At 40.5% G+C, this 72089-nt stretch overlaps 1 protein-coding gene and 1 long non-coding RNA gene across 3 annotated transcripts; one reads left to right on the top strand and one right to left on the bottom strand.

Annotated features, from left to right (window-relative positions):
• Window positions 1-45046: 45046 nt before the first annotated feature.
• LOC126486428 (charged multivesicular body protein 6-A) lies at window positions 45047-48928 on the bottom strand. Of its 2 annotated transcripts, none has more exons than XM_050108947.1 (2): window positions 48116-48928; window positions 45047-47060 (listed from the first exon to the last, which is right to left on the bottom strand). In XM_050108947.1, the coding sequence occupies exons 1-2, from the start codon at window positions 48719-48721 to the stop codon at window positions 47028-47030; spliced, it is 639 nt and encodes a 212-aa protein (XP_049964904.1). In that variant the 5' UTR covers window positions 48722-48928; the 3' UTR covers window positions 45047-47027. The 2 variants fall into 2 exon arrangements, with proteins under 2 accessions (XP_049964904.1, XP_049964905.1); XM_050108948.1 differs by having other exon boundaries at window positions 45051-47060; window positions 48083-48928.
• A 17277-nt stretch (window positions 48929-66205) lies between these two features.
• On the top strand, window positions 66206-68879 carry LOC126458435 (uncharacterized). The gene is made up of 3 exons (XR_007585635.1): window positions 66206-66394; window positions 66639-66748; window positions 68545-68879. It is a non-coding gene; the product is annotated as an uncharacterized LOC126458435 (long non-coding RNA).
• The last annotated feature ends 3210 nt before the right edge of the window (window positions 68880-72089 follow it).

Here is a 72089-nt window from a genome sequence, read left to right as displayed (position 1 = left end):
CCCACTGCTACACCTCTGTGTTTTTTGCCACAACATTCACCTTATCTGCACACCGTTTCGAGTTGAGTGACTATGAACAGTGAACATTTACACATTTCATCCAACGTTCGACATCATTTCCCACACTGTACTTCTGGACAGCCCGCACCTCCGCAGCCTGCAACACAGGTGGCCCCAGCTCTGATCATACACTCCTGGAAATGGAAAAAAGAACACATTGACACCGGTGTGTCAGACTCACCATACTTGCTCCGTACACTGCGAGAGGGCTGTACAAGCAATGATCACACGCACGGCACAGCGGACACACCAGGAACCGCGGTGTTGGCCGTCGAATGGCGCTAGCTGCGCAGCATTTGTGCACCGCCACCGTCAGTGTCAGCCAGTTTGCCGTGGCATACGGAGCTCCATCGCAGTCTTTAACACTGATAGCATGCCGCGACAGCGTGGACGTGAACCGTATGTGCAGTTGACGGACCTTGAGCGAGGGCGTATAGTGGGCAAGCGGGAGGCCGGGTGGATGTACCGCCGAATTGCTCAACACGTGAGGCGTGAGGTCTCCACAGTACATCGATGTTGTCGCCAGTGGTCGGCGGAAGGTGCACGTGCCCGTCAACCTGGGACCGGACCGCAACGACGGACGGATGCACGCCAAGACCGTAGGATCCTACGCAGTGCCGTAGGGGACTGCACCGCCACTTCCCAGCAAATTAGGGACACTGTTGCTCCTGGGGTATCGGCGAGGACCATTGGCAACCGTCTCCATGAAGCTGGGCTACGGTCCCGCACACCGTTAGGCCGTCTTCCGCTCATGCCCCAACATCGTGCAGCCCGCCTCCAGTGGTGTCGCGACAGGCGTGAATGGAGGGACGAATGGAGTCGTGTCGTCATCAGCGATGAGAGTCGCTTCTGCCTTGGTGCCAATGATGGTCGTATGCGTGTTTGGCGCCGTGCAGGTGAGCGCCACAATCAGGACTGCATACGACCGAGGCACACAGGGCCAACACCCGGCATCTTGGTGTGGGGAGCGATCTCCTACACTGGCCGTACACCACTGGTGATCGTCGAGGGGACACTGAATAGTGCACGGTACATCCAAACCGTCATCGAACCCATCGTTCTACCATTCCTAGACCGGCAAGGGAACTTGCTGTTCCAACAGGACAATGCACGTCCGCATGTATCCCGTGCCACCCAACGTGCTGTAGAAGGTGTAAGTCAACTACCCTGGCCAGCAAGATCTCCGGATCTGTCCCCCATTGAGCATGTTTGGGACTGGATGAAGCGTCGTCTCACGCGGTCCGCACGTCCAGCACGAACGCTGGTCCAACTGAGGCACCAGGTGGAAATGGCATGGCAAGCCGTTCCACAGGACTACATCCAGCATCTCTACGATCGTCTCCATGGGAGAATAGCAGCCTGCATTGCTGTGAAAGGTGGATATACACTGTACTAGTGCCGACATTGTGCATGCTCTATTGCCTGTGTCTATGTGCCTGTGGTTCTGTCAGTGTGATCATGTGATGTATCTGACCCCAGGAATGCGTCAATAAAGTTTCCCCTTCCTGGGACAATGAATTCACGGTGTTCTTATTTCAATTTCCAGGAGTGTACATCGAGCTTTCCATGGACTAACACGTGTTCTCAAACTTTGAACTTTATCACACCCGTCACCCTCGTTCCGGCTCCAGTCGAGCTTCTGCCACCATTCTCGGCACATCTCGGTGCCACATCCATATTGGTCTACCGCAACGCATCAATCCGAACACACCCGCAACATGTTGAGCTTCCTCAATCGACACATTACGGTGTCTCACCCGCCTCGGCCTTCCGCGTCACGACGGATCGCGCTCATCCACAATGTGTCACCTTCATGCTGCCACCCGAACAGCCGTTGTTGCAACATCCCCTGGAGGCACACTCTCCTGGAATACTACAGCAACACCAGCTTGATTCAGGCAGTGCCCCGACAAACTCAACTCAACCTGTTTTTTCGAACATTCTACAACGCTTACAGATGCTGCCGCTATTTAGTCCCGACGGAGCAACAACCTAGTTCAAAATTGTGGGTGAAGTGTTCGACCACTACAAACTCGACGAGTCAACCAGGTTTCTGTGCCTCATCAACCACCTGCATGACCAGGAGGACTTGACTGCTGATCTGGTCGATGCCCTGGACTCATCTACCCGGTGCACTCTAGCCAAAAAAACAGTTCTACATTGGCTTGCACTGTCAACTGACGCAGCAATACGGCAAGTGCTCCACGTCGAGCAACTAGGCAAAGACAAACCTTCCCAGCTCTGAAGACGGCTACATGCCCTGGTCAGCGCTGATCTATTCTCTGACACAGTTCTCCTCGCCATCTGGTCAGATAAACTCCTCACATCCGCTTTGCTCTGGCTCAGAGGCCTCCCGAACATGTTGAGTAAAGAATGACAATTGCTGGCATGCTACACGGTGCATCATTGCTACATTTCACCAGCCACTGCCTATCTGATAAGTCTCAGGTTCAGGCTCATGGCCCTGCAGCCGGACATGGCCAGGGCCATACTGTGCCGACCACTCCGCTCGCTCTGGGAAGCAGTAAACAAGCAACTGGGACATCACCAGCTCCAACCATAGTCACGACCCCTCCTGCATCTGAACCTGCTGCAGCCACCGAACCTCGGCCACCGCCACCAACTTTCTGCAGGAAATGCAACCGCACTACCCATACTGTTACTTCCACACACAGTTTGGTGAGGCAGCACGGAACTACAGAGCTCCCTGCTACTTCCCAAATGCCTCCTGCGCACAACATGACAGGCACCTCCCAGTGCTCCATTCTGCCCCGGAATGACTGGGGAATTGCGGACGACTTTACATTAAAGACATTTCGTCAGGATACATTTTCCTAGTGGACACATGCACCGATGTTTCGCTGCTGTCTACGCCCTTAGCATCGTCAAACATCCACCCTCATCATACTTCACTGCAAGCTGTGAATTCAACTAAACTGCAATGCTTGGGTTCAACTTCCCACGTTGTCTCACTCTCCGCAAACTCGAGTGGACTTTTTTAGTGTGCAAAATTGACAAACATATACTAGGCATTGACTTCTTGCAATACCACAAACTTTCACTGGACCTAGTGCGAAACATCGTGTTTCATCATCTGTCGAAGACTCACTTCCCCTGTGCTCCGTAGAACAACCCCCTCCCCCCCCCCCCCCCCCCCCCCCCCCCGTGACACATCGGTCCAGGCTCATCTCATCCGTACAGGCTTGTCTCTGTTGACGACGTTACAAGAAACCACGCACAAGTGCCTTGTCGGGTCTGAACACGTCACTCACCTATGCATGGAAAACTTCGAGCTCTCCCTCCGGCTCCATGAAACACAGCTCCAGCTCTCCGATGCAGCAAAGGAATTACAGACACTACCGCAAGGACCAAGCAAGGTCAGTAAGTATGCTGAATCTGCTTGCAATCCCAGCAATCGAGCCTCCATGTGCTTACCTCCCACTACCCCTCGCATCTGTGCTATCAAGTCTAGCATAATGTGTACTGACAGTTCTGCAGGGGCACACCCTCCTAACACGGCAGCGTTTGACACTCAACTGGACACAAGTGCACACGCATGATGAGCGTCACGTGTTCCCAAACTGACAGCTCCTACCCCTCCCTTCGTGGACAGCACCTCAAATTATGCAACTTTGGCTCCTGCCTGCCGCCATGCAACCGCCACTGACAACACAAACAGTGCACTTGCACCAAGCGTTTTGCCCGCAACTGTGCTGCCACAGGCCGCGTCCACAGACAATGGACTCACTAACGGCTCACGAGCTCATCTGACCACGGCGCCACTGCTTCGGGATGGCGGCAACCTTGTTGCATTTACTCCTGGGACACTTTGCTGCCTTGGCACACGTTGGATCCGCCGAGTGGCTCCGAACACCATGGCCATGGCTCGCCTACCCCACCCGCCACACATTGTAAACAAACCACCACCAGTGCAGCTGGCAAACTGGCAACTTGTCCGACATCACCAACGGCACGGATCACAAGCTTCGCCTCATGCCAAGTTCCCCGATCTCCAGCAAACCATGTCAATTTTGTCCTGAGTGCCTCTTGGACCGTAAAAATCAGATTTCTGAACTACTAAGCTCCAGTGTCATTGAACCCTCTGCCAGTAGCATGAACAATTATGGACGCCTGCCCCATACCCAACATTGCCAACTTCACCAGTTCCCTCGCAGGTGCGACCACCTTCTCTGTCATTGATTGCAAACGGGCCTACCATCAGATCACCATGGCTCCTGAATACATCAAGAAGACAGCAATCACCAACCCGATCGTATTATTTCAGTTTCGATTCATGCCCTTCGGTCTGAAAAACGCAACCCAGACCTCGCAACACTTCATCAACGAAGTGCTATTCAACCTAAAATTCTGCTTTGCATATCCTGATGACATTCTTGTGTTCAGCTCCTCCATCAAGGACAACATTCAACATGTGCAAACTGTTATGAACACTCTCGCGGCAGCAGGCATCGAGAACAACCAGGACAAATTGCAGCTACATCAACCCGCTGCCACTTTTCTTGGTTTTTGGGTCTCTGCCAATGGCATTTCACAGGCCCCTGAGAAAGTACGAACAATACTAAACCTACCCAGACCTGCGTTATTCAAAGAGCTCTGGCGCTTTCTGGGGACGGTTAATTATTATTGCTGACATCTACCTCGGGCTGCGGAGATTCAAGCTGCACTGACGGATGCCTTGGCAGGCACCAACACTTCTGGATCTCGACCCGTTCCATGGACCCCTGCTATGACTGACTATTTCACTGCACTCAAAAATCTTCTTGCCGAGGCCTGCACCATCGTGCATCCTCATCCCAATGCGATACTGCCATCAGCGCTGTCCTTAGCCAAACTATCAACAGGCAAACTTTGCCTATGCAGTTCTTCTTGCGCCAGCTCACCAATGCACAACGGAAATATTTCGCGTTTGACAGGGAGTTACTCGTCTATGAAGCGATTAAGCATTTTAAGACTGATGTTGAGGAATGCCCTTTCTATGTTTTAACGGACCACAAACCCCTGGCTGCAACCATTACAAACCCGCCAGCTGATCCGCCTCCTCGCTGCTTCAGATACATATCTCAGTTCACCACCGATGTTAGACACATAAAGGGTGCTGACAATATAGTTGCTGATTTCCTTTCATGAGTCGAAGTTGTCCATTCACTGTTAGACCTTTCTGAACTGCCTAATCTCCAAACCACCGACGGTGAGACACAAAACCTGATTTCAGACACTACTTCTTCACTACACTTCGTCCGCACCACCTTCCCTGGCATTGCTGGTGAGATCTGTTGCGACGACAATATGGGCACGTTATGGCCCCTCATCCCAACCACGCTCCATCAAGCTGTCTTCAACGCATTGCATCATTTAGCCCACCCCGGTGTTCGTGCGTCCACCTGCCTTGTAGTGGAGTGCTTTGTGTGGAGAAATGTCAACAAGGACTGCCAGCAATGGGCACGCTCTTGCATCGCGTGCCAATGCTGCAAAGTACACAAGCACACTTCACCCCCTCTTGGTGCCTTTTCTATCCCTCCTGGGCGATTCCAGCATATTCATATTGACATTGTCGGCCCTCTATCCCCCTCTAACGGCTTTCGTTATGTTCTCTTGTCTATCGAGTGAACAACTCGCTGGGTCGAGGCTGTCCCCCTCCCCAATATTATGGCAGAATCTGTTGCGTCGTCATGGATGTCACGTTTCGGATGTCCAGCTACAGTCACAACTGACCAAGGGAGACAATTTGAGTTGGCCCTGTTCAACGAGATTTGTAACATTTGTGGCATCCGGCGCATCTGTACCACAGCATATCACCCGCAAAGTAATGGGCTAGTCGAGCACTGGCACCGCACTTTGAAGGTGGCTCTTCGATGCCACTACTCTCTATCGACGGAGGCCCTTCCCCTTGTGCTACTCAGCATTCGTGAGATCTGTAACGAAGACCTGAAAGGCACAATAGCCGAGTTCGTATACGGCCGGAACATTGTTCTCCCTGGCGAACTTGTGAGCCCTTCCGCTTCTCTCCCTCCGTCTGACTAACCTTCCTTCGTTGACCGCGTCAGACACCACTTCATCAACCTCCATATCCCTCTACTGCCAGCCATTCCCACCCTAAGGTTCACGTCCCGAAACCTCTGGACAATTGCGAGTACGTCATGCTCCGAGATGACACTGTCTGCTCTCCCTTCCAACCTCCATATACCGGTCCGTACCGAGTTCTCCAGCGCTCAGACAACACCTATGACATCCAGATGAAAGATTCAGTTGTTACAGTCTCTCTCAACAGACTTAAGCCTGCTCATGTCGAGCCTTCTTCTACCCCCCTTCAGGCCACGACCACGCCATTCACTGTTGTGGCTCACGACGCTCCGACCACTCCCTCCACTTCGGACTTACACACTCCGTTGAGTGACTTCCAGCTCCAATCGTCAAGCTCTCCTCCGACCTCGCTCTCTACTCTGGGCTCATGCACTCCGTCGAGTGACCACATGCTCCCCATGTTGAGCTTACCTACGATCACGCCCTCGCTGCTGGGCCCTTCGCCGGTCCCTTCGACCACTCCACCGTCGCCGGCCTTGCCCTATCGAAGTTTCTCACGCCCCCCCCCCGTCTTGAACGTGCCTGCACGCGAGTTGTTTGTGCCTGTCCCCCTGGACATAATCCACGACATCTCAATAATACTGCGCGGTTATACACTATTCGTCGTGTGTTTCTCTTCATCCAGTGCTCATGACCCAACCTCCGTGATTCCCTGCCACCTAGTGAAATGTGTTCCCCTCCCGCCCGACGTCGACATGGAGATGCTTTGTGTGTTTGCCACGCCCACCGGGGACATCGTTGTTGTCGTTCTGTTCCACCCACAAACCGCTGGCCTACCTTTTGCCGCATGACCAGCATGACCAGTACAACGCTCAGCTCACTTCAACGACTTCCAGGTTCAGTGGCCGAACCTTCCTTCACGACATCTACCCACACAGCTCCCCGACGATGCTGTCGAGCTGACCGTGGCTCCCACGGACCACCCCTGCCGACACCATAGTCACCCCCCCTCCCCCGGCCTCTCAAGAGTACTCCGTACTGCGGGGAGGGGGGTGGGGGGTGGGGGTGGTATGTGGCGCCGATGAAATTGACATCAACATCGATATGCATTCATCTTTGGACTCTAAGCTTTATCTTTGGCTGTTCTGCCATGTTCAGTTCAGTTCTTTGTGATCCTTCTATGTGTTAAGGTTAATAAATGAACTATTGCTAAATGGGCGTGATTACTGGTGCAACCAACCCGGTAATCCTCCTCAGCTTTACTACATGTGAATGTGCAAGTCAGCTAACCTCTCTCATCATATGCGCTATGATCAATTGAAGATAAGTTATATATGGTAATTTGTCATGCCCAGAACATACATTTTGTAGGTGATGATAGTACAGAAATGAAAGTTCTTAAATTAAAATAAACTTTAGGTTAGGTTAAGTTAGTCTCAGTGAAAGTAAAGGACATGTAGCTCACTGGTCCTTGGTTATGCAAATTTTGTCGCTGTACGACTGACAATCACATTGTTTAATTAAAAACCAAAGTTTTCCAAAATTCTTGAAAACTCATGGGCTTGAAACTTTTCATTGTTCTATTCCAATAACTGACACAATTTTCACTGTACCTGTAAGACTAACTGAGGCAAATAATAAACAATGCTTAAATAAAATTATTAGCCAGTTTTAAGTCCAAAAACAATTATATTAGTATTATGAATCTACAATCAGTACTAGACTTGGTAGATGCCCTACATTGTGTTGTTGTAAAGGCATTGAACACTAAATTTTGCTCCCCTATCTCATTCCATTCAAACTGAACAAACGTCATACCCAAATAATTTTACTGCTGACAGGATGTAGAATTTTTTTCTTATTTCCATAATGTTTTGACTCCAGATTAAAAACTGGTCCTCTGCATGGAAACATCTTACTTACTATATCAGAAATTTCAGACTTTGTTATAACCTCTTTATTGTTAGATATGGATACTCTTGGCCTTCCTCCAGGATGACTCCCACAACCTGCCAAGATCTTTTTCCTTCTATTGATTGCAGAGGAATGAATAGGAATGTAATTCCCATGATTTTTTTCTTGATTGACATGTGACAGATAAAAAGACAATTAAAAGAAATACGCAGTTATACTACTGGCCATTAAAATTGCTACACCACGAAGATGACATACTACAGACGTGAAATTTAACCGACAGGTAGAAGATGCTGTGATATGCAAATGATTAGCTTTTCAGAGCATTAACGTAAGGTTGGAGCCGGTGGCAATACCTATAACGCGCTGACATGAGGAAAGTTTCCAACCGATTTCTCATACACAAACAGCAGTTGACCGGTGTTGCCTGGTGAAACGTTGTTGTGATGCCTTGTGTAAGGAGGAGAAATGTGTACCGTCACGTTTCTGACTTTGATCAAGGTTGGATTGTAGCCTATCATGATTGCGGTTTATTGTATCGTGACATTGCTGCTCGCGTTGGTTGAGATCCAATGACTGTTGGTGGATTATGGAATCGGTGGGTTCAGGAGGGTAATAAAGAACGCCGTGCTGGATGCCAATGGCCTCGTATCACTAGCAGTCGAGATGACAGGCATCTTATCCACATGGCTGTAATGGATCGTGCAGCCACATCTCAATCCCTGAGTCAACAGATGGCGACGTTTGCAAGACCATAACCATCTGAACGAACAGTTTGATGACATTTGCAGCAGCATGGACTATAAGCTCAGAGAACATGGCTGCGGTTACTCTTGACACTGCATCACAGAGAGGAGCAGCTGCGATGGTGTACTCAATGACGAACCTGGGTGCACGAATGGCAAAACGTCATTTTTTCGGATGAATCCAGGTTCTGTTTACAGCAACATGATGGTCACATCTGTGTTTGGTGACATCGCGTTGAACACACATTGGAAGCATGTATACATCATCGCCATAATGCCGTATCAACTGGCGTGATGGTATGGGTGCCAGTGGTTACACGTCTCGGTCACCTCTTGTTCGCAGTGACAGCACTTTGAACAGTGGACGTTACATTTCAGATGTGTTACAACCCGTGGCTCTACCCTTCATTCGATCCCTGCGAAACCCTACATTTCAGCAGGATAATACACAACCGCATTTTGCAGGTCCTGTACAGGCCTTTCTGGATACAGAAAATGTTCGACTGCTGCCCTGGCCAGCACATTCTCCAGATCTCTCACCAATTGAAAACGTCTGTTCGGTGGTGGCCGAGCAACTGACTCATGACAATACGCCAGTCACTGCTCTTAATGAACTGTGGTATCGTGTTGAAACTGCATGGCAGCTGCACCTGTACATGCCATCCAAGCTCTGTCTGACTCGATGCCCAGGCATATTAAGGCCGTTATTACGGCCAGAGGTGGTTGCTCTGGGTACTGATTTCTCAGAATCTATGCACCCAAATTGTGTGAAAATGTAATCACATGTCAGTTCTAGTATAATATATTTGTCCAATGAATACCCGTTTATCACCTGCATTTCTTCTTAGTGTTGCAGTTTTAATGGCCAGTAGTGCACCTTACAAAATTTTGATGTTTGTCACAAATACTTGATTTGACTACATTATAATTAGCCTTATCTTCATTTTTTTGTTTGTACAAACATAATTTTTTTAAATTGTGAAAGAGTTCAACTTGTTTTTTCCTTGTGGTATACAAGTTTTTGTTTTGATGAGCCAGTTCCACACTGCCTGTAGCGTATAAAATACACTCAACAAGGTTTTTGAAACTGGGAAACATCTTCTGATTACATTATGCTCTGACTGACTGTCATCAGTGAGAAACACACTTGGTCTGTGAAGACTTTCTCCAAAAATATTTTTTCCTACTAACTCTAGAACCCTATTTCCAAAGCTTCACAGCTTTCTGATGAAGTCACTATAATGCCCATTGGCAAGGTGTGCATGAGTTACACAAAAACTCTGCTACTATCACAGTCTAGAGAACCTGCGGAATCTATAAAAATCACTTTGAATGCAGCTTTTATGTGTAGGTGCACTTGCTGCATCAGTGGTCAACATATGCTGAAAAGAGAATACATTAATATTAATACTAGCAGCATTTATGCAAAATATACTTGATGGGCTAAATGAAAGTTCTCTCTTACTATATTATATAATCATCACAACCATTTTAGAACACAGAGTCCCAACTCCCTTCCAATCTCTGCTGCAAGAGTCTCCTCCCTTCTTTATTGAAATCCATTGGTCTGTATGACTTCTTGAATACTTTTGCATTTGCAGAAATAAAAATCTGGACACTTACTTCTGTATGCAATAACTAAAGGGTGATGATAATGAGGTCCCATACTACAAGGAGTGTAGAGGACGATGCGGTTACCGAATAAAATTTGGCTGAATATCATCTTTCACTTCATGTGATGGTTGTCTAAACCTTAAAGAAGCAGCACTTCCAGTGCTGTGATTATGATTCAATGTCAAGTTTCACATGGCATTTCTTTGTTCAACTGAGATTTTTTTGAAATTTACCGTGATACTTATCATGCATAGCATGCATTGTGACTGTCATTTTTTATGCCCAGTTGGTGTTTTTTGTCACCTTCTACACTGCTGAATCACGAGTTTTCTCAAGATGTGTGTTATGGTGACAGGTTAATCTTTGCTTAAAAATGACAACTTTTCCAGAAACTTGTTCAGTGTGCCTTACTGAGTGTGCTGTTTTACTTTTACCTTGAAACTGTGCCAAGCATTGACTAAATTTGTCTCTTAATTTAGCTTCTACTAGTTAATTTAGGGTTCTTAGTTCCAGCACATCACTGGCATTGTACTCAACATCCAGCACATATGTTTTCCGTTGTGGAAGAAATCCTGTTGAGAAAAATAACACTGTGTTTTGGTAAGATGCCAAACTTAGAATCTAGCTCTCTTGAACCCATGAAGAAAACATGTACAGTGGACACCAGAATGTTGCAAATTCTATGAAGAAAGACACCAAGCATAGTTAAATTATCAGACAAAATAGAAGAAAATGCCAGCAGCCTAAGAAAGACATAATTACCACAAAACCAATTCTGCAGACTACTACAAAATCTTTGGGAAACAACTACAACTATATAAGACCCCCCCCCCCCCTCCCACACACACACACACACACACACACACACACACACACACACACACACACACACACACACTAATACTGAAAGGGGAAGAATGGCACACAGTAACAAAGAAACAGTTGAAGTCACAGCATAAGCATTTAATAAACTTTTGAACTGCAAACAACCCAAAGAAATCTTACGAATCAATGTAGATATCCCGATAAAATCCAAAATCAATGAATTACTGTCCAGTTTCCCAAGAGGTGTGAAAAGAACTCAAATGGCAAAAAAAATTATTTGGCATATGGCGAAGCTCATGCTCTTGTTGGTGTGTGGAAAAATTCAAGTGACACACTCAGGACCTCCTTACACTAGTCTTTGGATAACTGAACAATTCCCCCAACATTATACCACAGCCATCATCCACACTCTATGCAGGAAGAACAATAAGAGCAATCCAGACAACTGCAGGGGAATCTCTCTCCTTGACTGCACATGCAGGATTTTATCAAATATTCTGTATGGAAGAATCGAGGAACAACTAGAACAGGAGATAGGGGAATATCAGGGAGGTTTCAGACCATGAAGAAGTTGTGTAGAGCATATCATTAGATTAACGTCAATTACGGCATACTAAAGGGAACAGAGCAGACATCTAGCAGTAACAGTTGTAGACTTTAAGAGGGCATATGACTGTTCCCACAGACCTTCAGAATTAAAAACCGTCAGGAATCCATGACTAAATTACTCTAACCAACACTGAATCAAAAGTATTTCTGAGCCATTTCTCATAAAATGAGCTGAAGATAAGGTGACTTCCCATCATAATTACCAGTACTATTCAGCTGTGCACTGGAATATATAATCTGAGAATGGTACAAGGTTAACCCAAAGAAGGTAAGAACTGGAAGTGCAAAATATGATGTAAGTTTAAACTGTTTGGGATTTGCTGATGATCTTGCTCACATAACCAATAAAGTTCAAGAGACCAGACACAAGTTAAATTATGACAAGAAATAACACAGACAATGTGCCTTATGATATCATTTGAAAAAACAGGAGATCGTACTAACTGATCCACCACTTACAAACAAAACTATAGCTGAGGGAGAGGAAATCAAAACTGTTTATAAATCTAAATATCTCAGTGAAATCACAATATACTATCTACATGAGAAATCAATGTGGCAAAATAGAATAAAGAAACTAAACAAAGCGAATTACATTACCTAAGAAACAACAAAAAAGTATGGTGACAGTGGGGCAGGGGAGGCAATGTGGATGTTAACAATGAAGTTCTGTGCCAATGCAGAGAATTCGAGCAGCAAAAGTTAGCAGACAATGCAACTGGTGCAGAGGTTTGTGAAGATAAATTGACATTGGAATAATTGGTTAAAATGAATGACAGTGAGGTTAAAGACACTGTGGTAAGTGGTGGTGGGCAGGGGGTTAACATTGAGGATAGACACAAAGAAAGTAATGCACTTAGGAAAGAAATGGAGAATTTCACTTAGTAGATGAGAATGAAGTAGTAATTAAACATGAACATAAAGATGAGAGTGGATTTAGGTCAGGACTAGACTTGCCGTTGGATGACACTTGAATTATAAACAAAATGTTGAGGGCTTCAGCCACTACTACTACTACTACTACTACTACTCCGTAGAGTGAACAAAGAAATAAACAGTTCCAAATTGGTGGAACAAGTAAATACTAAGCGATAATTAAGTGATGAAAATCAAGAAGTGGGGCAAGAAACATGAGATGAGTGATATGGGTCAGGTTTGTTTAAATATTTGAGAGAGAGTTTTACTCATATAAATTCCAACATCCTTGTTTTAAAATCAGAAGGTGTTGAAGAGTGATATTAGTACATTAAGTAGTGACTTTAAAGAAGAATTAAAAGAGGGAGTTGGTAGTATAAAGAATGATGTCAAAGAAACAATATCGGAAACTGTCATAATTAATACTAATCTTACAAAATTTGTAAAGGAAAAGAAAGATGTAACAGAACATTTTGATTCAAGTAGTAAGGGGATGGAAGTTACTGATTTTTGTCAGTACAATTTAACTGCATTAATGTCTGCTTGTTCTTTTGATGATTATAATGAAATTATTTGCGATATGAAGCAGACTTTGAGAAAGTGGGGAATAGGTAAACAATATTGATGTAAAAATGCTACATTTAATTATGCTGAGATAAGTGTGTAGGTAGTGATGAAGCTGTTGGGAAAGTAAATGATTTGGGGCAAGAAGCTAATGACAAAGGAGAAAGTGAGTTATTAATACTTACTTGTTAGTAATGATGTAGATGAGGAACAGTCTGTTGACACTAAGGTAGTTGTTGTAATGGGAATAATTTGTTTACCAGTACCAAATGAAGTGGTTAGTCAGGCTGATGAGTTTATTGAGGAAAATACATGTGAAGTGTCGCCAATCAGTAGTAATGCAAGTTCTGAATGACTGAAGTAGAAGTAAACAGAATTGACCAAAAGTGCATGGATGCATCTGAAACCATGAATAAATGTGATACCAGTGTGAATGGTTTTCACTGAACAGAAAGTTGTTGACATTAATGTTGGTATCTTGCTGAATACTGAGTCAGAATGTGTGTAATTAATGAGTAATGATCCACACAAGATAGATAGCAGTGTGAATGGATGTCATAATGATAAAGGAATTAGACTTTGATAACTAACAGTAATGTAAGTGCTCTGCCACAAATTGAACTTAAAGTAAATAAGATTGAAAATGAATATGCCATAGTTTGAGATGAAATGATTAACCAAGCTGTTGATCTGAAGGTACTTCAGACAAATATGAACATAAATACTGATACGTGTGGTGGTGGTGATAATGAATTGATAGTGGATGCAATGCAAGTAAATAATGTTTATATTCAGGATCTGTGAGTTAATCACGAAAATGTTTATGTAAATACTGATGATCTTGGTGTGAAAAGGGAGTATGTGCAGGCACTAAATGAAAGTATTGATGACATTGTTAGCAAAGAATGCAAAACTGGTAATTAGTTATTAGGTAAGTGAACTTCAATTAATAAATGTCAGTATAAGTAATGTTGTGCTGAGTTGCGGACAGAAAGCAGAAAAGTCATTAAATTAAAGAAACCAGTTCTTAGTTTATCAGTGATTGATATGCACATAGCATTAGAGGTACGTAAAGAAGTGGACAGATTTCAAAAAGTGGTATTAAGTGAGAAACTGCAAAAAGTTATTTTCCTCGTAAATTTCCAAAAAATAATTTTCAGTACCAAGGTTCAAAAAGTAAATTTCACTACTGTCTGGCATATGATTTTCAGTGAATGTGCACAGAAAGCAATCTTTGAGATGAAATGATTAACCAAGCTGTTGATCTGAAGGTACTTCAGACAAATATGAACATAAATACTGATACGTGTGGTGGTGGTGATAATGAATTGATAGTGGATGCAATGCAAGTAAATAATGTTTATATTCAGGATCTGTGAGTTAATCACGAAAATGTTTATGTAAATACTGATGATCTTGGTGTGAAAAGGGAGTATGTGCAGGCACTAAATGAAAGTATTGATGACATTGTTAGCAAAGAATGCAAAACTGGTAATTAGTTATTAGGTAAGTGAACTTCAATTAATAAATGTCAGTATAAGTAATGTTGTGCTGAGTTGCGGACAGAAAGCAGAAAAGTCATTAAATTAAAGAAACCAGTTCTTAGTTTATCAGTGATTGATATGCACATAGCATTAGAGGTAGGTAAAGAAGTGGACAGATTTCAAAAAGTGGTATTAAGTGAGAAACTGCAAAAAGTTATTTTCCTCGTAAATTTCCAAAAAATAATTTTCAGTACCAAGGTTCAAAAAGTAAATTTCACTACTGTCTGGCATATGATTTTCAGTGAATGTGCACAGAAAGCAATCTTTGAGATGAAATGATTAACCAAGCTGTTGATCTGAAGGTACTTCAGACAAATATGAACATAAATACTGATACGTGTGGTGGTGGTGATAATGAATTGATAGTGGATGCAATGCAAGTAAATAATGTTTATATTCAGGATCTGTGAGTTAATCACGAAAATGTTTATGTAAATACTGATGATCTTGGTGTGAAAAGGGAGTATGTGCAGGCACTAAATGAAAGTATTGATGACATTGTTAGCAAAGAATGCAAAACTGGTAATTAGTTATTAGGTAAGTGAACTTCAATTAATAAATGTCAGTATAAGTAATGTTGTGCTGAGTTGCGGACAGAAAGCAGAAAAGTCATTAAATTAAAGAAACCAGTTCTTAGTTTATCAGTGATTGATATGCACATAGCATTAGAGGTACGTAAAGAAGTGGACAGATTTCAAAAAGTGGTATTAAGTGAGAAACTGCAAAAAGTTATTTTCCTCGTAAATTTCCAAAAAATAATTTTCAGTACCAAGGTTCAAAAAGTAAATTTCACTACTGTCTGGCATATGATTTTCAGTGAATGTGCACAGAAAGCAATCTTGTATGAATAAGAATCAGGAACTAATTTTCGATGCAAATGCATTGAGAACAATTTTGAATGCAACTGTAAAAGAAATAAATTACAATATAAATATGATAGGCAGTGCATTTGGATTTGTTGGGGGTGATATGTTCAAATAATTGGTTGTGTTCTGCTGTGATTTGGTAGTTATTCTGAAAAACTGATATTCATCTGAAATCAGTAGTGCAAAGTTTCATGGAAGAGCAGGGGCTCAAAGCTTGCTTTAAATGTACAAAAATGTAAAATTGTGCACAAAATGAAAAAAAGTAGTATCTTATGACTATAATATCAATGAGTCACTGTTGTAATTGGCCAATTCACACAAATACCTGGGTATAGCACTTTGTAGAGAGATTAAATGCAATGATCACATAGGCTCAGTTGCAGGCAAAACAGGTACTAGACTTCAGTTTATTGGTAGAATACTTGGGAAGTGCAGTCAGATTGTAAAGGAGATTGCTTACAAGTCACTCATGCAGCTGGTTCTAGAGTACTGCTTAAGTGTGTGGAACTCATACCAAACAGGACTAAGAGGAGGTATTGAACACATACAGAGAAGGGCAGCACAAATGGTCACAGGCTTGTTTGATCTGTGGGAGAGTGTCACAAAGATACTGAAGAAACTGAACTGGGCCAACTCTTCAAGGTAGTCATAAACTATCAAGAGTGATTCTAATAACAAAGTTTCAAGAATCAGCTTTAAATGATGACTCTAGGTATATAGTACAACCCCCTACGTATCCCTCACATAGAGATCATGAGAATAAGATTGGAATAATTACAGAATCCACAGAGGCATTAAAATAGTAATTTTTCCCACATTCCATACATTAATGGAACAGAAATAAACCCTAATAACTGGTACATTGGAATGTACTCTGTGCTATGCATATCAGTGTTTTGCAGACTGTAGTTGTAGATGTAGATTCACTGTGGACCTACAAGCAAGTAGGGGGTTTAGTGCTCTGTATTGGATTCATTATGTGATGATAATGATTCCTGAACTGAGTGCTCTCATTCTTTGGATTCTTAAGACAATCCCTTATATTATCCGGTCAGCAGTGTGTATGATGATCAGCATTTGTCTTTGACTTTCGTGTGATCTTTAGTGTAGTAATATCTTTGAGTAAACTTTCATCTGTGCTAGTAATTTAGATTGGATTAATGATTATAATCAATGGAACTATAAGAGCAAGGAAGCAAGGACAATATAAAACACATGTATCATATTTGGTACAATTGCACTGGTGGAGTGTTTGTTTTAGTTTTGGAGATCACAATGAGAATAATTTTGTTTCAGTACAAATAAATTTCAGTCAACCAAATGATAAGATGAAGGGAAAATGAAAGGTGTGTGAGAATACGTGAAAAATTTGCAAGTATCTGAAAATCATATTCAATATCTAAAGTAATCAGCTAATGTGTGGAGTCACCAGGAATTTGTGCACCAGCATAGGTAAAGAAAGAGAGAACATCTTGAATGCATCGTATAGTACTATTTGTATAAAAGTTCATGCTCAGTGCAATTAGTTAGGGAGATTTTTCCATCTGTGTGAAAATGCCATGCTGTAGCCACTCAGGCATCAGTAGGTAAAAGTAAGTACAGTTGCCTATAGCCGTGTATGTGGAATGAGGAAGCTTATTACAGGGTGGTCCATTGATAGTGATTGGGTCAAATATCTCACGAAATAAGCATCAAATGAAGAAACTACAAAGAACGAAACTCATCTAGCTTGAAGGGGGAAACCAGATGGCACTATGGTTGGCCTGCTAGATGGTGCTGCCATAGGTCAAACGGATATCAACTACATTTTTTTAAATAGGAACTCCCATTTCTTATTACATATTCGTGTAGTACATAAAGAAATATGAATGTTTTCATTGGACCACTTTTTTCGCTTTGTGATAGATGGCGCTGTAATAGTCACAAATGTAAAAGTATAATGTATCACGTAACATTCCGCCAGTGCGGATGGTATTTGCTTCATGATACATTACCCATGTTCAAATGGACCGTTTACCAATTGTGGAAAAGGTCAATGTATGGCTATTGTGATCAAAATGCCCAACAGGCATGTGCTATGTATTCTGCTCGGTATCCTGGATGACATCATCCAAGTGTCCGGACTGTTCACTGGATAGTTACGTTATTTAAGGAAACAGGAAGTGTTCAGCCACATGTGAAATGTCTACCATGACCTGCAACAAATGATGATGCCCAAGTAGGTGTTTTAGCTGCTGTCATGACTAATCTGCACATCAGTAGCAGACAAATTGCGTGAGAATCGGGAATTTCAAAAATGTCGGTGTTGAGAATGCTACACCAAAATCGATTGCACCCATACTATATTTCTATGCACCAGGAATTGCATGGTGACATCTTTGAACATTGTGTACAGTTCTGCCACTGGGCACAAGAGAAATTACGGGACGATGACAGATTTTTTGCACGCGTTCTATATAGCGACGAAGTGTCATTCACCAACAGTGGTAACGTAAACCGGCATAATATGCACTATTTGGCAATGGAAAATCCACGATGGCTGCGGCAAGTGGAACATCAGCGACCTTGGTGAGTTAATGTATGGTGCAGCACTATGGGAGGAACGATAATTGGCCCCCATTTTATCGATAGCAATCTAAATGGTGCAATGTATGCTGATTTCCTACGTAATGTTCTACTGATGTTACTACAAGACGTTTCACTGTATGACAGAATGGTGACATACTTCCAACATGATGGATGTCTGGCACATAGCTTGTGTGCAGTTGAAGCGGTATTGAATAGCATATTTCATAACAGGTGGATTGGTCATCGAAGCACCATACCATGGCCCGCACGTTCACCGGATATGGCGTCCCCGGATTTCTTTCCATGGGGAAAGTTGAAGAATATTTGCTATCGTGATCCACCAACAATGCCTGACAACATGCGTCAGCGCATTGTCAATGCGTGGGTGAACATTACGGAAGGCAAACTACTCGCTGTTGAGAGGAATGTCGTTACACATATTGCCAAATGCATTGAGGTTGGCAGACATCATTTTGAGCATTAATTGCATTAATGTGGTATTTACAGGTAATCACGTTGTAACAGCATGCATTCTCAGAAATGATAAGTTCACAAAGGTACATGTATCACATTGGAACAACCAAAAAAAAAATGTTCAAACATACCTACGTTCTGTATTTTTATTTTAAAAACCTACCTTTTACCAACTGTTCATATAAAATTGTGAGCCATATGTTTGTGACTATTACAGTGCCATCTATCACAAAGCGAAAAAAGTGGTCCAACTAAAACAATCATATTTCCTTATGTACTACATGAATATGTAATAAAAAATGGGGGTTCATATTTTAAAAAACACAGTTGATATCCATTTGACCTATGGCAGCACCATCTAGTGGGCCAACCATAGCACCATCTGGTTTCCCCCTTCAAGCCAGACAAGTTTTGTTCTTTGTAGTTTTTTCGTTTGACACTTATTTCGTGAGATATTTGGCCCAGTCATAATCAATGGACCGCCCGGTATGTAATAATAATTTTTTACTATAGATACTATAGATAACATTGGCATAGAAACAAAACTAGTAGAGATATACTGGTCAATTTTTTAATTTCTTTGTATTCAGCTGTTTGTCTCTATAAGTGGTAGCAGATGGACATATGATGGACTCTGCTGAGTTAATATTGTTAAAAAATGTATATTCCAATTGTACACTAAAAAGTATTATAGAAAGTTAACAAGATAGCAAAGTTTATTCGTACATTCAGGATGACAATACCCATCTATTCATCATTTCGTGATGCGCCAAGAATCCTACATCAAGAGGGTTGAAGCAGTCAAGAATAATTTGTGTGAGCAGAAGAGGGGTAATCCGGAACCAGTATTGTCATACCATGCTCTATGCACAATTTCAGTAACAAGAATTACATAAATATAAGTGCTGAATATATGATTTGAATATTGAGGGTCTGTTGATATTAATGTCAGTTAAAGTTCACTCAGGATATGTGTACCTTCCAACTTTTTAGGCAGTGTGGTTTCAGCTCTCTGAGACTGGAGACGTGTGAGCAAATTGTGTTTGCATGAGTGTGTGTGTGTGTGTGTGTGTGTGTGTGTGTGTGTGTGTGTGTGTGTGTGTGTGTGTGTGTGTGTGGGTGTGTATATGTGTCTACTGCTGACAAAGGCCTTAATGACCGAAAGCTATAATTGTGCGAATCTTTTGTTGTGCCTATCACGACTCAGCATCTCCGCTGTATGGTGAGTAGCAGCTTTCCTTCTCTGGTATTGTATCAAATCTTTTTTTCAATTATTTTTCCAAAATTTCTTTTTTTAATTAGTTAAGCAGCAATTATTAATCAGTTTCCATTATATATTACATTTTATTCCCCCCTCACCCTGACACTATTCAATGGTGATTATTCAAAGGACGGCGCCGAGTGGAATACGAACGGACCTTTCAGTTGTTGAGATAGAAATTTATTGAGATAAATGATCCATTTATTCCTTACAAGGCACCAATGAGGCCTTTGTTGCATTTGTTACATGTCCTTGAGATTGTGACTATTAACAACTTGAAGGAGCAAATTAAAATTAAATTCTGCCTACAAACGAGACACGCCAGGAATGCGGATTTCAGAGGTTAAGGTAGGAAGCTGCTACGCTGTATGCTTATATGGCCATGCTTGGCACCATCTCTCTCATAGTAGATAATCTCTTTTCCTTCCAATTAATATCCTTATATGGGAAGAGCATTTCCATAGGAAACACGAAAATTTGTGTAAAGTTAACATCAAACTGCAAAATAATTCACTCAAATTCTGTAAGACTGTATCAGAGAATAATCAGGTTCATTAATGAATATGCATATGAAACTGCTTTAATTGAAAAGTACCGATACAAACAAAATTTCATTTTTGAAAATCTTTTTTTTTTTTCATAATTTTGTTAAACACTGTTTACAGCGGAGTCGAAGGAAATGGCCATTGTTGAAAAATCATTACAAAATGCAATATGCCAAGATGTTGGAAATCTGATGTTGGCAACAGTTGAAAGTAATGCTCCAACTTGTGAACTGGCTGATGGCTGCCAAAACAACCAGGTTGGCATCCCACTATTAAAAATTCATGACACTGGTGATATAATTAATCATGATGTCACTTTTATGATGCTCGGTGAGACAGTTTCTCAGTTCTCACCAGGAAACATTTTTCCAAATAGTGAAACTGAAGCATGTAACAGCGAAAATTCCTTTGAGTATTTGCTTAAGATGTTGCGAACGCAAGCACAGGAAGCAGTTCACAAACAAAATGCAAATACTAGTGAGACACACATTGTGGCACAGCTCATGTAACTAATAACATAACAGTTTACACAGCAAAATCAGGCAGTTAATGATTTCAAGAATAGTATTAGTCAAAAATTCAGTGAGGTGAGCAAAACTATATGCACTGAATTATCTGACGAATTATCCAGTTAGGCTCACAGAGCTAGGTAAACAACTAAAAAAGAGATAATTACTGATACGTCCCGCGATATAAATACATTAATGGAAAAGGTAACATCCATTGACTATAAACAGGAACAACTTGCAAGAGAGTTACAAAACCTTAGTGAAGCATATTCTCAAATTCAGGAGACTCAATCCCAAGTGGATGCATCGGTAAAAAATATGATGAATGCAGTCAGTGAGCTGCAAGACGTATGCAGAAACCTACCTACAGAAATACACAAGTTGAGTCTAAGAGTAGATCAGTTAAGTTTAGCACCAGAAGTTGCCAAAAAAACAGAGAGATAAATTATGTGCCGATGTAAAGGGAATAACTGAAAAGGCTGAAGCCAGGATGCAGGATAAGGACAACACCCTTACTGAAAAGGTAGTGTCAGAACGCAAAATTTATATAGATATTGTAGAAGAAGCTCTAAAAGCGAAAGAAAGCCAACTTCCAGCTAAAATACACTCAGGTTTAAAGGAAGCAGAGGAAAGGTTATGAAACAGTGTTGCTAAAACTACTGACATTCCAAAACAACATATGACAGAAAAGAAACATATGCTTTTAGAGCAGTTAGATACCTTCACTGGTTACCCACCATATAGGGTTAGCCCATTGCCAGAAAATAGCGAAGGTTGCACAATGCAACAACACTTGCCAGCAATTGCACCTGTCAAGCAAGTGCAGTTGCCATGCACTACCCCACAAGCGAACATAAACATACCTGTCACTGACAGTGAGGCGTGTTTGTCAACATTACTTGCAGATGCATCGGCAATTCCTGATATTTACTTCTGAAGGGAAAAGAACACACCCTGTTGTCTTTATCAGAGCATTCCAAAATGTTTTACCTCCTACCTGGACTGAAGCCCAGAATATTTGATTTGTTGTTGAACACACACAGGGTGACATTCTGCTATGGGCTACAGACATGGCAGAACATTGCCACTGTTATGAACAGTGTGAGAGATAAGTATTAGTCTGAGGCTGTACTGGAGAGGCTCAGATGTGAAGTATTCACCCAGCTTCGTTCAATAGCAGGTATGGAAGCTTAAGGGGCTATTTTGAAAAATATTTGAATAAAAACAGATACTGGACAAACCCGGTATCTCAAATAGACGTGCTGAAGATTTTAAAAAGCTGTCTTCCTGGCCACATTAGGGAAAAACTCATTACCATCCTAGAACATGACACCAAATAATTTCGATCTGTACTGGGCTCAGTATATTTAATAAACGAAGAGAGACCAGTACAACTGAAGTCTGTTAATACGCCGATAGAGACACATATAATTATGGACCAAAGGGTAAACAACAGATTCGTAGTACAACACGGATGGCAACCTTACCCCATACAGATCTATGGTAATTGTAACAATAATCACAATGGCAATGGAGAAAGCCATAAATACAAAGGTGGATATAAAAGAAATGGGCAAAAATTTAGCAAAAACAATTACAATAGGTGAGTAGCATATGGCCAGCCTGTACAATATGTGCAGACACAAGCTACTGGCAATAACCAGCTGATCGTTTGGCAAACGCAAAACAATAACAGACAACCAAATAACCCACAGACAGCGGAATTCAGCCAGCACAGTAACATACATTTCTGAATAACATGCAGAGGCAAAGAGAATTTCAGTCAAGAGCTTCTCAGAACACAAAGTGGTATAACCAAACACCAATGGTCAACATAATGGAAGCCACCATGATGCCGGAAGACTTGAACTGGTCACAGTGGGCCCCTGTTCTGTGACTTTGGAGGGGAGTGGGGGCACGAGCTTGATCAACACTTGCTTTATCAGATATGATCCAGGTAGGTATATCTCCTAAGTTGTACATACGCATAATAATATCAGATTTAGAAAGCTGGAAAATCACATTCCAGAATTTATGTTGTTAGTTGATAAGGAACATTTTTGTTTGTGTGTTTCTCTTATATGGGAAATGTGTAAATTATAAGGTGATTGGATGTAACAAGAAAGAACTTTACTTTTATGTGTCTAGAGATGACAATACTGTAAACACAATGCTTCACCTTGCACGTAGCCCAGTTGTAAATGATTAAATGAACTTGTGAAACACACGGTAGCACGCATGGCAATACACAACTCACCACAACGTTAGTTGCAACAGAGCGATGCAACGCATGTGCATTGGGGAGAAAGCTAGTCAACAAAATGCAGGTGCATGTGTGCCAGACACAGCAGAAAGTGTTGGAGCACCCAAGACAAACAAACCCTACTAGCTACAGCCTGCACTATCATATTTAAAGACTATTGCATAAACTGGGACATAGAAAATTAAGGGAGAGTCTATACTACAACTATGACTATCTACACAATACACACAAACAAGGATAAGCTAAGGGATTATGTACACGGAAAGGATCCTAAACTATGAAATATCTACTGAAGTTATTGTAATGTATCCTATTTTCTTTTTTGTACCATAGATAATATTGGCATAGAAACAAAACAAGTAGAGATATACTCCTCACTTTTTTAATTTCTTTATATTCAGCTGTTTTGTCTATAAGTGGTAGTGGGTGGATGTATGACGAGCTCCACCCGAGTTAATATTTTTAAAAATTATGTATTCCAATTGTACATTAAAAAGTATTATAGTAAGTTAACAAGATAGCAAAGTTTATTCATACATTCACGACAACAGTACCGGTCTGTTCATCATTCTGCAACATGCTGAGAATCCTGTATCAAGAGGATGCGAGCAGACAAGAATAATTTGCGTGAGCAGAAGATGGTGTTCTGGAACCAGTATTGTAATATCAAGCTCTGTGCACAATGGCAGTAACAAGAAAAAGAAGTATGTAAATTTAAATGCTGAATATATGAATTAAATATTGAGGGTCTGTTGATATTAATGCCAGTTAAAGTTAACTCAGGATAGGCATACCTTCCTCCTTTTTTTCAATTATTCTTCCAAAATTTCTTTTTTTTAAATTATTTAAGCTGCAATTATTAATCAGTTTCCATTATATATTGCATTTTATTTCCTCCATCATTATTCAATGGCTTTTATATGTATTGCCTTCAAGGCATCAATTTAATTTAAGATGGTGGGTTAAAGTGAAGTAATGATTTTTGCAATTGATATTTTGTCTGCTATGTAATGAGAGTAAAGTTTGCATATAATATCAGGATTTTCTACAGTGGAGCATATTTCAGTAGATTGATTTCTTGCATTTGCGCAAGAGTGTGTGTCAATTTCTTAGATAATGAGGTAATAGTGAAGGGACAATGATTCATTGACAAAGTAATGACGAAATGATGAAAGGTAATGAGAAATGAGTTAGGGTATTAATGGTTAGGGAGCCTGTCCTTGCAATGAGAGTGCACGCCTCGATACCAAGGATACAAAGGAACTAACAGACATGAATAAGAGATGTAATGCTAATTGTATACAGGTAGGTTTGGTTTTGTTATAGTGAAAATCTATTTGAGATAGGCACCATTTGGTACTGTTTATGTGCATGATTCATGACAATGGAAATAGTGTGAGGAGGTAGTTCGGGTTGGTTACCTCAAACAATACTCCTACTTTACAGTAGTTCATTTATTCACATCTTTACACAAGCAAGGCTTGCACAGAACTAACCTGGCAGCACTGCAAAAAGATAATGTTTAGCTTAGTTCAAAGACGATGCTCAGATCGATTCTGGTGTCGACCCATCGGTGCCACATAGTATGGAGTACTCTTGAGAGGCCAGGAGGAGGATGTCTATGGCACCGGCAGGGGTGGTCCGCGGGAGCTGGACCACGGTCAGCTCTACAGCGTCGTCGGGGAGCTGTGACAGTAGATGTAGTGAAGGAAGTTTCAGCCACCAAACCTGGAAGTCGTTGAAGCGCGCCGGGCATCGTACTGGGTGTGCTGGTTGTGCGGCGACAGGTGGGCCGGCGGTTTGCGAGTGGAACAGAGCAACAACGACGATGTCTCTGGAGGGTGTGGCCAACACACGAAGCATGTCCAGGTCGATGTCAGGTGAGAGGGGAACACATTTCACCAGGTGGCAGGGAATGGCGAAAGTTGTGTCATGAGCACTGGATGAAGGGAAACACACGACAAACAGTGTATCATCACATAGTATTATAGAGATGTTGTGGATTATGTCTGGGGGAACAGGCACGAACACCTCAAGCGAGGGAACGTTCAAGATAGGGGGGGTGTGAGAAACCTTGACAGAGCAAGGCCGGCCACGGTGGAGTGGCTGAAGGGACCAGCGAAGGGCCCGGCGGCGAGGGCGTGATCGTAGGTAAGCTCAACATAGTGAGCATGTGGTCACTCTGGTCACTCGACGGAGTGCATGAGACCGGAGTCGAGAGCGAGATCGGATGAGAGCTTGATGATTGGAGCTGGAAGTCACTCAACGTAGTGTGTAAGTCCGAAGTGGAGGGAGTGGTTGGAGTGTCATGAGCCACGACAGTGAATGGCGTGGTCGTGGCCTGAAAGGGGGTAGAAGAAGGCTCGACATGAGCAGGCTTAAGTCTGTTGAGAAAGACTATAACAACTGAATCTTTCATCTGGATGTCATAGGTGTTGTCTGAGCGCTGGAGAACTCGATACGGACCGGTATATGGAGGTTGGAGGGGAGCACGGACAGTGTCATCTCGGAGCATGATGTACTCACAATTGTCCAGAGATTTCGGGATGTGAACCTTAGGGTGGGAGCGGCTGGCAGGCAGAGGGATATGGAGGTTGATGAAGTGGTGTCTGATGCGGTCCACGAAGGAACGTAAGTCAGACTGAGGGAGAGAAGCAGAAGGGCTCACGAGTTCGCCAGGGAGAACAATGTTCTGGCCATATACAAACCCGGCTATTGTGCCTTTGAGGTCTTCCTTACAGATCTCGCGAATGCTGAGTAGCACAAGGGAAAGGGCCTCCGTCGATAGAGAGTAGTGGCATCGAAGAGCTGCCTTGAAAGTGCGGTGCCAGCGCTCGACAATCTCGTTACTTTGCAGGTGATATAGTGTGGTACAGATGCGCCAGATGCCGCAAATGTTACAAATCTCGTTGTACAGGGCCAACTCAAATTGTCTGCCTTGGTCAGTCGTGACTGTAGCTGGACATCCGAAATGTGATATCCATGACGACGCAACAGATTCTGCCATAATATTTGGAAGGGGGACAGCCTTGACCCAGCGAGTTGTTCAGTCGATAGACAAGAGAACATAACGAAAGCCGTTAGAGGGGGATAGAGGGTCAACAATGTCAATATGAATATGCTGGAAACGCCCAGGAGGGATAGAAAAGGCACCGAGAGGGGGTGAAGTGTGCTTGTGTACTTTGCAGCGTTGGCACGTGATGCAGGAGCGTGCCAATTTTTGGCAGTCCTTGTTGACATTTCTCCACACAAAGCACTCCACTACAAGGCAGGTGGACGCACGAACACCGGGGTGGGCTAAACTATGCAATGCGTTGAAGACAGCTTGACGGAGCATGGTTGGGATGAGGGGCCATAACGTGCCCATACTGTCGTCGCAACAGATCTCACCAGCAATGCCAGGGAAGGTGGTGCGGACGAAGTGTAGTGAAGAAGTAGTGTCTGAAATCTGGTTTTGTGTCGCATCGTCGGTGGTTTGGAGATTAGGCAGTTCAGAAAGGTCTAACAGTGAATGGACAACTTCGACTCATGAAAGGAAATCAGCAACTATATTGTCAGCACCCTTTATGTGTCTGACATCGGTGGTGAACTGAGGTATGTATCTGAAGCAGCGAGGAGGCAGGTCAGCTGGTGGGTTTGTAATGGTTGCAGCCAGGGGTTTGTGGTCCGTTAAAACATAGAAAGGGCATTCCTCAACATCAGTCTTAAAATGCTTAATTGCTTCATAGACCGTGAGCAACTCCCTGTCAAACGCGGAATATTTCCGTTGTGTATTGGTGAGCTGGCGCAAGAAGAACTGCAGAGGCGAAGTTTGGCTGTTGATAGTTTGGCTAAGGACAGCCCTGATGGCAGTATCGCTCACATCTGTGGTGATGAAAAGCTCCGCATTGGGATGAGGATGCACAATGGTGCAGGCCTCGGCAAGAAGATTTTGAGGGCAGTGAAAGAGTCAGTCATAGCAGGGGTCCATGGAACGGGCCGAGATCCAGAAGTGTTGGTGCCTGCCAAGGCATCCGTCAGTGGAGCTTGAATCTCCGCAGCCCGAGGTAGATGTTGGCAATAATAATTAACCGTCCCCAGAAAGCGCCAGAGCTCTTTGAATAACGCAGGTCTGGGTAGGTTTAGTATTGTTCGTACTTTCTCAGGGGGCTGTGAAATGCCGTTGGCAGCGACCCATAAACCAAGAAAAGTGGCAGCGGGTTGATGTAGCTGCAATTTGTCCTGGTTGGTCTTGATGCTTGCTGCCTCGAGAGTGTTCATAACAGTTTGCACATGTCAAATGTTGTCCTCGACGGAGAAGCTGAACACAAGAATGTCATCAGGATATGCAAAGCAGAATTTTAGGTCGAATAGCACTTCGTTGATGAAGCACTGTAAGGTCTGGGTTGCGTTTTTCAGACCGAAGGGCATGAATCGAAACTGAAATAACCCGATCGGGGTGGTGATTGCTGTCTTCTCGATGTCTTCAGGAGCCATGGTGATCTGGTGGTAGGTCCGTTTGCAATCAATGACAGAGAAGGTGGTCGCACCTGCGAGGGAACTGGTGAAGTTGGCAATGTTGGGTATGGGGCAGGCGTCCATAATTGTTCGTGCATTTAGTCGACGGTAGTCTCTGCAAATGCATCACCACCCGCCTTCTTGCGTGTCATATGTATGGGCATAGACCAGTTACTGGCAGAGGGTTCAATGACACTGGAGCTTAGTAGTTCAGAAATCTGAATTTTAAGGTCGGATGAGCTCGTGAGCCGTTAGTGAGTCCATTGTCTGTGGACGCGGCCTGTGGCAGCACAGTTGCGGGCAAAACGCTTGGTGCAAGTGCACTGTTTGTGTTGTCAGTGCCGGTTGCATGGCGGCACGCAGGAGCAGAAGTTGCATAGTTTGAGGTGCTGTCCACGAAGGGAGGGGTAGGAGCTGTCAGTTCGGGTACACGTGGCGTTCATCGCACATGTGCACTTGTGTCTGGCTGAGTGTCAAATGCTGCCATGTTAGAGGGGTGTGGTCCTGTGAAACTGTCAGTACACATTATGCTAGACTTGATAGCACAGATGCGAGGGGTAGTGGGAGGTAAGCACATGGAGGCTCGATTACAGGGACTGCAAGCAGATTTGGCGCACTTACTGACCTTGTTTTGTCCTTACTACAGTATCTGTAATTCCTTTGCTGCATTGAAGAACTGCAGCTGAGTTTCGTGGAGCCAGAAGGAGAGCTCAAAGTTTTCCTTGTGTAGGCGAGCGACTTTTTCGAGCTCGACAAGGCACTTATGCGTGATTTCTTGTAACGTTGTCGACAGAGACGAGCATGTACGGATTAGATGAGCCCAGATCAATTTATCACGGGGTGGTTTGCACGACAGAGGACATGGGAAGTGAGTCTTGGACGGGTGATGGAACACCGTGTTTTGCACTGGGTTCGGTGAAAGTTTGTGGTGTTGCAAGAAGTCAATGCCTAGTATAGGGTCGTCAATTTCGCACACTAAAAAAGTCCACTCAAGTTTGCAGTTTGTGGAGAGTGAGACGACTTGTGAAGTTGAAGCCAAGCCTTGTAGTTTTGTTGAATTCACGGCTTGCAGTGAAGTATGATGAGGGCAGCTGTTTGATGACACTAAGAACGTGGGCAGCAGTGAAACTTCGGCGCCTGTGTCCACTAGGGAAAGGTATCCCGACGAAATGTCTTTAATGTAAAGTTGTCCACAATTATCCAGTCGTTTCTGGACAGAATGTAGCACTGGGGGGTGCTTGTCATGTTGTGCACAGGAGGCATTTGGGAAGTAGCAGGGTGCTCTGTAGTTCCGTGCTGCCTCACCAAACTGTGTGTGGAAGTAACAGTATGGATGGTGCAGTTGCATTTCCTGCCGATCGTTCCTTGCCAGTGGTGGTGGCCGCAGCAGGTTCGGTTGCAAGAGGGGGCGTGACTATGGGTGGAGCCGGTGATGTCCCAGTAGCTTGTTTACTGCTTTCCGGAGCGAGTGGAACGGTCGGCACAGTATGGCCCCAGCCACGCCCGACTGCAGGACGATGGGCCTGAACCAGAGACTTGTCAGATAGGCAGTGGATGGCGAAGTAGAGCAGTGATGCATCATGTAGCTTGTCAGCAAGTGTCACTGTTTGCTTGACACGTTTGGGAGGCCTCTGAGCCAGAGCAAAGCGGATGTTTTTTCTGACCAGATGGCGAGGAGAACTGTGTTAGAGAGCAGATCGGCGCTGACCAGGGCACGTAGCCGTCTCCAGAGCTGGGAAGGTTTGTCTTTGCCTAGTTGCTCGACATGGAGCACTTGCCATATTGCTGCCACAGTTGAGTGTGCAAGCTGACGCAGAACTGTTTCTTTGGCTAGAGTGTACCAGGTAGATGAGTCAGAGGTGTCGACCAGGTCAGCAATCAAGACCTCCTGGTCGTGCAGGTGGGAGATGAGGCACAGAAACCTGGTTGACTCGTCGAGTTTGTAATGGTTGAACACTTCGTCCATAATTTTGAACCAGGTTGCTGCTCTGTCGGGATTAAACGGCGGCAGCGTCGGTAAGGGTTGTAGAATGTTCGGAAGAACAGGTTGAGTTGAGTTCATCAGGGCACTGCCTGAAACAAGCTGTTGTTGCTGTAGTATTCCAGGAGAGTGTGCCTCCAGGGGGTGTGGTGATGACAGCTGGTCGGGTAGCAGTGTGAAGGTGACGTGTTGTGGTTGAGCGCCATCCGTCGCGATGCAGAAGGCCGAGCCGGGTGAGACATCGTAATGTGTCGATTGCGTTTGTGGAAGCTCAACACATTGTGGTTGTGTTCAGATTGACGTGTCGTGGAAGACTGACGCGGATGAGGCACCGGGATGTGAAAGAATAGTAGAGGGAGCTCAACTGGTGCCAGTTGTCCAGAAGCACAGTGTGGAAAATGACGTCGAACGTCAGATGGAATGTGTGAATATTCACTGTTCGTTGTCACTCCACTCTAACGGTGTGTGGATAAGGTGAATGTCGTGGCACAGAACACTGAGGCATAGCAGTGGGACAGAGATGGAGGTCAGGCACAGATAACAAGTTATTGTTCCTGTTGCAGGCCTAGGTATCAAAGCAGGAAGGAATGTGCTGATGCTTAACCGAGGCAGGCATGATCGTGGTCGGATGCTAGGCAGGTTGACCTGTGAACAAAGCAGTTCCAGCCACGTGGCAGGAATCCACGTGGTACTGCATGGATTGCGGCGCGGCAAATCTTGTCCTGGCGGTGGTAGGTTGTCCAACGAAGCATTTGCAGAAATAGGCATTGGTCCCGCACTGCACGGAGATCCGTAAGAGGTAATTGCACCATCGATGAGGGATGGCGCATGTGGTGGAACAAAGGCATCAGATAGCCGGAGTCATGCACACTCCTAACCTGACTTATTGTTGCAGGCTCGAAAACGTCCGGTGAAATCGGTGTAATCGTCGAGTGAGAGGCATCGTGTTGCAGTCCTGGTGGGTGTACATCGCCCACAACACAATGCATGTCGATCACAAAATTCGGCATTAGGCGTTGGGCAAAAGTCATTGTTCGAATGCTGAGTTGAAGTAATAGACGCAAACATAACTGACACGGAGGCTGCGGACACAGTAAAACTGCAAAAACGAAAGATGTTACAACTCAGGGTCACCAGTGTGGGAATTGAGATGTTACATACGGTAATATCGACCCCAACATTAAGTATTCGCTCGTTTATAATGAATTCACTTTATTCTGATCATGTCAGTACAAACACATCTGCTTGAATACAGAGTTCAGAACACACTGCGATCAACAGTTTTCAAAGAAGTTCGTTCTCAAAGATGAGGCAGTCGACTCTTGCAGTTGAGAACTGCCACAGAGCCCCCACTGGTAGTGCGGAGCAGGGTAAGGATGATGAGAGGCGTGTGTGCACCTGGCCGGTTGATGGCGTAGCTGCGCGTGAGCAATCATGTCATGCCAGGCGCTAGTGCGAGGCGTAATCAGACCGTTTCTCAATGTCTTGGTAGGCACGACCAGTGGATGAAAGGAGGCACAGAAGGTGTCCACAGGTTGACCGTGCCATGCTGCTGATGGCACGGTGCAAGCAGAAGGCGGTGGCATGTCAGTGGAGAGAAACTCGTCATGCCGAGGCCGTGCGGCACAGCAAGGTTTTGAACCGATCAAAGCCGTGGATTGCGTCGAAGACACGATGCGATGTATTGGCAAAGTATTTGCCAGCGAGCACTGCAGTAAGTGCAATGTGTCCAGTAACAGATTGTTATTGGCCGTATAACATATAGGAGCAAGCATGCTGTGGCTTAACAGGTTGTGTAAGAGATGCTGAATGAGCAACACTCACGGTAATGACGGAGTTATAGAGGTGCTTGATGACGCAGTAGGGGAGAAAACAGCAAGCTGCACATGACTGACCCTGGCGGTGGATGACTTCGGTGTAAACGGAAGCATCACCTCAGAGTCCGTGGACAGTGAGTGTGTTACAGCGGTAGATGGCATGATGTTCCAAGCGGAGTTGACAGTGTCAGTGTTTTGATGTGTGAAACAGCCATGATCGAAGGTTGGGGGGCGTGGCCGTGAGCTCTGTGCATGAGGCATGGCGATGGCGAGAGGTGGTGGAAGGCGGATGTGGTCGGCAAAACCATGGTCGGAGCAGGAAGGCGATGAAATGTAATGTGAACGTGAAGACGTCGAAACAGCGGATGAACTACTGGTCCGTGGCGGAGAGGCAACACAGTTCGATGGAACTGGAGCTGCGTGTGTGCTGTCACTGTTGGCGCTGTGGTCGAGTCGTAAGGGTGCAAGCTGCTCATGCGAAACTGCTGCACGGTCGTGTGTCGGAGTGGAAAGATGCTCACTCGTCCAAGCAGAAATGGCAGATGTGTTGGTCGTACATTGGGGAGGTAGTGAAGAGGGCAGCAAAGCAAGCAGCACTGGAATGCAGCTGGTTATGCCGTGGTACAGAAACAAAGTGTCTGGAACTACCAAGGAAAGGTAGCAGCAGCGTAAATAAGTTGCTTGTATCACATCAGTCACGTAGAATTTCCACTTGAGGCGGCATGATGATGACAGTTGTGACATCTTGGACATAGATCCATGTAGCGTGATTGTCAGGGTATTAGTTGTAGCTGGTAGTAACGGCAAAGGATCATCAGCAGTCGGAGGCAGAATAATGACAGCAGCATCTCGTTGCATGTCGTGTTCTGTCGGTGTCGGCTGCAGCATGTGTAACTGATCTTGTACCAACAAGTTGTATGTCGCAATTTACTCACGTAGCTGTCACAGTTGTTCAGGCGAAAATGTATGTCATGAAGCAGTCTGCTGTCTATCACTGAGTAAGATGGGGTGGAAATCAGAATGTGTCTCTATCAAAGGGTAACCTGGCCTACAAGACCAGGTCGGCGGCACAGAATTGACGTAATAGTTCTAGTAGAAGAGATCGTGTGTGTGATCACGAATGTGAAACTCAGTACTCAGCAGCGGCGGAGTGAGGACACGTTCATTGCTGTATGAAGCATTGATACGGCTGAAATCATCTTCTAGGGTGGGTGAACAAGTTGTGGGCACGATCGAGTAGTGAACGGCCTGGCGGTAAGCGTATATAGTGTCGGCAAGTTGTTGAGAAGATGCAGGTGTGGTAGCCGTGGTGGGATCACATGTTATGCAGCTGTTTGTTTTTAACTGGGTCGAGGTCAGTGGGCCAGCAGGCGGCGGCCGTGATGTCGCTGCCGGTAGCGGTCGGGCAGAGTCAGTGCGGCTCGGGTGCTGCATAGAGGGAGGCATGGAACGTCCAGTGTTGGACTGAGAAACAGCCGGCATTATCGTCAGTGTAATTGGTGCATTGTCGTTGGTTGGTAGGATGTCCTTGATGAAATTGTTCCAGTGAATTCGACCACGCATGCGATTTAGCCGTAGTTGGGAGTTCGTGCAAATTGGGATTTGCAACATAGCCCCCGTTTGTTGCAGTCCATCGTTTGGCATGATTGACCAGTATCGAAGCACTGCACAAAGTTAATTCATTCCTCAAAAGCAAGTCAGAATAGCCCAAATTAATCGGTGAAGGAGCACTGCACTGTCTGGAAGAGAAATTACCGATGCGTCGAGTGCGTTTCGACGGACAATGTGTGCGTCTCGGTCGCATTGTCGATGTGTGAGAAGGTGACGAAAATTACCAAAAAGCACGATTCACACAAGAGTTGGGAATTTACATACTAATTACATGTCCTGTACACTGCATTCAGATGCAGCACGATAAGAAGTCGGTGGATGTAGAAATCCAACAAAGGGTTGCTGCATTGTTTGTCCATGGTGATGTTCCAGTACACGTTTCTGGCGTCGTATGCGGCGTTCATGAGCATTGGGGTTATTAGTGTGGTAATCAAGTCGGGGTCACCAGTAAGGAGGAAGCTCGGGTCGGTTACACCAAACAATACTCCCATTTTACAGTAGTTCATTATTCACATCTTTACACAAGCAAGGCTTACACAGAACTAACATGGCGGCACTGCACAAAGATAATGTTTAGCTTAGTTCAAAGACAATGCTCAGATCGATTCTGGTGTCGACCTCATCGGCGCCACAAGTGAAAGAGTGGTATTTTGATGAAGTAGTAGATATAATGCTGCATATTTAGTTTTAAATGCTACTGGAAATTGGTATATGTGCTCTGGGTACTGATGGTCTTAAGGTAATGATGATACATTAAAGAAAAAAATTTTTGTTGATTAACTGATAATAGTAACCTGAAAATAATGTGAATATTCTGAGAAGTCTGGATGATTTGGAGACATTATGGGGCATCACTTGAGGATTTAATTTTCGGGTGGAGTGAAGGTAGTAATCTAAAATGAGTGAAGTAACGTAACGATTTGAAACAGCTTCCATCCCCTTAATTTGATTATTATGTTATCATATTGTGACCATAATTTTGTTATCTTTGTAATAAGTGAAATATGTGACTGGTCATTTTTCAAAAGCAATTGGGTAATCGTATTTTGAGCTCAGTGCGGTGATATAATGATGAAAGTACAATAGTACATGGAGCAGATTCCATTCTCTTTAATATTATCTTTATATTGAAGGATATGTTGTATGTGTATAGAAGGTTATGTAATGAATTTGTCTTTGTAAAACAAAACTTTTTCTTATAGGTTTCGTTATGGTAATTATTTGTATGCTAAAGTAGTATGTTTCGTTTTGCTTCCTATGTACAGTGGCGGAGGATAACCAACTCCCAGGACACCGGTGAAACTTGAGGACATGGGGAAATTCAACTAAATGGAACAGTGACAAGTGAAATGGTGTAAGGGTAATCAGTGAACAGACTGAAAGATGAGGAATTCCTTCCTCTTTGTAAAATGAGACATGTCTTTCTTTGCTGTACATGATTTTGTATTTCAGTATGGTTTGTATAATTTGAAAAGTTTATAATTTTCTCTATTAGAAATTTATGGTCAGTTTAGGCAATAAGAACAATTTTGAATCTGTATATGTAACTATTTTATAAAAATTTTTTAGGTTGTTGTTTGGACCTTGGATTATATAGTGAGCTATTTGGTTAACATTTATTTATTTATTTATTTATTTACTTAGCATCCTTGTATCCCATCATTATAAAAATGATACAGGATTTGTCATACATTGCCTTACATAGAAAATATGACATGAAAAGATTTACAATTATATGTCATAAATAAAATATTATTACATATAACATGAAACCATATGCATAACAACATTCATAATATGCTAAATTATAATAATAAATGAATACAATATAGTTTTCAATGAGCATTTTGGGTCATTATGATGAAGGAAATAAGCTACTGTATATTGAATACTGGTCATTTAAGTATTCCTTGGCACTATAAAAACTCTTGCTAATTAACATTTTAAGTTCTTTTTTGAATATGTGGAATTTTGGTATACTTTTAATTTCCTTTGGTAGTGCACTGTCTATACGACCCGCTGTGAGAGTGTGTAACAAAGCAAGTGGGTTTTTCCTTGTGATCTGTTTTTTTATTCCCCCAAAATTTTATTTCATGTATTTATTTATTTTTTGCAAACACGAGTATTTTTGAGAATATCACTTTGGTGATATGTGCACAGTACCAAAAATCTTTGATACTAACTTAGGTCTTAAGCAACTTGACTTTATTATCCAGTACATTCATTTTGTTAATCAGAATCTGTTGGTGTAATTAGTTTACCTAAAAGCTGTGCTAGTTACAGATACTACTGATTGCAAAATTTGTTGTCATTGCCAGAATGTAAACATATACTGTTTTCCTAACTTTCAGATAAGGTAGATCAAAAGTACATATAGATAAGTGAAGTATTTATTCAGTTAATGCTTGAAACATGTTAATACTTTTGCCCTCATTTAAGTTCACAGTAATTAGCATTCTAATCAGAAACATTGTTACTGAAATAGAATACCATAGTTTGGCAAACCAGATAGCATAATTTAGCATAATTGTTGTTGTATCTAAAAGTTCTCATTCAGAAGAAACTTTCTCTCCACTATTCAGTTAATCAGGAATGTAAAAGTTTAACTGTAACTTGTAAAACTTCAGCAAACAACAGTAGATAAATGTACTTTTAATTAATGTAAACTTATAAAAGATAAATTTCAGGAGCAACTTTAGTCAGACTGTGGATGGTTATGAAGATTTGTGCTCAAAATTAATGGACGGTGTACTGCAGACAAATTAGTACAAAACACAAGTCAAAAATGCATCAAGAGTTAGCTAAATTTTGTGTTTCAGAGTTTATTCAGTGACTGTTTTTAATGATTGACAGGGAGCATGTAATTAACTTTGTGGACTGTATTAATCTTCAGTAGTGTTTATTGTGACGATAGGATTGGACTGTGAACTGTGTTATTTCTAAATGGTATTTGCTGTCCACATTGTTTATCTTTTGATATGACTATCTTCTTGAACGGACAGCATAATTGGCGGATGTGTTAATGGTTCAGTCACTTAATGGTTGAGTCACTTCTAGGTTAGGTTACTTCTCTTCTTCATCATCATCATCATCATCATCATAGGACATCAGTTGAGTGTATTATATGGCTTATCCTTTGTCTGTGCAAAAATGGTAGTGAATGAGAATTTATCTGGCCATAAACAGTAGGTTATCTAATAACGAGGTGCAGTTAAAGTGGTTTGGACAGTAAATCTGTTGTGGACAGCATTATTTGAATAGCCTAATTGTCACAATCACTTTTAAGCCAGATTCGATGGAGGCACTGCTATCATAGGCATATGTGCATGGGTAAATAGGGTAATGGTACAACATCAACTAAAGAATGATGGCAAAACTGAAAAAGAACATCCAGAAACTGAACAGAGTTCTTAACCACATTCAATCAAAAGGGGCAGTAGACAAAAGAGATATGGTACCAAGTTCTATACAAAGTATTTGAAAAATCATTATATGGTACAAAAGTTGTTTCTCATATTTTCAAATGTTTCAGATGTGCACTTAATAAACAGATGTAAACCAGCAACAAGTGGTTTGTTGGCTAAATTTCACCTTTATCTCAGAAGATACATTTTGGAGACCTGCTGGAAAAAGAATGAGAACTGGTTTAAAAAAAGAAAAAAAAGTGCTTGTAGTCATATCACTTACCACAATTAAACTTTTAACATTCAATCTTAAATCCTACAAGTGGGCAAAAACAACAATGCATAGGGTAGGTGCAAATAAAGTACATTTTTGGTTTTACTAAATATTTAAAAAAACTTGCAGTAAGGTTATATCAGTTACATATTTCAGAACAATGCTATCATAACTAGCATCTCCTAAACTTTACAGTATGACAAATTAAACATTCCCTTATTTCCCAAAAGTCATCCTGGAAACATACACTTGTGAATGCTGCTTAGAATGTCCTGTTATTCCATTGTATTAAGTACTTTGTAGCAAAAAATGTTGCAGAAGTTATTTTCGAGATGGAAGCATTAATAAACGTATTGATATTTGACATTAATATCATTTACGATCACATTTCACTGAAATTTTACATTAGTGTGAGGCTACAAATCTGAATATTTTTATTTCATAAATTCTGTTAATAGTAACAATGACTCTGACATTTCTTATTTCCAAAGCTTTCTAGCATATGAATATAATAATATGTAAACATAACAAACAGAACAAAATAGTTCCCAGGAAAAAAAAAGACTGTAGGTTAAAATTAATAGCGAAGTTAAAACAGTTGTATCACTTCATTCGTCTTCTTCTTTAATATTGTGAGCTTCCCCACATTTCTTATTGTAACAGAATTCATTGTGAACTGCTGGAGTAATATTCTTCTGGCAGAGGAGCATGATATCACAAAATGTCCTCTGAAATTGCTAGTAATGACAAGTACACATATAGAAAATCTTCCACAGCCCATTCTACACTTGGTCTGTGACCTCAGACTTGTGCATTAAATCAGTGGTGTTGTAGTCTGAGTCATAGTCATCCCTAAATGACATCATCCAGGTCCTCCCTTCCTCTCCTTTATTTCTCTAATATCGGACCACCTTACCCTTTCTCCATTTTCAGTATCAGTCCAGTATCTATTTATCTATTTAAACATAAAGTTCTGTTGGACCAAATTGAGGAGCAAATCTCCAAGGTCATAGAATGTGTCAGTACATGAAATTACAACATAAAAGTAATAATAGATTTAAAAAAATGTTCATGAACGTGAAAAAAGTCAAGCCATAAGTTTAAGTAAACACAGTCAACAATACAATAAGAATTAGCTTAATTTTTCAAGGAACTCCTCAACAGAATTGAATGAGTGACTCATGAGAAAGCTCTTCAGTTTCGATTTGAAAGTGCGTGGATTACTGCTAAGATTTTTGAATTTGAGTGGTAGCTTATTGAAAAAGGATGCAACAGTATACTGCACACCTTTTCGCACAAAAGTTGAGGAAGTCCGATCCAAATTTATGTTTGATTTCTGCCGAGTATTAAACTAAGAGAGTGAAATCTGCTTATTCTTATTCTTGGGCATAAGCTTATATTGTTAACAAGAAATGACAGCAAGGAATATATATATATTTTTTGAGAGACCAATGTCAAAATACCCAGACTCGACAACAGGGGTTGACAAGAAGTTCGTGAACTTACACCAGTTACTGCCCAAACTGCCCGTTTCTGAGCCAAAAATATCCTTTTAGAATGGGAAGAGTTACTGCAAAATATAATACCGTACGACATAAGTGAATGAAAATAAGCAAAGTAGACTAAATTTCATGTCAAACGATCACTCACTTGTGATACCATTAGAATAGTAAATATGTCAGTATTAAGTGTTTGAACAAGATCCTGAACATGGGCTTTCCATGACAGCTTACTATCTATCTGAACACCTAGAAATTTGAACTGTTCAGTTTCACTAATCATATGCCTATTCTGTGAAATTAAAACGTCAGGTTTTGTTGAATTGTGTGTTAGAAACTGTAAAAACTGAGTCTTAGTGTGATTTAGCATTAGTTTATTTTCTACAAGCCATGAACTTAGGTAATGTACTGCACTGTTTGAAACTGGGCCAATGTTGCACGCAACATCCTTTACTACGAAGCTTGTGTCCTCAGCAAACAGAAATATTTTAGAGTTGCCTGTAATACTAGAGGGCATATCATTTATATAAATAAGGAACAGGAGTGGCCTCAACACTGAACCCTGGGGCACCCCCCCCACTTGACAGTACCCCACTCAGACCCCACATCACAACCATTATCAACATTGTGAATAATGACCTTTTGCTGACTGTTGCTGAGGTAAGAGGTGAACCAATTGTGAGCTACTCCCGATATTCCGTAATGGTCCAGTTTCTGGAGCAATATTTTGAGATAACACAATCAAATGCCTTAGTTAAATCAAAAAATATGCCAAGCGTTTGAAACCTTCTGTTTAGCCCATCCAGTAGCTCACAGAGAAAAGAGAATATAGCATTTTCAGTTGTTAAATGACTTCTAAAGCCAAACTGTACATTTGATAGCAAATTGTGTGACATAAAATGATCAATTATCTTTACATACATAGTTTTTTCAATAACTTTTGCAAACACTGATGGCATATAAATATGTCTAAAATTATCTACAATATTCCTTTCTCACTTTTTATAAAGTGGCTTTACTACTGAGTACTTTAATCACTCAGGAAACTGACCATCCCTAAAGGAAAAATTACAAATAAGGCTAAATACAGGGCTAACATGTGCAGCATAATACTTGAATATTCTGCTAGACACTCCATCATAACCATGAGAGTCCTTAGTCTTCAGTGATTCAATTATTGACTTGTCTGCATCACAGAGGAGTATTTCAGGCATCAATCTCGGGAAGGCATTTGCCAAGAAACTTATATGAATTCCTTTAGAAACTAAATTTTTATTTAATTCACCACCAATGCTCAGAAAATGATTGTTAAATACTGTACATATATCTGATTTATCAGTAACACAAATATTTTTACTGCGAACTGACTTTATATCGTCAACCTTGTGCTGCTGACCAGACATTTCCTTCACAACTGACTATATGGTTTTAATTTTATCCTGTGAATTAGCTATTCTGTTTGCATACCACATACTCTTTGCCTTCCTAATAACATTTTTAATCACCTCAAAATACTGTTTGTAATGGGCTACTGCTTGAATGTGACTACTTCTAACATTTTGATATAATTCCCGCCTTGTCCTACAAGATATCCTTATCCCACTAGTCAGTCACCCGGACTGCCTATTATTGCTAGTACCCTATTTAGAATGTTCTAATGGAAAGCAACTCTCAAAAAGCATGAGAAATGTGTTAAGGAAAGCATTGTATTTATCATCTATGTTATCGGCACTATAAACATCCTGCTACTCTTGTTCCTTGACAAGGTTTAAAAAACTCTCTATTGCTGTTGGATTAACTTTCCTACATAGTTTGTAATTAAATATGACATTGATTTGAGTATAAAAGCCTGTTAGTGTTAAAATTTGTGCATCACGGTCTGAAAGGTCATTCACACTTTTACTAACAGAATGCCCATCTAGAAATTAAGAATGAATAAAAATATTTTCTATGGCTGTGATACTGTTCCCCTTCACATTAGTTGGAAAAAACATGGTCTGCATCAGATCATATGCATTTAGGAGATCTACCAACATCCTTTTTCTTGCACCATCATATAAGATATTGTTATTGAAATCACCACATATAACCAGTTTCTGGTACTTCCTACAAAGTGACTCAAGAACCCTCTCTAGCTTGAGCAGAAATGCTCTGAAGTCAGAGTTAGGGGACCTATAAACAACAACAATTAAAAGTTTAGTTTCACTAAATTCAATTGCCCCTGCACAATATTCAAATATCTGTTCTGTGCAGTGTCGTTATACGTCTATGAACTCAAATGGAATACTGTTTTTTACGTACGTAGCCACTCCCCACCCCACAAGGAACTCCTTGAGAAACACCCAGCAAATCTGTATCTTGGTAAAGGAAGCCTCTGAATTGTCAAATTATTTAAGTGGTGCTCTGATATACCAATAATTTCAGAGTCAATACATATAAGCAGTTCACGAACTTTATCTCTAATACCTCTTATATTTTGATGAAATATGCTAATTCCTTCTCTACTTGAAAACATTACAACCTCAGAAGGTGAGCCCTTAGTTAGAGGGACTTCCTTTAAACAGGTATACATATCAGCTGACTTCAGTCTTAAAAAGGTGCAGCTCTAACACCAGCTACTACAGTATTTACATGAGAGACCCCACCACCACCACCACCACCACCACCACCACCACCACCACCCACTACACTGTCACTTATAAGTTTAGCCAGCCTCCCCTTCCCATACCTATCGAGGCGCAGGCCATGCCTAGCAAAATCCAATCTACTGGTAGACCCAACTGGCACCACTGAGATATCACCCATGCCCTCTGCCATCAGCACCCTCCCCAGCCCCACGTTAAAGCACCTAACAGTCGCATTAAGGTGAATGTTAAAAGTTTAATTGTGGTAAGTGATATGGCTACAAGCACTTTTTTTTCTTTTTTTAAACCAGTTCTCATTCTTTTTCCAGCAGGTCCCCAAAATGTATCTTGTGAGATAAAGGTGAAATCATGATGCTAAAACAGTTGCATGAAATGCACATTAACGCCACCAGTTTGAGTAGCTATCTTTACCAGGTCACCACCTACATCATATTCCCCGTCTCTATCAATACTGTTTCCTGCTCCACACACTATCACTACCTGATCCTCCTTCATACAATTCTTACATAACTCCCCTATGCTGTCAGTCACTTGAGCCAACCCTGCATTAGGCTTCATAATGCTGGTGACCTGGTACTCACTCCCCAACACTTCCTGCAACTGCTGGCCTACACCTCTACTGTAAGAACTACCTAGCAACAGAACCTTCTTCTTTCTGCTAGACTTTGCAACTAACCTGGGCCTCCTAATTGCTGAGAACAGCTACATGTTCCCTACATCTACAGCTGCACGAGACTCTTCTCCACTCAACTCTAACAGCTGGTCAAATCTATTGCATATATGCAAAGTAAAATTGTCTGAATACCTCCTTTTCCTAGCTGCCTTCTTCCCAACTGCCAGTTCACATTCCCCAGCACCCTTCACCCTCCTCAACCTATCTAGTTCCTCCTTTGTGCATCGTAACTGCACCTGAAGGGCACAGATCTTATGCTCCTGCTCCTCTATTAACTTGTTTCTACTACAGATTCTATATTCCCAGGAGAGGATCTCCCTAAAATGACCACTGGCTTCCCCACTGCATTCCAACCCAATGAAAATACTTGGAACAAATTCCACACCATAACCCACTACTCACAAACCTACAACAGAGCCCACACTTCTCACTCATGGTAAAATTTTACAGTTACTGAAAAAAACTATACGTCCACATTACCAAAGTTCAGTTACACCGGTAGGACTATTCACAGAACTAACAATAATGGTCTCAAAATTCTCTGCCTACTAAGAAAGAAACTACTTGTAATAATACTACTACACCACAGCTAATATCAATACCAACAAAACTTCAAAAAATTATTAGCTAAAACCAAAAAATTCAAACGACCACTGGAACACTAAACAAAGTTAAAACATTGAATAAAAATTTTACTGAAATATTTCAGGTCTTTGGAATGAAAGAAATTCTTCTCCGACATCTCGTGTACATTGTACCTTTTTCCATTTTGCTTGGCTGTGGCTGCTGGAGGGTAACAGTACTGCGGGTTCACATCCTTTTTTGCCCTCTCGATAACACTGGCCGTGCTATCTCCTTCATTCTGGATGTGTTTTTTCTCTAGAAACTTATGGGTAAGTGAATCAATTTGTAGAGTATTCATACTGTACAGATACATGAAAAATATAAATCCGTTTTAGTTCTGTCCACTGCAGTTGTCGAAAAAGAAACATTTTTGTAGCCATTCTCACTTTGCTGCTTTAGAAATTTGTAGATACAGCTAGCTATGTCTACGCTTTCTCTACATCCAGTTCCCTCATGCCACATGAAGTGCATTTCCTTTCGTATCCCATGTTGTAGGTAATCAAATTGTAGGTACTGAGAATTCTTTTCTAATAGGGCAAGGATACTTCACAATGTGAAGTGTTGAGTACCTGCTGTAAATCAAAACATGCACAAATGTACTGTCAGTTTGCACCTTCAAGTTCTCAGCATCTTTCTCTGCTTGAGCCATGTGGATCTATTATCAGCATTCCTAACTCCACTTGAATCACAAGAACACAAACAGATTATGTGTTTATCACTTTCTGCTGAAGTCAGTTATCTGTTTACTACAAAATATTTCTTCATGTAGTCTTCTTATTTCAAATCTTCTTTTAGTACATTAATTGACTATTCACGTGACACCAGGACTTCGAGATTGTTTAGAACTAAGCACTCAGCAGATAATTTTTGTGTCTGTTTTGTGCTTCAAGAGTGTTCAGAATGTACTTCTGCTAGATCTTTTACTGTATTAATTTCTTTTTCCTACAGTGTTAGGGAGTCCTCTAAATTGTTTTCAACTAAACACTCAACAATTGTAAGGCACTGCCTCTCATCTATGAATCAGATTTATTTTCACACATTTATCAGGATACCAAAACTTCCATTCTGTGCATAAAATATCCCTTACTACCTTTCAGAGCATATTACATATGGAACAATGACATAATAATGAAACTGACGGACTTTCTTTTTCACTACCTTTACTTGACACTATCACAATGGTTCACTGAGTATGTGTGTAGATATAGAATCAAAACACGATTCAAGCTGGATAACAAATAGTTCGTCAATGCTATGCACCTTAAAAGATTACTACTGTCAGAAAAATTTAAACAGTAACTTATAAACAAGATAGACTATTTCGATTTAGAGTAACAAGTAGCCACCCACTCCAAACGCACATTAGTAAGACTAATAATTTGATCACTTCGACAGAAGTTTTCAGCAGCAAGTCTTTGAGTGCTATAATATTGAAGTATTAAAAAATAACGATGTCAAGTGAAGTAAAATTAACACACAATTGTGAAGAAAACAAACTGATCAAAACACAAATACAGAACAACATTTTTGAAGCTGTTCAACTATCAAGTAAACATGCTAATTTAAGATTAAAATTGTAAATCTTCAGTCTTCTAAGCTGTTCCATACTTGTGGGAAAGCTCCCATTTTTAAATCAAATGGATATTTATTATCCAGAGTACCGTTATCCTTCTTGGTGAGTGTTTAACACTTAATTTATATAAATTTCAAGAAACAGCTGAAATTGATAAAACTTTAAGGGGCCAGCCATGCTCTAACTTCTGTTTGTTGGAAATGACTAACACTATAAAAGCAAGTTATGGTGGTAAAACAGCAATCTGTACAGTCATTGATATAATGGTATGTTTTTGTTTCAACAGCAAGAGAAGTATGTATTTATATGCAACAAGTAAATTAACATATCAAGCGAGTTCATTCTGTCAGAATATCTACTCCAAAAAATATGAAATGGGAAATTGGTATAGCACTGACTGCACAAAACAAAGGAATAGCAAACTGTGACTTTAAAGCCATTAGTGTATTTCCTAACATCTCAGTTCCAAGTAATCAAGCAGATCTGACACACTGCAATAAAATTTAACCTTTTTTCCAGTATATTTTCATAAATGTAAATTGATGTTGGATTTTTTGATTGCTTCTTTATGTTTTTGTAGCTGCTGCTGGATAGATTCATCTCAGTGGCTAAATAATCCACTGTAACATTTGGGCATACATTTAGTGATGAGCTAGCAACTTACGTTAAATATACATAATGACATTAACTATATTATTGATCACACTTACTCACCGAACAGTAACATCAAATATTCATACTAAAACTTAAATCTGCAAACAAATAAATAGCATTTGCCTGGCAGATACGGTGAAGACAATGAAAGAACAAACATACACATTGCACACACTATTCCTTCACAGCCATGCTAGAAGGCAGGAAAGGTACAAGACAGTGTCTCACAGGTTTCCCCATGAAAATAGTTTCAAGAAACACTTCTGAAGTCAGCTGTTCAGGCCGTAAGAATGTCATTTAAGGTGTGCAGTCATTTGATTTTTCTGTACTATTAAACAAGGAATTAACATTAGGTTTTACAATTAAAAAAATTAAAATATTACACGGTATATTTTTATTAAAAATTGAATATTTGTGTATTGTTTTTTCTATTTTACACACTGGATAAAAAGGAAGCAGTAAAATAAATAAGCAAATATCCAACAAGTGGAAAAATTCTGAATAAATTACATTTGCTGTTATTAAGTAGTAATAATGATGCAGAATGAAATTTTTAAATTTGCCTGCTTGTACATTTTAAGACACTTTTCACTATCAAATAGACATACAAAAATAATGTTGATCTCTTATTTGTCTAAGCTGCAATAAACTCTTCAAACTAATACAACCTTTGGCTAACAGAGTTAAAATAGTATTTTATCCTTATTCACAAATGGCTTCAAACAAGCATTGTAGGAAAGGTCTGGGAGAATGGAAACACTTTTGGATTAAATGAGACCACTCACTAAAAAGCAGAGATGTTGACAGTCACGACAAAAAGAATGAGTACTTGCTAGCCCCCCCAGCCCCCCAACACACACACACACACACACAGACAGACACAGAGAGAGAGAGAGAGAGAGAGAGAGAGAGAGAGAGAGAGAGAGAGAGAAATAGGTTGTGGGAGGGGTAGGTAGAGACAGACCAGAGGCAGGAGAGGGATCTGAAGTGGGATGCTAGCAGATCGGACAGAGGCAGCTAGTTTGATTTTGCTGGCAAGAAATGAGAGAGAGGGTGTGGGTGGTGGCAAGTACACAGGCTGGGCTTGTGTTGCGCAGCTGTCAGAGACAATGGGGAGCAGTGCATGTTGAAAGTGACATGAACTGGGAGTGAGTGACCGGACAGAGAAAGGGCAAACTGTTGGGTAGGGGGTGTGGGAACTGAACCTTAACCTTCACCAGGGCTTTCAGTATCACTCATCATGACCGGAAATGAAGAATGTCGTACCCAACATCCTTCCCACCCTAAAATGCTGTTCCATTACCCTAATGCATACTATGCCACTTTCACTGTGCAGGACCCGCCTAATCAACCCACCCAGCACCTCCCACTCCAGCCTGTCAGTTTTCTCCTGCCACATGAGAGAGAACTCTGTTGAAAACACTGCACAGCTTTTAATGTCAATATGACTACCAATTAGTCATCTATGACGACGAATGGCCCCCATCAAACTGGTCCCAAGAACAAAGTTTACCACTCGGTGGCACAAAATGCAGCTGAAACAAAATGCTCATGACTGCTTCATAACCCGGGCCATGGAGGATCTTTCTCTGAACTTAGGAGTTTTCTTTACAACACAGCTTTCACTCCCATTATCATTCTGACCTCTATCTCTGGTAACCCACTACCGCTGTGATCTCCACCCAATAGTTTTCCCTTCCTCCGTCCTGTCACCCCCTCCCAATTTATGTCCCCATGTCATCCCAGCGTGCGCCACTACCCACCGGCTCCAACAACAATGCGCTGCATGCCTTGTATGTACATACGCCAATCCTTGCTCCCACATTTCTTGTTAGCTAATCAGCTGTCTCCCTCTCAGCTGCTAGCCTCCCACACCCCATCCTCTCCCTGCCTCCAGCCTCCCTCTACCCACCCTACCTGACACTACCCCCATTCCAAAAGCCATCAAGTTTTTGTTCCTTTTGTGTGTACCAACAACCAACACTTCTGCTTTTCAGTGAGTGGTCTCTAATCCAAAAGTATTTACACTGGTTTAAATAAATGTAGTAACCAGAGGCCTTCACAATAATGTGTCACAGAGGCACTTTGTGATGAATAAAATATTTTTATGCCAACAATGCTGCAGTTTGAGTATTACAGTATTAAAAGTTTGAGAAGCATCCAGCATACATAGGGGGAAAAATGGATGAGAAAGCAGCAATAACATTCAACAAATTGACACAGGCCATTATTATAGAAACCTACATTATCACCTTACATTATTATCACAGCACATGCCAGAATAAACTCTGGAAAAAAACAAGTGGCACTATATGTGCTAGGCCTATACACACTTTAAGATGAAGCTATGGACAACCGTACGACAAAACTCTTGTCTGTCACATTAACTTTACTATTCTCTTCCAATAGAACAGAAATACGTATAAAAGTTCACGAGTAACATAACGAAAATCTTGTTAATCACACCGGTCTTGCAGTCGTTGCACACTCTGCAACAAAGAGAGAAAATAGATCAGCATTATGATACTGGAAAGGAAAATTATCGCTCTAATTACAAAGGTGGAAACAATGCCCAGTATTTATATTAAGGAGGTGCACAATTCTGACTTGTCTACTGGTGACAAGTAGGAAATAATATTACCCGCTTTTGTAGGTAAATACTGTTCAATGAATAAAAGAAGACCTGAAGCCTATGAGTTTTGTTCCTTACTATAATCATTTCCATTTTTCTTAACTGAATTTTATACTATACTAATGCACTAAATATTACAAATCTGAACTAACATACACCACTCAACTGCACTGATCAATAAAGAATTTTGAGTGATGAAACATTGACGGCACTTATTCTATATTCCAGCCCCCACTGTAGCTAATATCTGCTTCGAGGAACTGAGCAAAAGTAAAATTGACAACGACTTCAAAACGCTTCTCCCGTCAGCTAATTCAATAGGCTAGCTGAATTAGATACATGTGGTAACTAATAACATTACTTGCCACTGTCAGTACTGCGTATAATATAAGAAGCTTATTGGAACGTGACAATATATAAATGATGCTAAACAAGATTTAGGGTCTTCCACATATGTTACGAAAGTGATCCAGTTCCTAGTCTACAAAGCCCGGGTCGACAGAAGCGTCCGATCCAACGCGTCAGCTTTGACCCCTGACGTAAGGGTGTTGTGTGTGACGTCATGACGGCGCGCAGACGAGCTGTATAGCGACGGTTGTGCGAAACACACATTATAACGCTACTTCTCAAATTAACTACATCGTAAAGTAATGCTGCTGTAATGTATTCTAAATAAAACAACTTAAGACTTTTAGACGCCTCTAGTTTTATATTGCCTACAACAAATCGCCGTCAAAACTTTGATGACTTATCGAATCTGTAGCTAAAGAATCATCATACAATGATAAAGTTACAAATCATTTGTTCCACTTATATACTAACTATTAACAAACTCCTCTTAACAGAAAATAATTCTACAGTACAATAAATTTTACTAACTTCATGATATTACTGTGCGACTTCGATGGCTACCTTCTGGGCTCTTGCTTTCTCCTTCCTTCTTTCTACTTCATCTGTAGGAACCTCAGGTAATTCTAGCTCTTCATCCTCGGCTTCGGGTACATCTGGAAGAGCTTCCTTTATTATTTCTTCTAGTTCTGCTTCTACAGACTCTTCGTCGTCAGCGGACAATGCGCCACTCAACAGTTCGTCAATCTCTCGCTGCTTTTCGACCCCTTCACGAGTTTCTTCAAGAATTCGTTCAACCTCATCAACGCTGATAACGTCGTGTACTTTTTTCAGCGCCTCGTTGCCGGCTCTAAGTCCATCTAATACCTGTATCTCTATCTGTGCGAACTCCAAATCATGGACAAGCCTCTGAAGGTTTTCCAATTGCCCGTCTGTTTTTTCGAGAAGCTGTTCTTGAAACTTTTTCTTCCGTAATATGAGCTTAGCACGTTCCTTTTTACCGTCTTGCAATAGTTTCCGTGCAAGTAGTCTATCTTTCTCCAACATAGACTCTACTCTCTTCTGATACTGTTTCAGTTTATCTCGTTGTTGTTTTAACTGCAATATAGCTTTGTCCTGCTCCGTTACCCGACTCACATGTTTTTTACTTTTACCAAACAAAGCACCCATTATTTACGTTCACTTTTTCACCAGAACTACAACGCAATCACTTTTAAATATACTATAGATCATGATATGCACAGTTCTTGACAACAGAAAAAAAATGTAGCTACGTGTCTGATACTCATACACCCACGTAAGTTCTTCCTTACACATCTGACTTTAATCAGATGGTCAGAACATCTACTACTCTCCTCGGTCCTGTACGTCACACTACTCTCGCCTAAGAGTATTATCTCTTACGGCTGTAAAGATATCACAGTAGACCGATTAGAGAGGTTTCCATAGGCATGAATCTGTAGGGGGACCAAACCGGGGAATATGAAGTATTTTTAATATTTTGGACGACGAAAAGCGGCTTTTAAGTAGCCATAGTATAGTTCCAGCCCTGTTGAGAACCTGCATAAGGAATGCTGTATGGTGAAAAAAGATCATGGCTACACCTGAACAGTCATTAGCTTCCAGCAAAACAAAAAAAACTTCCGTAAACATTACAACTTGACAGCTGAAAAGCTTGAAAGTGTTTACTCTGAGCTTAGATATAACGTAATGGATAATGCTACATGGCCCAAAAATACTGTGATCTATCGTTTTTTTATTCCAGTGAAATAATCTTTTCTGTGACAAACAGAAAGAAGAATTAAGTGTATACGGATCACAAACCGCTCAGAAAGTTACTCCCATAATCGCAAGCAGTGCCTGTGTCTTAGAACTAAGTGTGTTATCACTCTTTATAGAAGTGAAGCCAATTTTACTGTGTCTGTGTAAACATTGGTTATCAGAACAAACATCAACATGAATGGCGTCTTCGAACAGGATGCCTCGTCACGTGAGACCAACTTCCGGTCAGTAAATGTCAAAACAGCCAAGTGCGTACTGTCGGGAGACACTCCCGAAACCAGAGTCTAACATTATATTAGACTGTGGGGAAACTAAAGAGACATATATGTCGGCAACATATAATGGAAAATCTTTGATGTGAGAATGCAGGGACAGCTACACACTAACATGTCACGTTTAAAAAACCTTTTTATTTGCCCCATTTGTATGGGTTCCCGAAACCTGATTTCGTAAACCGATTTCCCAACACCCCTTCTGAGTGATAATGTAAACACTTCGAAACCGATTCTGCAAATGAGCTTCTACTTACCAGTTTTCCAATGCTGCAATCAGTTTTCGCTTGCATGTAAACAGAACCGTTTTTAAACGTACTTTGTCACGTTTCGTCTTGTTTTCAAAAATTTTCGTTTAATATGCACGGAGACACTTTTTGCACAGTGAAGGATAAAAAAAAATAGACTGAACCTGTTTATATCTCCTCCAATTGAAGAGAAATAGCGATTTGACTGACTAAATCTTAAACAATAAAAGCTGTTTCCCAGGTGTCATATTTAACTGAGGTAACAAATCCACTTCATACCTTAAAAGTAAACACGACAGCGTAAAACGGTTTCCGAAATTCGGTTTTCGTCTTTCGGAAGCGATATATATCGAACGCAGGACTGTCGCGGAGCAGGATCCCGATTTTGTACAGGCGTACAAAAGCTAGCGAAATGAGGGATGCTCAACTACCGGACCTACCGATAGATGGCTGTAGCGCGTGCCGGCAAGAGAACGTTGAGTGTCAGACTGTCCGCCATATCTGAATTTGGCAAAAAACAAAGTATCAAAACACGGATGAAAATGTTTTTCGTTCTGCGCCCTCATAAGTATTTTAAATTGGATGTTCTAGATATCTACACATCAACATAATGAAGTGTTTCTAATCTAGCGAGAAAAAACGGTGACAGTTCTGCTATGAAATTCCTAAATTCGAGTGTGTTTTGAAAGTTTGAGAAGCTGATCTATAAATTGTTTACTATTTTATGAGTGCTTTACTTATTTGCCCGTTTTAAAACACTATTTAAGATTCAATGGAGGTCAACAAATTACCTTACTTGCCGAAGCTGGTATAATTCGGAAAATCAAGTGTGGACAACAGTGAAGACGTCTCTTGAAAAAAAGTTGACATCGTTTGCTTAGGGGTATCTTTACTGACAACAGAAATTACAACTGAACTATTAAAGTATTACTTACGTATAAACGGAAAAAATCGTTATTTTTTCTTTATCTGAAGTGATGCATTACCGATCTGCATATATGCTGACACTGTAATTGCAACATGCACTTACGAATTTGGCTCTCTGTTTGATCAGTAATTTAAATGCCATGATTTTATTAACGCCTGTACATGACACGGTGTATTTAAACTGAGTGATATGGTAGAAGCACCAGTTTTTAACAGTGCTTCAGTCTTTGATACGAGACAAGAAATACATTTAAATGAGACAAACACAAAGCCCAATGTTAAGGCTCCTCGTAAATGCATGACTTGTATCATTTGGAAGTTAAGTCTAGTAATAATATTATATTGGACTGATCCATGATGATCTAGGAAGTGAAGGAACTTGTTGAAAATAACCTCGATCACAGCTGTTAATTTTAAGGTTGGGGTGTCTTAAAACTGTAATTTTCCAGTCTGACACCCAAACAATTTTAAAATTGAATTCAAAACATGTCAGTGAGCAAAATTAATTACACTTTGAATTACGACCATAGAATTCTATTTCTGTGAATCTTGGTTCCAGTCTTTGACATGGTGTCAATCACTGGAATGACTAGTTGTCAGTATACGGCCCAAGCCAAAAACAAACCTGAAAGTGAAAGCTACAGAAGCTGGCCAGACGGGCACCCCAATGGCTGCTACAATCTGTGTGAGACAAGGGTGACATTATATTGCAAATTTAGTGTAAAAAGTTCCATATTGTCTGAATTTGTTCTATACTGACAGGACATTCTAGTCCAGTCGATTTTCGTACCTGCAAAAGTACACTAGCCACTACCAGTGGCACAAAGGTAGTGCCACATTACAAACAACAGAAGTATTGGTGGACAATGTACAGTAAATAATATGTAATAACCTGAGAAATTCAAAATTGGTTTGAAGAAATAGAACAGTATTTGGATAGAGAGTAACATTTTGAAAATAACAAATGATGCAAGTAGAGTTTTCAGTTTTTATGAAGCTCGCTTACATTTCCCCCCCCCCCCCCTCTCCCTTTTCGATTATCAAGGGAAAAATGTGATAACATAAAAGTGCAAGAAAGTTGTGTACAATGTTGGAAATGATGAAAAAGAAAATCTCACTATGCTTCCTCCTCCCTGTGAAGAGTATTCCTGTAATAATAGCTAATATCATACCAAGAACATGAGGGTGTCACAGTGGAGATTTGTTTTCTGGTACAGACATCTGATACAACTATTCCACAGCAAAACGTACTTTCAATAGGTGTGGTACCAGTGCACTCCCATAGGATAACAGTATGTCCTCCAGGAATCACATTGGGTACACCACATACAGTATAAACTGTACAGCAACTACAATGCTTTGTGAGCAAGTAATAACAGTCAGTATCTTTAATTTTAACATAACTCTTGACTCCCATAATTATCTGCTTATACGTGTGCTTGTACTACAGGTTATTGGTAAAGCAAATACTAATGGAATAGGTCTTCACTCTTTTAATACTTAGCAGAAATTCTGAAAAAAGTAAATTGTTTTATTACTGTATCACCTCTATGGTGAATTAAGAGGTACTGACTGGTTTCTTTGAACATTTAATAGAAGGCTTCTTTTTTACCTGCTATTGATAAAGAACCATTCCAAGTTCTGTACAGAACAATCTCTCTCATTTTTCATGAGGTTTGTTATTCTGTACACTAGTATTTCTTCTTCTAAATGGTAAATAATGCATTCAGACAGTGCTGGTATTTAAGGTAATTCATGAAATAAACTATATTTAAACCAGAAAATTAAAGGTTCCACATGGCACATGAAAAGTACCTTGCTACACACATGTATGCACAGATTCCAAAATGTCTGTGAAATTGAGTTACAAACTTTTTTAAATAGAAATATGAAGATCACAATACTTTGCGTCTGCAATAACTCAAACGTAAAATACTTTAGTTCCCTATGGGAAACTTTGTTCTTTACGTGACTCGTGCAACTGCTATCACTCTTAATGGAAACCAAATGGCTTATGTTAAAGTTAACTAGCAAAAAGTGTAACCATTGTTACATAATTTCTGTGAAGTAAGATTCCTTAATGTTATTTCCTTCCTTTGTCATCATAACTTGATAATTTCAGTTCCGTATGGGACATATGAACTAACAAAATGAAATGCTTTTGTTACTATGACCAAACAAAATCTTTTTAACATGTAGTACACAGTTCAAATCAGAAAAAAGTGTAACCGTATAATTAAGGTAAATGTTGATGAAAATTAGGCATGTAACATGAATACTGAAATTTCCTAGATTTCCAGGTGTACCTGTAATCACTGTATTACGTACTTTGTAGTGCTAGAAAGATAATTCTATATGATTATTTGCATCCCCCCCCCCCTCGACACAGGAAAATATAATAGAAAGACATCCTAGCAAAATAAAGACAGGTTTTGCCTGACTCAGGCCCCCTCATTCTAGAATGGTTATAAAGTAATAAGAATGCTTATGACCAACTGGAACATTGTGTTCATTATAGGAAGTATTAAAACAAGAATTAACAGAGTAACAATTTTATTGCTCTTATGTTGCAGAGTATCCACAAACATTACTGTTTGAAACAAAGGGCCACAGCATACTCCATTAGATCACACTCATCCTGTGATTAAACTGTTTTCTTTAAGTGAAAAATTCAAGTTAACGTAATTATTGAGGGAAATATTTTCTCACACTGAAAGCCATCTGTCAAATAAGTCTCAGAACATTTTTTTTCATTAATTTCACACAAATCACCCGTTTTTAATGCAAGTGCATATTTTGTAACACCAAACATCTTAAAATAAGCTTATATAATAAACAATTATAATTTTTTTACAATATCTACACAGGACGTAAAGACTTAATTTTACTTCAATGTGATTCATATTTTGAAGTTCATCATTACACAACAACAACTCTATGGACAAAATAGTTTTAACAAATCTGTCAAAATGTCACACCCATCTGCATAGAATGTCCCGTTACATAATTTTTCCAATTTGAGCACTATACATGATTAAACAATACGAGTTTATTTAACTTCTGCCTTATACTTGATTTGTTGTTTAAAATTTTCTCAGCAGGCTTTTTTTCCACATGTTTTTAAGCGTATTCAGGAGTATAGGGATGCAATCTTACAAACAAGTTGAGTCTGATGTAAGTCCTCAATCCTAATTTCATAATGGTAATCATGACCAAGAGCAGGAAATGGGTAATCTACAAATTTATTTTTAACACAATGCAAAATCTTGGCCTGTATATATTTCTGTCGCATATCCCCAGCAATCACAAACATCTGAAACAGTTTCTGAGTATTCTACAACAGAGTACACGCAGTCACTTGTTTTAACCAGTTTTCCCCGGTTAACAAAATTTACAAATGCATTTTTATTGGCCATATTGGGAAAAGCATAGAGAGAATCACATTCTAATGCAGATTTAACTACTGGTGGCTTCAGTATGTGAAGACAGTCTTTGCATGTGATCTGCCTTGAAAGGCGCAATGACACATACCCTGCAATATAATAGAGTATGTTTTACTTGTGAAATGAGAACTTAATCGTATCAAGAAGTGCACACCACTCCTCTACTTCATTTTCTGCAGCACTTTCATCACTTTCTACTACATGCTTTCTTGCATGAAAATCATAAACAGGTGGCAAACAACACACATTAAAATTTGAGCAATTCCCATTCATTGCAGTGATATTGTTACCCAAGAGCAACTTTCTCATGGCACATTTGAACTGGTATGCATTTGGATTGTTGTTCCAACCACATCTGGACCGAATGCAGGGGAAAAAAAGCTCTATGTGGTCTTGTGACAGTTTATATGTTAGCAAATACTTCAAAGGAGATTCAACACGAAGCATACTTGTCAGAGCTATGTGCCTTACTGATTGCATATTGAAAATTATCCCAAAAGCAAAAGTATTTCTTGCATGGAGCAGCAATGGAACACCAAAGATTTTTAAGCTTTTGATATAATTTTCAGTGTGTCTGAAAATGCCAACGTGTTGACTGGGTGTTGTGTGATGTCCTTAGGTTAGTTAGGTTTAAGTAGTTCTAGGGGACTGATGACCATAGATGTTAAGTCCCATAGTGCTCAGAGCCATTTGAACCAGTTTTTTTATTTTATTTTAAATACCAAGCCAATAAGATTTGTTGTCAAGTCTCAGGGGGCTCTTATACCCTTTACCTAATGGATTTCTGGAGTTCAGAATATCAAAAATCCTATCAATATTATACAAAAATTCTACTGTTGCTTCACTTCCTTTAATATTTGGATCACCAGCCCTCCTCAAAAACACTATACTATCTGCCACACTAGAACTCAAAGTCTGTGGAGCTAATGAAACATTCATTTTTCTATTTACATAACTTATATGTTGTCCTGATAGTTTGTTGGCAAATGTCATACCTTCTTCTTGTTGTACCTTGTTCAATTGCTCAATGAAATGCCATCTAATAATGCCAGTTGGAGACTCAATAGCAGATACTTCTGCTAGAGCATTTCTGGCAAACTTAATCACATGACATGTCCAAGATACAATAAACATTGTAGCTTTTAAAATCACCCTTGGAAAAATTTAAAGTACAGCCAAGTGTACGTAAAGTGCTTATATTTACCTTGCAGCCATCACATGTAACACACCAAACCCTAATGCCAGAACTATGCAGCTCTCTAAAGCGGATTTTATCAGTGTGGCCTGATTATTTGCCTGTACATCGTTGATAAAGAAATATGTAATCGGGTATATAAATTTGCCTTTAATAGAGACAAGCATGAAAACCAGAGCCTCATATGCCTCTATTACTTCTTTTGACTGAGGCACTTCCCCACCAAACTCTGAAAAACCTGTGTATTGCTTAGTTCCTTGGTCCCAAACTACTTGCTTCCTAATTGCCACACTGTCTACAATTAGACATGAATCGCTGAACTGGTCCCTTACAATTGGGTTCGAATCAACGTACTTAAAAACATCTTTTAAGAAGCCAGTTTCACAGTCGACACTTGCCACCCATTTGGAAATCAATGATTTACGGGTCAGAGGCATTAATTTTTGCAGGTATTCATATGCTGCTGGTGAATAAAAGTACACAGCCATCGCAAACATTTTCACATTTGTTGTGTATCTATTACCCTTTGACGAGAGAGAGTTGTCCACTAAATTGCACACTAATTCCACTTGTGTTCCTTTCTGATGATTGAGGAAGTTATGTAACTTCTCAGGAAGATGGCCCTTCTCCTTCAATGAACTTATGATGTTATCCATGGAAAACACTTTCTTCTCTCTTCTTCGAAGTTTTTCTCGGACACACTTCAGTTTACGTTTTAATTCGTGAACAATGTCTGAGAAAAAATTGCAAGTTTCGGTCGCCATGTCTTCCATTTCTACTGTATACCACAATCAATTACTTGAGAACCAACTGCACTCTGAAATAAAGAAATAATTTCGTTATATATGATTGAAATAACTCAAGGCTTGATGAAAAAATATTATAAGAAAACTTATACTAACGTTTTCGACACAATTCGCAGCTTCTGCATTGGATAAATGGGACATGCTTTCCACGGAAGAATTCTCATTGACAACATTCTCCACGCAATCACTAGCTTCTGCAGAGGGCAAATCAAGCACGGATTCCAGGACAGAACGCTAAAAACAAAAATATGGAACTGTATTACAACATTGCTTAGACCTATGTAGCCCATTTGTGTCCGTACGAAATAAATTCACAAAAGTCAAAAGCACACACATAGCAAGGAAATTAATAAGCTACCTCAAATGGAGAAGCATCGTTGTCACTCAAAATCCCAACATGTCGTCGTGGCTGTTTATTTGGCGGCATCAAATGTGTCGGAAAGCCAAAAACTGACGTCTGAGACGTTTCTTCCACATTCCAGGGCTCACTACGTAATCATCTTGTCGGAAAAGGTTTCTGCAAAGAAAACTGCAAGACGTAGGTTTAAAATCTTTCCGCGTCACGGAAGTAATCCACTTCTTCAGCAGCTCTGGGTGCTTTAGAGGAAACCTGTTCAAAAACATCGAATTAGCAAACGCACTAAGTCTGTATTGTTGTCGTACTGTATCGGTAGTCCTACTACCTGTGAAATGGTAAGTCACTTTCCTTACTCCATCGCTTGGTACAATTGAAAGCAGAACAAGAAATCACCATTTCGATAATCCGTAATTCCTTATACACCGTACAGACCGAGAGAAACTTCTTGGCAAATTCAAATATGGCGGGCAATACAGACGATAGTGATCAGCTGGTAGAGCCATCTATCGGTAGGTCCGGTAGTTGAGCATCCCTTATTTCGCTAGCTTTAGACGCCTGTCGATTTTGTTTACAGCGATGACACACTGAACGGTATACTACCACAGTCTGACGTAACATAACAGTCGCGACACTTGGCCTCGATTTTGTTGCCTACCGCGCCAAGGGCGCCCCAAGCGGCCGGTAGGTTAAACTGTGAGTTTATACAATGGTTTTTACCATCGGGACCGTTTGTAGCGCAATAAATTTCAGCAACAACAGGAAGAAGACACCACAGCTGTCTTTTTTAGGTTTCCTAAGGATCCTGAGAGGTATATACCATCATATTACTAAACTCTATCGTCAGGACTCACTTGCAAACTATATACATGTGTAAATGATGTACGTTTCGTTTTAGGGGCAGAAAATGGCTAGTTAATAGCAGACAAGAAGACCTTATGAAGAAAGACCCAGTTTACCTGTATAATAGTATTAGGTTTTGTTCGCTACATTTCGAACAAAACCAGTTCATGAACGCAGACAATAACAAACTCGTGTGGAATGCAGTACCCACACTGTTTGACATTCCAAATAAGCCACCTCAACTGACGATGAAGAGGAAACTTCCACAAAGATTTGATAGTTTTTATTGCCATTTCAAAAGTTATGAAGACAAATTTGGAAGCTTGGTTATTTGCAGTGAAAATGTTTGTTTATTTTTGAGGGATTGTGAAAATCGGATGGCTTCAGTTTTTAATGAACATTTCCACAAGAAAAACTATGGTGAATTATATGTGGACTTTCTCGCGTCCGTCGTAATTTAATATATATATTATTATTGTTATTATTATTTTTTGATTGTTTCCGACTTACGTGGTGGGCCTTAATAAAAATGATATTTAAGTTGAACAATGTAATAAACTTTTCATATTAATTTCCTCGGCTAGTCAGTTCACTTTAAAGCAAGAAATCTTTAGTTATTAATTAAAATTGCGGCCCACACACGCGCGAGAGTGTTTTTCTTACCTCCGTTAACCATTGTATTGTAGTCAGAGTCCTGGCTCTGGGTCTCGGCTATGGTACTGAAAATAAGAATCTTAAAGCTAAGTATTTCTGCAACTTCGTGTGGCTGTGGAGAAAAATTGATATTATGCTAATAGCGGGCGAGTTTTCCGCTTCCGCTAATTTTTCATAAGTTAATATCGCCACGTAATGGCGTCGTTGGCTGCATCGGCCGCTGCGTTTCTTGAGCTGTGAATTACTTGAATGCAGGTTAATTCAAGGAAGGCGGACATGAAATCGGGATCACCTCTTACAAATTAAAAGTGCACAATAATATTAAATCAGTATATTATATGCTTAACTCATACAAATATGCTTACATTTGCCAGCACTCGCAAGATGTCCATCTGTCACCATAAAGACAAGTGAAGAAGTGAAGTCGACTAAAAAATTAACAAAAGAGCGTATCTTGTCGTCTCTTTGGATCATTCTGTCATAAATTATTTCTTTGCAATCTAAACCTACACAGAGAAATTATTATTTTACGGCTACATGATAAAAACTTGGCACTGGGGACGCTATATTGCCCCCCGAAATGTTTATGTCATAAAAAATGTTCGTGTTTTTTTTTTTTTTTTGACATAAATATTTCCTCTTTCATGTCCACAGTGTCCACACGCAGATTTTTCTTTCACAGTTTACATATGTCACATCGTATGTTGTAATTACTGAGGTGTGTTGCACACAAAGTGTAATACAGATGAAGTTATCTACATAAAAATATGATATACAATTGGTTACGTATAGTCATCTACAAAAGGACATACAATACAATTACTTTCATTTTGGCTGCTTCTTTTTAGGGTTGCAACTTTTGTAGTGTTCAAAGGTATGCAATCACGAGTTAGTCCGGAATATTTGAAGTCCCAGGGGTGTCAACTGTTCGCTCCCCATTTGGCGCGGCCGTAGGGAAACCTGGGGAAAACCTCGGCGGAGCGACAGACTAACTACTTGGGTCACTTTCACTTAAATGTTTCTGGGATGTCATTGGAGTACAGCATGTGCAAATAATGTTTTGTTGCACTACGCAAAGAAATGAGGTCATTATAACAATTGATTGCGGTGTCGTTTATGATCTACGCCGCGACGTTTAGCTCGCGACGGCGTCGGTTGGTGTGTTCGGTGCTCGACGGTCGCGGCGGCTGCGGAGAGGTCAACGCCCGCTCGACGCCAGCGTGTCTCTCGCCGTCGCGGAACGTCAGAATCAGCTGATCGGCTGCACCGTTGGTGATGCGCTTCTGTCTCGCCCGAGCGTGGCGCAGTGGGATGATATTCGCCCCCTGCTCTTGTTCGCAGGAGTTAGCTCTGCTACGCATCTCTGACGTAGTACATGAAACATACACACAACCAACGTAATATTTGTTTCCCGCTGAAGATGGTTACGCTAGTGGGAAAGAAGCATTTATTAGTGCGGCAGAAGTTGTTAAGTTTTCGGCAGTTTCCGAGTGTCAAGCTAGCACTGTCTTGCAGAATACATGACATGGATCTTCTCCCGTGAATGAAGTTTTGTTGCGCCACTGTTTCCATTACACGTCAGTTTTTGTCTTGATACAATTATTTATGTTTTCGCCGCACTCGCAGGCACTGGTGAGTGTCCCAGTACGAGCTTAGCACAAACATTCGCCGTTTCTGCGGTCGCTGTTTTGCAACAGTCCACGCATCGCATTCCAATCTCGCATTATTGTGCTCACTGAAACTACAGTCTGTCCCAAAAATATTGACTGTCGGTTCACTTCACGTTAACAGTTCACATTTATAAGCAAATTCACAGTTTTTCGTGCGTAATATTGGCGTTTGGCGTCCTCACCGCTGTTGAACGTTCAATACTAGCACTTCACTGTCCATATCACAGTTTCACCTTCACAGTTTTTCACACTGTTTAAAGTAACTGTTTCGATTAGTTCACAAATACTAATGTATTTCATTCAGTCTGAACTGGATTTTGGCACGTGCTGGATTTTACCAGTCTCTCGCACTAATTATCTCTCTTCATTTTCCACTTAGAGTCGTACTTGCCTTCAGATTTTTTGACTATACAATTGTATTTTCGTCTCATCTGAGGTAAGTCCCCATGTCATGTCTGCCCACTCATTGCATACTTGCCCTCCAGAGCCAGGCTCGACTTTACAAAACTTTGCCTCTCGCATTATCGTACACATTTTATAATCTAGGCCTAGCGTGCAAGTTCCTAGATTAATGTTAGATTTGTGACTTTTGTTTACACTACAAATTCGTGCAAATCTCTGCCTTAGCAGATGGCAATATATTTTAACACTGCTAAGCGGTAGTCGCATTTACTGATTTGCTTTGTACCTTGTCCACAACACATGAGGTACCTTGGGTGATGTACATCCTGCACTCATATTGTTAAGTAAATTATGCTTGAGCATATTTCAAGATCGATATAGATATAAATACATGGAACAACATATACACTATAATATTGAATTTCATAAGTTGCGTTACTACTACAGTTCAAAAATATTCATGACACACTAATGAAAAATTCTGTCATCATTGCATGCTATTGAATTTTCTTTAATATTTTTTTTAGCATTTTTCAACATGAAATTTTTAAAATATTCTTAAATCTACGTTCATTTTTTTTCAAAATGCAATTGTTTAAAAATACTATTATTCCTTAACATCTACAAAATTGAATCGCACTAATCTTGTGCGCCTCATTGTCTTTAAATGTTACACTAAAATCTTAACATTTACACACAGAAAAAAAATACACTATGAACTTAACCTACTACACACAAATGTAAAAGTTGCTCTACTGAGCAAACTTCTTTAAGTCTTTGTAAGTATTTTTCTTGTTTCCTTCATAACTGCCTCCTTCTTTGACCACGGGATGGTGTAGTTTGCGTGACAGAAAGTATCGTGAGGTACCTCTTCGATGTTATAGGTGTAGCCCTCGATAACACCGGGTTTTTCCGAAAACACATTCTCATAATCTGTAAGTAGCTGAGTCAATTCGTTTTGTTGTGCTTCAGTCAAATGTTCTCACTCCCTAACTTTCATGGCTATCAGTTTCCTTTTTTCCTCTTTATCTTCAGTAATAAATTCTTTATAATATGCTTGTCTTGTACTTAAGTCAGAATATAAATTCATTACCTGTATTCCTTCGAATCTCGACTGAAAGCTCCGGCAATATTTACCGTGCACTTCCCGTGTCCTCAACAATGGCAAAATTACACGTCTATCCTCATTCATAAGGCTTACTTCCCCGCACAAGAGGTCGATTTTTGCGTCCCTCTGGCGTAAAAATTCCATCCCCAGGATGCAAGCAACACCTAATCCCTTAACTACTAGGAACGAGCCTTTAATTGCTTCATTTCCTACCGTAAACTCGACTTGCACCTGGTGCTTTATGATATGAGATTGTGCACCTATTGCACCTGTTACACGACAATTCTTCACTGGCAATACTGGTATTCTATTATTTTGACTCAAGTACTTGTAAAAATTTGCACTCATGACATTGGTTGACGCACCGGTATCGACTATTATCTGTATTGGTGCTCCGTACATATCTGCTTGCAATATAGCCTGCACAACACTTTTGTCGGTTCGGTTACATTTCTGCGGTATGTCTACAAGTTCCTTTTCTATTTTTATTCCCTCATTGTATCTCAGCATACAAAGTTAATAGCTGTCATCCGTGAATCTGCCCTCACTACACCATCCTGCAGCCAACAACGGAGAGCGTATTGTGGCTGTCTTTAGTTTAACGGATGAGCATTAGTGGGCTGACAGTTGTCTGTCACTTCCACTAACCTCACATTGTGGTTCTGGTTGTTGTTGTTGCTACTGTTGGGTTGTCCGCCCTGCCTCCCCGATGGCGTATTTTGATACTGTGTATGGCTCTGGTTTTGCGGTGGTCGGTTGTAACTTCCTGACATGTTCTGTGATGGACCAGGGTTGGCGTTCCATTGTGGTGTTGTGTTTTGTTGCCACTGTGGTGTCGGTTCATTACTACCACGCCACTGGTTTCGGTTGTTCCGCCATTGCGGATTGCCGTTACCATTATATCCATTACTCATGCGTCCATAATGATGTCTCTTTCGATTTTGACGATTGTAACCGTTGCCATTATAACCATTGCCACTGTTTGTGCCTCGATTCTGTTGCCGGTGCTCTTCCCTATTCCCGTTATCATTTGGTACTAAGTTACTACCATTACTGTGGCTGCTATTGTAATCGGCCTTTTGTTGATTACAGCCTGCATGGTTCCACTTGTTTTCGGTTTTCATATCTTCGATCAATAAGTCAACAGATTCCACTATCTCCATGAATTGTTCTATATCGTATTCTGGCACATTGATGAAATATCTTTTAATTTCATTTTAATTAATCTGATTATGTCACGATCGGACATTGGCTCGTCCCAGTACCTGGTTTTGTTTATATACTTTTCGAAATATTTGCGTAACATTCCCATCTTAGGATTGCACATTTCTGGACTGTACAACTCCTTTCGTAGTCTTTCTTGGACACTATCGGACCAGAATTTTTGCAAGAATGCACCTTCAAACTGTTGCATCGTTAGACATTTGTCAGACACGTCGGTGGCCCACAGTGCCGCGTCACCTTGAATAAAGGAGACCACAAACTGTATTCTTTGTCTTTCCGTCCATGTCCTGGGAAACACATTCCTGAAGCTCTTAATAAATACAACAGGGTGGACATTTCGTTTTTCGCTACTGAAAGGTTGGAATGTCCTGTGTTTTATTACATTGTCCTCTTTTTTGCACGTCTGATTGCTACATTCTGGGACATTCATTACTTTGTGATGTGCGCTGCACGGTATCGCATATTGTTCGTGCTCATAATTCGCATTAGGTTGCGGTTGCGCACTCGCACCCTGCCTACCGTCAGCGTTATTATAGTAATCAGTGCGCGGAGTCAGATTCATGATCTGTCCGCCACTGTTTACATTGCTTTCCTACGCAGACAGTCTCCGCACGACCTCCTGTTGCCAATTTGGCAACTCTGCAGTCACACGGGACTTAATCTGTGTTAATTCGGCATGTAGTGCGGCAGCGCTAGCGTCAATATTTACACTCGCGGCCGCAGTCGCTTGTTCTACAGCTGTTTTTACGTCGCTTTCAATCTTTGCAGATATCTCGCGATCCTTCCATTCATTTAATTCTTTTTCTACTTTTTGAGCTTGCACTTCCAAATATGTGTCAATACTTTTCCGTGCATCTATCTCCACATTATCTATGCGGTTGGTTAAAGTCTGGACATTATCTTCAAGCCCAGCCTGCGATATCTGTAATTTTTGCATTTCGCCGGCTAAGCTTTGCACAAGATCGGATATTTCTTTGCACGCGTCCCGCATCTCGGCTAGTTCGCTTTGGATACTGTCGAGTTTTGCTTCACTGCGCTGCTCTTGCTCAATGAGCTTTTGCGTTAATTTTTTCTCCTGCTCATGCAGCATCTGAGCCAGTTTTTCGTATCTTTGTTTTTCCCTCTGTTCTGCCATTCTTTCTTTTTCCCTTTCTTTCTGTTCTCTTTGTTGCTCTTGCTCATAGAGCATCTGAGCCAGTTTCTCGTCTCTTTGTTTCTCCCTCTGTTCTGCCATTCTTTCTTTTTCCCTTTCTTTCTGTTCTCTTTGTTGCTCTTGCTCATGGAGCATCTGAGCCAGTTTCTGATCTCTTTCCCTATCTCTTTCTTCTAACCTGCGCAGAAATTCTGCAAATGTGTCTGCAATCGGTGAGCATACTGGTGCCCCGCTTAATCTAGCACTCAATTGGCCCACCTGCCCAGGCAGTGGAGTTGTTACTCTATTCCCAATCTGCTGTGGAGCGTCATTCACCGTCCACAGATCCTCGCCCCCCGCTCCGGAAATTATGTTATCCGAGGCGGTGGCTTGGGACTCGTTTACGTATTGCAAATGATCCTCACTTTCCATATTAACAGAATTTTGTTCTTCTGGTACGGATGCTTTAGGTTGTCCTATCTTACCCATACTAAATTCACTTTAAGGCACAGACGAATCTTTAACACTGATACACACATGATTAATTATCCCCTCCAAAAATAAACACAAAAATACACAAAACGAATAATTATCCCCTCCAAAAATAAACACATAAATACACAAAACACCGAAGGTATCTCATGTGCACATGGGTTAGATATTCCGCACAGAGCTACACAGGATGCTTGCACAATAGGCCTTACCTTACTTATTTTTCTTTCTCGCAATCCTTTTTCTTTTCTACACTTTTTCCTCTCCAGATCTCCTCAGGGTGTGGTTTTGTTGTTGTAAATGTAAAAGAATTCATACAAGCATTAATATTTTACAACAATTAGACACATACATAATTACATTCATTACAATAGAATTATATTAATCGGGCCCCAAAGTTGTGGCGTCAATCTCGTGTCCGTCGTAATTTAATATATATATTATTATTGTTATTATTATTTTTTGATTGTTTCCGACTTACGTGGTGGGCCTTAATAAAAATGATATTTAAGTTGAACAATGTAATAAACTTTTCATATTAATTTCCTCGGCTAGTCAGTTCACTTTAAAGCAAGAAATCTTTAGTTATTAATTAAAATTGCGGCCCACACATGCGCGAGAGTGTTTTTCTTACCTCCGTTAACCAATGTATTGTAGTCAGAGTCCTGGCTCTGGGTCTCGGCTATGGTACTGAAAATAAGAATCTTAAAGCTAAGTATTTCTGCAACTTCGTGTGGCTGTGGAGAAAAATTGATATTATGCTAATAGCGGGCGAGTTTTCCGCTTCCGCTAATTTTTCATAAGTTAATATCGCCACGTAATGGCGTCGTTGGCTGCATCGGCCGCTGCGTTTCTTGAGCTGTGAATTACTTGAATGCAGGTTAATTCAAGGAAGGCGGACGTGAAATCGGGATCACCTCTTACAAATTAAAAGTGCACAATAATATTAAATCAGTATATTATATGCTTAACTCATACAAATATGCTTACATTTGCCAGCACTCGCAAGATGTCCATCTGTCACCATAAAGACAAGTGAAGAAGTGAAGTCGACTAAAAAATTAACAAAAGAGCGTATCTTGTCGTCTCTTTGGATCATTCTGTCATAAATTATTTCTTTGCAATCTAAACCTACACAGAGAAATTATTATTTTACGGCTACATGATAAAAACTTGGCACTGGGGACGCTATAACTTGTTGATGGCTATCCCAAGTTTTCCTCCTGGACGTTGTGAAGAAGCTAAGCTGTTGTTGATCAAGATATTTGTTAAAGTGAGACTCGTTTACTGGCTCAAATATTGGAATCAAGACTTAGTTTCTAACAACAAGAAAGCAAATAAGAAACTGAAGAAGTTAGCTCATTTGGCTGCTGATTTCTTTGGTATGTATTTCATTCACTTCTGTTGTTAGTCACTTAATTTTCCTTGCTTCTTTTGTGTGATGACCTTATGCTGTTAGCACCTTGTTCACTGACAGTTTGTTTGAAAATTATTCAAACATTTGGTTTTTCGTGAAATGTAATCAGGTCATTATAATGTTTTCAGCATAATTTCTCAAACTATTTGGCAATTGCTTGTCCCACTTAGAATAATAAAAAGATGAAGGTCGTACTTGTGGCAACAGGCGACAATGACAAACACAGTAGGCCTACAGAATGTTAAACAAGCCGTCGATCGCTTTTGCATGTAAAGGTACATGTCAGCGCTTCTTACATGTGGAACTATGTGTTTATATTCTTTTGATATCAATGTGGTAAGCTGCAATTCTGTCCAATGTCACAAGCGTTTCTTCACGAATGTGTTGCAGCTAGCCACTCTATTAATGGTTTTTGTCCGTACTTGGGCTTATTTTAGAATCATTTTTAGATGCATATATACCTTATGATACTACAAAAACTCTTGGAGGCAAGAAAATGACTCAAATAATTCGGAAATTACGTGGGAAATGGCTGGAAACAAACATTATGCTTACGACGCACTAGACTCTAGCGCAGCGAAACACGGGAAGTGACGTAGTTCACAGAAGTTACCACATCCAGTCGAAAGCACTGAGAGTATTATTTTCGAAGACGAAATTTTTGGCGGGTAGAAAGATCTGTGGTTGTTATTGTTTGCGTCCAGGAGGTAGATGCCGCATGGAACTGTTGTAGTAACTCAGTTATAGGCTTTGTGGTATTGTGAATTCTAAGAGACAAGAAACGGAACGCAAAATTGTTGGAGAGAAAACAGGAAACGTAATATACATTCGCATTCTGGGATGCAAACACGCTTATAAGTTAAAATGATTGTGGTTAGTATCGTATTTTCCCATAGAATATAAATGTATATGATTTATTTAATACTGTGGCGTATGTGCTCAAGCTGCACGTGTTGTGTTGTACTCATGAACCTTATAAACGGCAGATTTAGCTCCATAGCTGTGTTGTATGCAACGTAGTACTGTTGTAGTGGCTGTTGGAAGGCTTCTTCAAATGTAACTCTCGTTTAAACATGTTGAGATGTTAATTAATGGAGTTGTTGGACTTTATTTTTAGTCACTGAAGTATATAGCGATGAAACTCGCTAAAAACAGGAAGAGAAATGCAGCGAAACTGGAGATACTGTGGGAAATTTGCATTTGCAAAATAAGATGCTGAAATAGCAGGTAAGGGTTCATATGAATGTCTCGCCTGACATTCAGAACATTCTTAAATCAAATCAGTGTCTAGTAAATTCACTCTTCATTATTAATCATAAGGACCATTAGCGAGTAAATGGTTAAGGATGTAAGTGTTAGAATGGACAATTTTTAGATCTTAGCTGCGCTGCTTGGAAAGAAAATGCTGTAGGATAGATTGAATAAAAGTATTGTTTGTGGGCCAGTACAGTGAGAAAGATATCCTAAGTGCAAAGCAGGCAGTGCTGGCCTTTCTGGGTTGTGCCAAAAAGATGCGAACTCTGAACAAATGTTCCAACTGTAATTAAGTTTCGTTCTTGATAATTTAGTCCTGTTTTCTTGCCAATTGGCAGTCATTACCTCATCACTGTTTCCTACCTGAGGATAACTTGAGGTTATTCGCACAAGGTCAAGTGCTGACGCTACACCCATCTGCTTTGACCTGTAATGTCATGGTGAGCCTTGTTTTGAGTCTGTGTGTGTGTGTTTGTAGATTATGTTGTAGTATTTGGTGGCTCTCTGTTGTGCTGTATGTTTGTTAGTAAGTAGTTTGACATGAATTGAATGTTTCATGGTGGTACTGAAAGAATTTGTGCTGGCTTTCTGGTGAGTTACTGTGAATTTGCATATTTGAGCTGATGGATTCATGTTTATGTTTGGAAATAATAGTGCCATGTGTTTCTTGTGGTCGGAGATTTAAATTTTTTTTTTTTTTTTTTTTTTTTTTTTTTTTTTTTTTTTTTTTTTTTTTTTTTCCCTTCTGTGGTGAAGAAGATAGATATTTATGAGTAGCTCATTGCTTGTTGCAATGGGCGAAGTTGTTTGTATATATTGAAATTGGTGGTGGTGAAAGTTTTCATGAAATTTCGGGATTTCCTTGTTAGTCTTCAGTAATTGTTGGAATGTTATTGCTAGGTATCATGTGTACTGATGTACTATCATTGTTTAGGATACATTTCTGTTGGTCATGTGAACATGGTTTGATTTGTTGTACTGAGAACTTTGGTTTAGATAGAGTAAGTGAAAGTGTCGTATCTAGGGCTTTGTTTGAGGTAAGAGGGTGAAGTGAAATTTGCAACACCATGTTTTAGAGTGGTTGGTTCATGGTATTGAGGGCTTCGTTGAGCTGTGTAGGTCAAGTGAAAATTGTTGAGTTTTTGGTTCTGTATGGGTTACTGGTATTGAGGTCTACATTAGAGATATATAGGTCATGTGAAATTTACAACACCAATAGTTTCATTTTTGTAATTTTTTTGGTTAAATTTTGAGGATTTTTTGTGCTTTATTTTTGGGTGAATACTTGATTTGCAGTGATGTTATTATTGCCAGCGAGTGGAAATTGTGATTGTTTATTTATGTCATGCCTCATTAGTAAATGTATATATTGTAAAGGTGATGTGAGAATGCTTAATGCCTTGAAGATGCACCCACAAAATGACAGTTGTTACATACTAGTGTCTATCTCCAGCTTATCACTTACAGTTTGATGCAATATGTGATCAGGTTAGCTGGATGTGTGCTTAAGCATTTGATACCTTATTATTTGTTCAGATGTAGAAGATTTTACTCATGGGTACTTCATTAGATGTTGATTTATATCTAATTGGTGACAGAGTGGTGTACTCTACATACGAAATTCATGTTACTAATCTGTACATACTTAATACTTTTCTAATTTGACATGTAGTGATGATATTCTACTTATGTTTGATCTTTTCTATACTGCCAGGTTCTGTCAAAAAGTATTTCATAATTCATTTGGTATACCTTTGATTTATTTTCAGAAACACATCACAAATCCAGTACCACAGCAAAACTACAGGATTGTACAACCAAATGTTCTCTGCCACTACCCTATATTTTTTGGGATGGTTACGAAGGATAGGCCATGGCATATACCGAAGATCATTATTTTATATTTTACCATCTGTGCCAGGTTAATGTGTCTGTTAATATATCAATGTTATGGCACTGTCAATAGTAGTATCACCGATACACTTTAAGAAAATGAAAGTTTACAATCCACTGTGAAAACCCACTGTCATATAATGTTTGTTGAAGTGGATGACACTTGTATCTGTTGTGTTGGAGTTACTGTTGCAATGAATGTGATTTTTTTTTTTTTAGTGTGGCATGTAAAAACAACTGCAGTAAAATAAATTTGTTTATTGCAAAAGGAGTTATGTCTTTTACATATGTTGTATTGTCCCATTTTATACGTGCGTTGTTCACAATCCCTGCTCCCATCCCCACCCAGAGAAAGTAATTACAGAATCGTTGCATAATGTTACATCGTGTGTGTGTGTGTGTGTGTGTGTGTGTGTTGGAAAGGGGGGGGGGGGGGAGTGCACAGACTTTTGAGAGTAGTTTATTGGTCCATCCACTAATGATTATAGGTCCAAGGGTAATATTTTTTTTACTGAGATGCTTACATTTCTTCAAAAGTAAATCTGTGAAAAATATGAAATTAAAATATTTTATTATTGGCTCTGCATGGAACGTTGAATGTTTCGTTATAATATATTCAATTACTCAACATTTATTCACTTACTGTGAACTGTTAGACATCAACAGTATTAGGTACAGATGTAATACCTATTAGTGACATGAAAATTTCTGTCGGACTGCGACTTGAACCTACATTTCTCTCTTGTTGTGAGGAAATATTCCATGAAGTTCTGAGTTTGCAGTCAGATGTTACTGAACCAGTGTTCTGACTGCATAATGTCCAGCAATGTGAATGTGATGAAGACATACTGAATATTCATCTGTCCTAGAAACCTCAGCAAAGATTCACTGTGTATATCTTTAGAATAAGGTATAATGAGGCAATTGTAACACACACAGACAATGATACACAGCTTCTTATTTGTCATGTGTTCAGTTCTTTTCCTTTGATTCTTTCCACACATCACCTCTCCTCTGCTTGTAACATCAGATTGATCAGTCTGTGTGAGTACATAATGGGCTCTGAAAAGGAACGCTTAAGTTCTTCTAGATATGCTGTTCGGTTTCTTATTTTGGATATGGCATGATGATGAAATGGAACAAGCAGAAGTAGCAACTGTTATGACCAGTGCTTGATTTGTGAAGTAATAGTAGTACCAGTACTGTGACCTACCATGGACTGTTTTTTAATTAATGTCTTAAAACATTATTTTAATGGTTTTGTATCAGTATGGTATACTATCACAAATCAAGCACTGGTTATAACAACAAAAGCAATCGTCTGGTTTAAAATAGTCACACTGACTGTACCTGGATTGCCCTGTCATCTCACAGCAATAAAAAAGGAAGATTGTTTGACAATATTATAGAAAGGATAGGTACTACTCATTATATAATGGAGATGCTGATTCACAGTTAGGCACAACAAAGACTGTCAAACAAAGCTTTCAGCCAAACAGGCATTCATCACAATTAGACAACATATTTTAGTATCTCCACCATGTGGTGAGTAGCAACTACCCTTTTCATAACATTGACATTATTACATAATGGATTTTCCATTGTGTGAAGATTAGTGTTTAATGTACCATTGACCGCAGTAGTAAGGACAGACTATCAGGTGTCTACGGACAGAGCTTATCTCTTACTATGTGGTCTCCATCAAGATGGACACAATCTTCATCAAGGCTTTTTGCATCAGATCTGTGGCTGAGTAGCGGCCAACTGAATGTTGCCTCAAACTAAATTAGTGCTAAGTAAAGAAAATAAACAGAGGAAATTTGTTCAATGCATAAATTTGAAACTAATATTAAATTGACAGATTCTTTGACCAAAAGTTGGCTTACACTACACAAAGTGGTTTTGCAGTAGAAGTTTTCTTCTTTATTGACACTCAAGATAGTTTCTGTTCATCAGTATGTTTGAGAATTATTCCCAAACTAAATGTATATACAAAAAAGATTTTGGTGGCAACTGAAGTATAGTAAGTTTGATTTCATGGCTATTTTTTATTTCCATTTATCTGCTTTCCTATCCCGATTTTCTTCAGCTGCCATATGTGGCACAGCTGTTTCTGCCAGGATATGGATTTTCATTTCCTTAAAATGCAAATGAAGGTGGAAAGTATACTGCTTAAGTCAAACAAGGTTAAAAAAATATGGAAATTCCATGTAACTGCAAAAGAATGGAATACTGCGTAACTGGAGCTTCAGTAGTTATGCGAGGCTATTTGTCTGTATGGAGGCTGAGAAGCTGGAAGACTGCAATGAAGTGCAGGAAGGCTTGCAGAGAATCAACAACTGGTGGGGTGTCTTGCACTGTGAATATCTGTCAAGACAGATCTCCATGTTGATGCACCGCTTTCTAGTGAGCAATAGTTTGTCATTGAAGAGATCATTCCAATTTCCATCAGCTGAAGTCTTGGTACAAGAACTGCTCTCCACACGACAATGACCTGTGCCTGTGCACATTTATGCAAAAGCAAAATCAGTTATGTTGTATTTGTTTCTTCAGTGACAGTACGTCTATAGGTAATAAGTTTCCAGTAATATTACAATGAGAGAGTTGCAGAATATGAAATGGGTTGTTGCTAAGACTGTGAATTCGTTTGTTTATCAGGTGCACAGTACAATGGTGTAAATTCTTTGTCAGAGGCCATCAACTGGTTTGGACATAAACGTACAAGAATGAAGTCACTTTTTTGTCTTGGATGAATACAGTTTAAAATAATGTAACACATCATACAGCTATATTACTTACTTGGTTTATGCTTCTGGAGCAAAGGTTGTGAGAATTTCAGGTCTTCTGATACAATAAATCAATCATTTTAGGATGGTCTGGGCAATAATTTACTTATTTCGGCAAACATGTTTGGGAAAAATAACTTCTTAATAGAGACTCTGCTTCTGTGTATTTAACAAGATAATATTAATGACAAAATTTCTGTGATTGAAATGGAAATGTCTAGTTGGGGGCACTGACTTGATTGTGTAACTTAACCCATAGCTATTGTAAATGTAAATGATGTGGTTGAGAGATGGTTATGACAGTTCGCTTCATGGTGTATGGCTGGTGAGTGCAATGTCTAGACTTTTGTGAGGGGATTTTTTTTTTTTTTTGTTGCGGGGGGGGAGGCTCTCGTGTGAAAGTTTACACAGTCATCTCATACCTGTAACTCAGTAGGCTGATGACCCAACAAAAAGATAGTACCACTGTAGTTTATTTGTTGCAGTAAACGTGATGCAGCCACAGGGTGTCAATGGCTGGCTGATAGCTCTCCTGCTATGTAGTGCTGTGATGGGAGACCTCAGCAACATCTTTTGACATGCGTCTGGCTGCTGGTGTAGGCACTTTTCCGGATCACTGAACCCCATTCGCAAGA

Source organism: Schistocerca serialis, chromosome 1 (genome assembly GCF_023864345.2).
Source record: "Schistocerca serialis cubense isolate TAMUIC-IGC-003099 chromosome 1, iqSchSeri2.2, whole genome shotgun sequence".
Classification (NCBI taxonomy): domain Eukaryota; kingdom Metazoa; phylum Arthropoda; class Insecta; order Orthoptera; family Acrididae; genus Schistocerca; species Schistocerca serialis.
The sequence above is the reverse complement of the archived record's forward strand: the minus strand, read 5'-3'. Positions and strand labels throughout refer to the sequence as shown.

What these genes read in the sequence shown, in the direction of transcription:
- LOC126486428 (XM_050108947.1), bottom strand. Translation starts at nt 48,721, where the DNA reads ATGGGTGCTTTGTTTGGTAAAAGTAAAAAACATGTGAGTCGGGTAACG. An exon ending in AGAAAGCAAGAGCCCAGAAG is followed by an intron (nt 47,061 to 48,115) that starts GTAGCCATCGAA and finishes TCTTTGTTGCAG; the next exon opens with AGTGTGCAACGACTGCAAGA.